This window comes from Nerophis ophidion, linkage group LG14 (assembly GCF_033978795.1).
Source record: "Nerophis ophidion isolate RoL-2023_Sa linkage group LG14, RoL_Noph_v1.0, whole genome shotgun sequence".
Classification (NCBI taxonomy): domain Eukaryota; kingdom Metazoa; phylum Chordata; class Actinopteri; order Syngnathiformes; family Syngnathidae; genus Nerophis; species Nerophis ophidion.
In genome coordinates, this window is record NC_084624.1 from 55,224,858 (window position 1) to 55,296,946 (window position 72,089).

Consider the following 72,089-nt stretch of genomic DNA (forward strand, 5'->3'; position numbering starts at 1 on the left):
CGTTCATTTACTGTCTTCTTTCTGTAGCGCAATGACATCAGTGAATGATTAATACAGCAGTTCGTTTAATACAGAGGTCCGGAACTTTTTTGGTTGAGAGAGCCATGAAAGCCAAATATTTCAAAATGTATTTCCGTGAGAGCCGTATAATATTTTTTAAACACTGAGTACAACTAAATGCGTGCATTTTTTAAGTAAGACCTGTCATTTCTTTGTGATCATGTTCTGTTTATTTATGTTCTGTGTGAGGACTGGTGGGCATGGTAATGCCGGGTTTGTCCCTCCGTGGATGCGATGACGTGAACACAACAAAAGGTAGGATCTTAAAATATTTATTTAACAAAAAGAGAGCTCTGAACAGAAATGCTGGAGCTAATAAAAAGGCAAACCAAAAACGCTAGTATGAAAACTAGGAAATACAAACAGAAAACTAAACTTGGCATGAAAGTACAAACGAGAAAACAAATCATCAGTATGAAAACTGGAATAATCAAGTGGTATAGCGTGAGAGCTAGCGAGAATAAAATTAGAAAAAGTAGCAGTCGTCACTTGTTGCATGAGAGCAATTTATGAACCAAGACCGAATGAACAGAGAAGACTGGCTTAAATAGGAGGGTGATAATTAGTGGCAGGTGTGCGGGGCGAGACTAGCAGGTGGACTGATGAGTGACCATGGTGACAAAGCAAACAGGAAATAAGGAGTCGGAGAAATATACAAAATGGAAAAATAAATAGTGTAGATCTGAGCAGCAGATCGCAACATTCTGTTTTGTTTTTGACTCCATTAGTTCCTGTTTTTGCGCACCCTGGTTTGTTTTTGTTCCCATGACTACCAATTAGTTCACCTGTTTTCACGACTCACACACCTGATTCACTTGAACTCATGCACCTGTCGTCAATCACCACATCACCATTTAAGCCTGCAGTTGCCAGGCAGTCAGCCTGGCGACATCACCTTCTACTCACCCTCTATCACCTCCTACACTCCTATGTTATCCATGCCGATGATCCATGCTCTTTCTCGGTCCAAGTAAGTTTTTCATGCCGTAGTTTGTAAGTTTTATTTTATGTTCATAGTTCTCCCATTGTGCAAATTTTAGTTTTCATAGCCAAGTTTTTAACCTCCACTGAGAGCGCCTTTTGTTAATACTTTTGTTTTTGTAATATTTTTGAGTTAAGATTAAAGATGTCATTACCTTCACGCCATGTCCGTTCCAATCGCTTTGCACCACGGGAAAACAAACCACACCATAGTCCAGGTCTTGACAAGACCAATATTTTTAGAGTATAATCAGTCTCTAACATCGTTATTTCAAATTTAACCAACAATAAATGTTATACTTCTTACCATTATGCGACATCTTGGACAGGTGCGATAGAAAACGGATGGATGGATTAAAATGCATGATAATGTTTTATAATTTGAACGTTATTTTTAACACTGTGATTACCATCGTAATTATTAATTACTTATCGTGTTAAGCAATGTCAGCAAAGATGTATCTGAGAGACAGATGTAGTCATCAAAAGAGCCACATCTGGCTCTAGAGCCATAGGTTCTCTACCCCTGGTGTAATAGATTATAGGTCAGTCATGGTAAACATACTGAGAGGAAGAATATCCCATTTTCAACAAGGTTGAAGGTATTTGTCAGGTTCAAACACTGATGACATCTATTTAACTGTCAGGACTTTCAATAAAGAGTGGACTCAGATGCAGAGATGAGATTCTAATAAAGCTTTTATTTTGAAACAACATTTTAAACCTCCAGAGCCAGAGTAATACGCATGAAATGATTAACAAAAAACGTAAGCGTAAACAATTCCGAAAAAGGGTGAACCGAAAATCACTCCCAAAAAAAGGTGGAATAAACTGACAAAAAAGGACGAAGTACAATTTGTGTCGTATCTACTATAAAAGTTTAAACAAAAGCACTCCAACAGGAGGAAGAACAAAAAGGGCTATGAATATATATTTTATAAAGATAAACAAAAAAATCACTCAATCATTGAGGAAGAAAAATAATTCAGAAATATACAAAAACTCACCATATTGGGTTGGACAAGACTAGTATAACAAAGGTTGCTCAAAGGAGGAGAAAAAAAGTGAAAATTCAAAATGACAGCATGGGTTCTTTGTTCCAAGGAAGTATACGTGGGACAAGACAAGGCATGGATACAAAACATGGACATGGACTTGTCACTGGAATGACACGAAAGCTCGAGACGACCTGGCACAGAACAAGGGGAGGCATAAGCTTAAATAGGACATGAGGATAATGGGAAACAGGTGGAAACAATCAAGGGTCAGGGATGACGTCAGACTGGTGACACAAGAGGAAGGGCCCGTGATCTGAAACAAGAGGAATTGCTTTTCAAAGTAAAACATGTAAATCACAAGACAGAAAAACCAAGACAAGACATCCCTCACCGCGGTATGACACTAAACAAGACAAAAGGTAAGGAATCAAACAGAGACAGAATTCAATTTAATATCAGATCTGAGGAGAGACATGGCCACAGTACTCTCCGTACAGTCCTGCACCACGCTCTGACGAAAAAGGTTTCTTGTCTTTTATTTAGATATTCAATGTTTATGCAACAACACATGTCACTACAGAAATGGGGAATAGGTAAACAGTCATTGTTTTTGGTCACATTGAAAATAAAAGAAGAAGAAGATGCCACGGGCTTGGGCTCGTCCTGGATTCAGCTTCGGCAGGTCTTTGAGGACAATAGATAACCCCTCCCGTCTCATTCCAACGGGACTTTGCTTGGTGCAACAAAGACAGCTCTCATCTGTTTATTGGAAACTCAGAGAGCGGAAAGTTTTTTGATAATTTACATACAATTTTTCTAACAGTATTTGTGGAGGGAGGTGTGGCCGGCGCGCCTGCAGGCGGAAAGGTCACCACCTCTGTCCATGGTGCTGAGGACGAGCACCATCGGACAGGATGTACTGACGGCGAGACACAGCCGGCGGATGATTAGATTTCACAGGTGGTACGTGTTAATCTAATCATCTGTTGTCTTTAACAGTAAGCGGCCGGGAGCAGGAGGGAAGAGAGGAGACGTCCTGCTGGAGAGAAATCTGTTGGGTAATTCTAAGGACATTAAAACATTGTTAAAAAAAAAACTGCAAGCTTGGCTCCTGTGCCGTGTCTAAAAGTGGAACTGATAGGAAGCGACTTCCACAGTATCATATTTTCTAATCACTGTTAATTTAAACAATTTTACCGAATTATTGAATTTCAATATTTTTAGGTTCTGTTTGGAATCTGTTCTACAAGGTCCGACAAAAACCGAATCCTTTGACAACTGAAGCAATGGAAAAAAGGGGCGTCTCAATCTAATATTGATATTTAATTTAAGTCCAATATTAAAATAAAACAAATATAAGGGTTATTTGTATGTGCTTGAATGCCCTCCCGGTAACAGTTAGAGATGCTACCTCAGTAGAAGCATTTAAGTCTCATCTTAAAACTCATTTGTATACTCTAGCCTTTAAATAGACCCCCTATTAGACCAGTTGATCTGCCGTTTCTTTTCTGTTTTGCCCCCTTCTCCTTCGTGGAGGGGGGGCACAGGTTCGGTGGCCATGGATGAAGCGCTGGCTGTTCAAAGTCGGAACCCGGGGTGGACCACTTGTTTGTGAATCAGTTGGGGACATCTCTGCGCTGCTGACCTGTCTCCAATTGGGATGGTCTCCTGCTGGCCCCACTATGGACTGGACTCTCACTATTATGTTAGATCCACTATGGACTGGACTCGCACTATTATGTTAGATCCATTATGGACTGGACTCTCACTATTATGTTAGATCCACTATGGACTGGACTCGCACTATTATGTTAGATCCACTATGGAATGGACTCGCAAACCATTATATTAGATCCACTATGGACTGGACTCTCACACTATTATGTTAGATCCACTATGGACTGGACTCTCACTATTATGTTAGATCCACTATGGACTGGACTCTCAAACTATTATATTAGATCCACTATGGACTGGACTCTCACTATTATGTTATATCCACTATGGACTGGACTCTCACACTATTATGTTGGATCCACAATGGACTGGACTCTCACACTATTATGTTAGATCCACTATGGACTGGACTCTCACACTATTTTGTTAGATCCACAATGGACTGGACTCTCACTATTATATTAGATCCACTATGGACTGGACTCTCACTATTATATTAGATCTACTATGGACTCGACTCTCACAGTATTATGTTAGATCCACTATGGACTGGACTCTCACACTATTGTGTTAAAACCACTATGGACTCGACTCTCACACTATTATGTTAGATCCACTATGGACTGGACTCTCACACTATTATGTTAGATCCATTGTGGACTGGACTCTCACACTATTATATTAGATCCACTATGGACTGGACTCTCACTATTATATTAGATCTACTATGGACTCGACTCTCACACTATTATGTTAGATCCACTATGGACTGGACTCTCACACTATTGTGTTAAAACCACTATGGACTCGACTCTCACACTATTATGTTAGATCCACTATGGACTGGACTCTCACACTATTATGTTAGATCCACTATGGACTGGACTCTCACACTATTATGTTAGATCCACTATGGACTGGATCCTCACACTATTATGTTAGATCCACTATGGACTGGACTCTTACTATTATGTTAGATCCACTATGGACTGGACTCTCACACTATTATGTTAGATCCACTATGGACTGGACTCTCACACTATTATGTTAGATCCACTATGGACTGGACTCTCACACTATTATGTTAGATCCACTATGGACTGGATCCTCACACTATTATGTTAGATCCACTATGGACTGGACTCTTACTATTATGTTAGATCCACTATGGACTGGACTCTCACACTATTATGTTAGATCCACTATGGACTGGACTCTCACACTATTATGTTAGATCCACTGTGGACTGGACTCTCACACTATTATGTTAGATCCACTATGGACTGGACTCTCACACTATTATGTTAGATCCACTATGGACTGGATCCTCACACTATTATGTTAGATCCACTATGGACTGGACTCTTACTATTATGTTAGATCCACTATGGACTGGACTCTCACACTATTATGTTAGATCCACTATGGACTGGACTCTCACACTATTATGTTAGATCCACTGTGGACTGGACTCTCACACTATTATGTTAGATCCACTATGGACTGGACTCTCACACTATTATGTTAGATCCACTATGGACTGGATCCTCACACTATTATGTTAGATCCACTATGGACTGGACTCTTACTATTATGTTAGATCCACTATGGACTGGACTCTCACACTATTATGTTAGATCCACTATGGACTGGACTCTCACACTATTATGTTAGATCCACTGTGGACTGGACTCTCACACTATTATAGCTGTTGTGGTAGTTCATACATTTACCGTGCTCCGCCGTTGAGGTCTTCACCGTATCCCTGGCTAGGGGGCAGTCAGTTCCTGGGCCTTTGCCAAGGTCCACCTGGGGTAACAGTAGTAAAGGGGATAACCTCCTAGTGCCCCAAAACCCCTTAAAGGAGCCTCCACTGCCGGATGCACTTTAACTACTCAGTGGCCTCGTGGTTAGAGTGTCCGCCCTGAGATCGGTAGGTTGTGAGTTCAAACGGCCAATGCTGCTGCTCACTGCTCCCCTCACCTCCCAGGAGGTGAACAAGAGTGATGGGTCAAATGCAGAGAATAATTTCGCCACACCTAGTGTGTGTGTGACCATCATTGGTACTTTAACTTTTAACTTTAACATCATGCCCAGGACAGGGAATATAGTTTTGAAAAAGTATCGATTTTGAATCGAGAATCGATTCTGAATTCAATCATCACCCCCAAAAATCGAATCGAATCAATCGTGTGGTGCCGAAAGATTCACAGCCTCACTGACCCCCCAGGCCCCCCCCCCTCCAAACACACAGACACACAAATTAAGTAAGAAGGTCTCCGCACATAATCAATGCATCAATTAATACCTCTGGCTGCCATCTCATTAAAAACTACTTAGCGCAATAATGAGTAAGTTTCTAATGAGCCTTGGTGGCGACTGTATTGACAATCAATGAGGAGCCCAAGGCCAGGCAGGTGCTTCTTTCACCTGAGTGGTGGATGCCAAGTGGACTCAGTGTTCTTTGACACCCACTTAAGTGTTTATTCATTTTTAGTTGGATGGCAGCACAGCATGTTAGTCGGGCTTTTACCTAGTCTGATGCAGCCTGTGGATGTACAATGATCCACTATGGACTGGACTCTCACACTATTATGTTAGATCCACTATGGACTGGACTCTCACACTATTATGTTAGATCCACTATGGACTGGACTCTCACACTATTATGTTAAATCCACTATGGACTGGACTCTCACTATTATGTAAGATCCACTATGGACTGGACTCTCACACTATTATGTTAGATCCACTATGGACTGGACTCTCACACAAGTATGTTAGATCCACTATGGACTGGACTCTCACAGTATTATGTTAGATCCACTATGGACTGGACTCTCACACTAGTATGTTAGATCCACTATGGACTGGACTCTCACTATTATGTTAGATCCACTATGGACTGGACTCGCACACGTTTATGTTAGATCCACTATGGACTGGACTCTCACGCTATTATGTTAGATCCACTATGGACTGGACTCTCACACTATTATGTTTGATCCACTGTGGACTGGACTCTCACAGTATTATGTTAGATCCACTATGGACTGGACTCTCACAGTATTATGTTAGATCCACTATGGACTGGACTCTCACACTATTTTGTTAGATCCACTATGGACTAGACTCTCACAGTATTATGTTAGATCCACTATGGACTGGACTCTCACACTATTATGTTAAATCCACTATGGACTGGACTCTCACTATTATGTTAGATCCACTATGGACTGGACTCTCACACTATTATGTTAGATCCGCTATGGACTGGACTCTCACACTATTATGTTGAATCCACTATGGACTGGACTCTCACTATTATGTTAGATCCACTATGGACTGGACTCTCACACTATTATGTTGAATCCACTATGGACTGGACTCTCACTATTATGTTAGATCCACTATGGACTGGACTCTCACACTATTATGTTAGATCCGCTATGGACTGGACTCTCACACTATTATGTTAGATCCACTATGGACTGGACTCTCACACTATTATGTTAGATCCACTATGGACTGGACTCTCACACTATTATGTTAGATCCACTATGGACTGGACTCTCACACTATTATGTTAGATCCACTATGGACTGGACTCTCACACTATTATGTTAGATCCACTATGGACTGGACTCTCACACTATTATGTTAGATCCACTATGGACTGGAGTCTCACACTATTATGTTGAATCCACTATGGACTGGACTCTCACTATTATGTTAGATCCACTATGGACTGGACTCTCACACTATTATGTTAGATCCGCTATGGACTGGACTCTCACACTATTATGTTAGATCCACTATGGACTGGACTCTCACACTATTATGTTAGATCCACTATGGACTGGACTCTCACACTATTATGTTAGATCCACTATGGACTGGACTCTCACACTATTTTGTTAGATCCACTATGGACTAGACTCTCACAGTATTATGTTAGATCCACTATGGACTGGACTCTCACACTATTATGTTAGATCCACTATGGACTGGACTCTCACTATTATGTAAGATCCACTATGGACTGGACTCTCACAGTATTATGTTAGATCCACTATGGACTGGAGTCTCACACTATTATGTTGAATCCACTATGGACTGGACTCTCACTATTATGTTAGATCCACTATGGACTGGACTCTCACACTATTATGTTAGATCCACTATGGACTGGACTCTCACAGTATTATGTTAGATCCACTATGGACTGGACTCTCACACTATTATGTTAGATCCACTATGGACTGGACTCTCACACTATTATGTTTGATCCACTATGGACGGGACTCTCACACTATTATGTTAGATCCACTATGGACTGGACTCTCACACTATTATGTTAGATCCACTATGGACTGGACTCTCACACTATTATGTTATATCCACTATGGACTGGACTCTCACACTATTATGTTAGATCCACTATGGACTGGACTCTCACACTATTATGTTAGATCCACTATGGACTGGACTCTCACAGTATTATGTTAGATCCACTATGGACTGGACTCTCACACTATTTTGTTAGATCCACTATGGACTGGACTCTCACACTATTATGTTAGATCCACTATGGACTGGACTCTCACACTAGTATATTAGATCCACTATGGACTGGACTCTCACAGTATTATGTTAGATCCACTATGGACTGGACTATCACACTAACTATTATGTTACATCCACTATGGACTGGACTCGCACACTATTATGTTAGATCCACTATGGACTGGACTTGCACACTTTTATGTTAGATCCACTATGGACTGGACTCTCACACTATTATGTTAGATCTACTATGGACTGGACTCTCACACTATTATGTTTGATCCACTATGGACGGGACTCTCACACTATTATGTTAGATCCACTATGGACTGGACTCTCACACTATTATGTTAGATCCACTATGGACTGGACTCTCACACTATTATGTTATATCCACTATGGACTGGACTCTCACACTATTATGTTAGATCCACTATGGACTGGACTCTCACAGTATTATGTCAGATCCACTATGGACTGGACTCTCACACTATTTTGTCAGATCCGCTATGGACTGGACTCTCACACTATTATGTTAGATCCACTATGGACTGGACTCTCACACTATTATGTTAGATCCACTATGGACTGGACTCTCACACTATTTTGTCAGATCCGCTATGGACTGGACTCTCACACTATTATGTTAGATCCACTATGGACTGGACTCTCACACTATTATGTTAGATCCACTATGGACTGGACTCTCACACTATTATGTTAGATCCACTATGGACTGGACTCTCACACTAGTATGTTAGATCCACTATGGACTGGACTCTCACAGTATTATGTTAGATCCACTATGGACTGGACTATCACACTAACTATTATGTTAGATCCACTATGGACTGGACTATCACACTAACTATTATGTTAAATCCACTATGGACATGCCACGTGATATTCACAGGTGTGATCAACCCTGTCAATCAGCACTGTTGACTTTGGGAAGTATTTTGCAAAGTCATGAGTGGAACAGGAGCAGAATACCAACATGCAGCTCACATGGTGCGGACAATAATCCCAGAGCGAACACTTTGTCAAAAAGCGAAAACATGGCCCGGGTTCATGTTTTGACAGGGACTGGTGAATCTAATCTAATTAAGTTGTTGACGCCGCTTTATCTTGACAAACGACCCGCAGCTCAGCCTCAAGAATGTCACGGCTATCAGTTTTGTCAGCGGAACCCCACAGAATCTGCAAAATGTCAACATGGAAGCACATTAAAAAGGTTTTGCTTTGTCACCTGATTAAAATCTTCATGCCTCGCCCTCAAAATATCCACTTAAAGGGGAACATTATCACAATTTCAAAAGGGTTAAAAACAATAAAAAGCAGTTCCCAGTGGCTTGTTGTATTTTTTTAATTCTTTTTCAAAATTTTACCAGTCCCAAATATCCCTAAAAAAAACTTTAAAGTGCTTGATTTTCGCTATTTGCGATGCGACTATCCATTTCCCTGTGACGTCATACAGTGCTGCCAATGTAAACAAACAACGGCGAATACCACAGCAAAATATAGCAACATTAGCTCGGATTCAGACTCGGATTTCAGCGACTTAAGCGATTCAACAGATTACGCATGTATTGAAAGGGTTGGTTGGAGTATGAAAGTATTGAAGAAGAAACTGAAGCTATTGACGCTATTCATAGCCATAGCATGGCCGAATAGCTGCGTTAGCATCGCCGGTAAAATGTGCGGACGAAACAATCAGGACTTTCACATCTTTTGACACTGGAGCAACTTAAATCCGTCGATTGGTAAGTGTTTGTTTGGCATTAAATGTGGGTGGAAGGAAACGTAATATAGTTGCAAATGCATCTGCAGGTTATCCATACATCTCTGTGCCATGTCTGTCTTAGCATCGCCGGTCAAATGAGGAGACACTCTGGCACATTCACTGGGGGTCTGGCGGCAGACACTTTCGCATCTTCGGGCCGGTGGTGCAACTTGAATCAATCAATCAATCAATCAATCAATGTTTATTTATATAGCCCCAAATCACAAATGTCTCAAAGGACTGCACAAATCATTACGACTACAACATCCTCGGAAGAACCCACAAAAGGGCAAGGAAAACTCACACCCAGTGGGCAGGGAGAATTCACATCCAGTGGGACGCCAGTGACAATGCTGACTATGAGAAACCTTGGAGAGGACCTCAGATGTGGGCAACCCCCCCCCCCCCCTCTAGGGGACCGAAAGCAATGGATGTCGAGCGGGTCTAACATGATACTGTGAAAGTTCAATCCATAGTGGCTCCAACACAGCCGCGAGAGTTCAGTTCAAGGGGATCCAAGACAGCAGCGAGAGTCCCGTCCACAGGAGACCATCTCAAGCGGAGGCGGATCAGCAGCGTAGAGATGTCCCCAACCGATACAGGCGAGCGGTCCATCCTGGGTCCCGACGAGCGGTCCATCCTGGGTCTCGACTCTGGACAGCCAGTACTTCATCCATGGTCATCGGACCGGACCCCCTCCACAAGGGAGGGGGGGACATAGGAGAAAGAAAAGAAGCGGCAGATCAACTGGTCTAAAAAGGAGGTCTATTTAAAGGCTAGAGTGTACAGATGAGTTTTAAGGTGAGACTTAAATGCTTCTACTGAGGTAGGATCTCGAACTGTTACCGGGAGGGCATTCCAGAGTACAGGAGCCCGAACGCAAAACGCTCAATAGCCCGCAGACTTTTTTTGGGCTCTAGGAATCACTAATAAGCCGGAGTCTTTTGAACGCAGATTTCTTGCCGGGACATATGGTACAAAACAATCGGCAAGATAGGATGGAGCTAGACCGTGTAGTATTTTATACGTAAGTAGTAAAACCTTAAAGTCACATCTTAAGTGCACAGGAAGCCAGTGCAGGTGAGCCAGTATAGGTATATATGTATGTATATATGTATATAAAAGTATATACAGTATAGGTATATATGTATGTACATATGTATATAAAGGTATATACAGTACAGGCGTAATGTGATCAAACTTTCTTGTTCTTGTCAAAAGTCTAGCAGCCGCATTTTGTACCAACTGTAATCTTTTAATGCTAGACATGGGGAGACTCCAAAATAATACGTTACAGTAATCGAGACGAGACGTAACAAACGCATGGATAATGATCTCGGCGTCTTTAGTGGACAAAATGGAGCGAATTTTAGCGATATTACGGAGATGAAAGAAGGCCGTTTTAGTAACGCTTTTAATGTGTGACTCAAAGGAGAGAGTTGGGTCGAAGATAACACCAAGATTTTTTACCGTGTCGCTTTGTTTAATTGTTTGGTTGTCAAATGTTAAAGTTGTATTATTAAATAGAGGTCGGTGTCTAGCAGGACCGATAATCAGCATTTCCATTTGTTTGGCATTAAGTTGCAAAAAGTAAGCGGACATCCATTGTTTAATTTCATTAAGACACGCTCCCAACTGACTACAGTCCGGCGTGTTGGTCAGATTTAGGGGCATGTAGAGTTGGGTGTCATCAGCATAACAGTGAAAGCTAATACCGTATTTGCGTATGACGTCACCCAGCGGCAGCATGTAGATGCTGAAGAGTACAGGGCCAAGGACCGAACCCTGGGGAACTCCACATGTTACCTTAACATAGTCCGAGGTCACACTGTTATGGGAGACACACTGCATCCTATCAGTAAGATAAGAGTTAAACCATGACAGGGCTGAGTCTGACATACCAATTCGTGTTTTGATACGCTCTACTAAAATATTATGATCGACGGTATCGAAAGCAGCGCTAAGATCGAGGAGCAGCAACATAGCTGACGCATCAGAGTCCATCGTTAGCAATAGATCATTAGTCATTTTTGCGAGGGCTGTCTCCGTGGAGTGATTTGCCCTGAAACCGGATTGAAAGGTTTCACATAGATGGTTAAACGCTAAGTGTTCATTTAGCTGCTCTGCAACAATTTTTTCGAAGATTTTCGAAATAAAGGGAAGGTGAGACACCGGTCGGTAGTTTACCATGAGGTCAGGATCGAGGTTAGGTCTTTTAAGGAGAGGATGAATAACCGCTTTTTTGAATGCTAGGGGAACAGTGCCCGAGGAAAGTGATAAGTTTATAATATTTAGCACTGATGGACCTAATAATACAAAAAGCTCCTTGATAAGTTTCCCAGGAAGTGGGAATCCCTCCCTGTTAGTGTTGTTACACCCTCCGACAACACACCGACGAGGCATGATGTCTCCAAGGTTCCAAAAAATTGTCGAAAAAACGGAAAATAACAGAGCTGAGACCCGGTGTTTGTAATGTGTTGAAAATGAAAATGGCGGCTCTATTACCTCGGAGACGTCACATTCTGACGTCATCGCTAAAAGACCGATAAACAGAAAGGCGTTTAATTCGCCAAAATTCACCCATTTAGAGTTCGGAAATCGGTTAAAAAAATATATGGTCTTTTTTCTGCAACATCAAGGTATATATTGACGCTTACATAGGTTTGGTGATAATGTTCCCCTTTAACAAACCCAAAAAGTCAGTGTTCAAAAACAAGAACAAAACAAAACAAAAATTAGGGGTATTTTATTTGAACAAAGCAAAATGATCTGCCAATAGAACAAGAAAATTTGGCTTGTCAGGACTTTCCAAAACAAGTAAAATGAGCTAACCTCACTGAACCCAAAAAAGACCTTAAAATACGTATATTCTCACTAATAACTACAGTACTAATATATGAGTACGTATTGTCTATTGTTTCATTGAAAATAAAACAGCAAAAGTCCATTTGGTATGAGAAAAGTTGGAAAAGTCGGCAAAAGTCCCAAAATGTTCATAATACCTATCCAGGTTTGAGTCCCACAAGTCCCGCCTCCGCCGGCCAGGATGCCCAAAACATCCAAAACGCGGCTAGCAAAGTTTCACGGGAAGGTGGGGAAAAAGGTGAAAAAAAAAGTTGGTAAAATGTAAAAAAATCACACCCGGGTTGTGGCACTCCATGTGGGACTCGAACCTGGGTAGTAGAGATGCGCGGTTTGCGGTCTCATCCGCGGAGTCCGTGGATAAACCGCGGGTCGGGCGGGTGACATGACGAAAAAATAGATTTTAATTCAATTCAGGCAGGTGGCGGTTGAATCATCCGGAAATATTTGATATACATTTTTCTGGAATTGGTATCCTTTACCATTCTAAGAGCCGTTTAAGACCCGTGTCACAAAGCGAAGAAGACAATAGGAGACGCAAACATTCTCTAGAATGACTGCCGGCAGTCACCCAGTTAATAAGAATTAGGGCGTGCTATGAAGCCATTAGCTCTGTCAGTCCAGCATCATGTTGTGTGTGACTTCTGCGACAACACGCATACTGGGTGACACAGAGTACACTAATGGTTGTGATATAAACAATTTTAACACTCTTACTAATATGCGACACGCTGTGAAGCCACACCAAACAAGAATGACAAACACATTTCGGGAGAACATCCTCACAGTGACCCAACATAAACGTAACACAACAAATACCCAGAATCATTTGCATCCGTGACACTTCCTGAATATTTTATACACCCCGCTAGCAGCAAACCCCGCCCGCCACTCCCTGTGCGTCGGTAAGCTGGGCGGGGGTGTCACAATATGCGAAAGTCCCGATCGTTTGGTCTGCACATTTTACCGGCGATGCTAAGGCAGACATGGCACATTATGTATATCCTGCAGATGCATTTCCAACGAAATCACACAGGTGAGTTTTGTTGATGTTATTGACTTATGTGCTTATCAGACATATTTGGTCGCGGCATGATTGCCAGCTAATCGATGCTAACATGCTATTTAGGCTAGCTGTATGTACATTTGTAGCTATATTTGCATCCAGCCTTTCCTTCCACCCACATTTGATGCCAAACAAACACTTACCAATCGACGGATTTAAGTTGCTCCTGCACATTTTAACGGCGATGCTAAGGCAGACATGACACAGAGATGTATGGATGGATACCCTGCGACACTCAATATTTGGTTAGAAGGCGATCGCCGAATAGCGTCAATAGCTATTCGCTCAATAGCTTCAGTTTCTTCTTCAATTTCGTTTTCGCTATCTGCCTCCATACTCCGACCATCTGTTTCAATACATGCGTAATCTGTTGAATCGCTTAAGCCGCTGAAACCCGAGTGTGAATCCGAGCTAATGTCGCTATATCTGCCGTGTTGTTTGTATTGGCATCACTGGATGACGTCACAGGAAAATGGACGGTGGCTTCACAGATAGCAAAAATCAGGCACTTTAAAGCCTTTTTTCGGGATATTCCATGATGGGTAAAACTTTGAAAAAAACTTGGAAAAATAAAATAGGCCACTGGGAACTGATTTTTATTGGTTTTAACCCTTCTGAAATTGTGATAATGTTCCCCTTTAATACTGAAAGGTACATACAGGTTTTGGAACAACATACGCTGCCATCTAAGCGCTGTCTTTTTCATGGACGCCCCTGCTTATTTCAGCAAGACAATGCCAAGCCACATTCAGCACGTGTTACAACAGCGTGGCTTCATAAAAAAAGAGTGCAGGTACTTTCCTGGCCCGCCTGCAGTCCAGACCTGTATCCCATCAAAAATGTGTGGCGCATTATGAAGCGTAAAATACGACAGCGGAGACCCCGGACTGTTGAACGACTGAAACTTCAGGCTTGCCCCTGACAGTTTGGTTGTGTTTTAGTTTTTTCTGTGTGTGTGTGTGTGTGTGTGTGTGTGTAGTATTTCCTGTCTTTAGTTCCTGTCAGCACTCTTATTTTGGTTCAGTTTCCTGTTTGTCTCCCTGAGTGCTGTATCCCCTGCTGATTGACACCTGGTGTCAATCAGCCCGCTCCTATTTAGACCTGTTTTCTCCTCCAGTCAGGGCTGGATTATTGTCGTGAATGTCATTTCTACTAGTTTTTCCTACTGGTCGTGTCATTGCAGCGTAGCGGTAAGCTATATTCAGTAGCTGTTTGTAGCTTACTGTCTTTTGTTCCCTGCTTCCAGTTTGTTTGTTCATAGCCAAGTTTGTTATCCGCCTTGTGCGCGCCTTTTTTTGTACCCTTTTGTTTGTTCTTGTTTTAGTATTTTAATTAAATTGTTGGGAACTCGCATGGCTGCAGATGTGTGTCCCCGATGATGCAAGAATCCAGGAGAGAGGAGTGAAGGTAAGAGGAATTTAATTAAGAACTCATAAGAAAACAAATAAACATAAAGCAGTCTTGCATGGTAAATTCACCAAACATAGATTATCTTCGAGCACTGAGGAGTGCTCGAGTGAAACATAAATAGGGACTAGTTTGATTGACAGCAGGTGTGAACCGCTGCCAATCAACGGAAAGAGAAAAACAATAGTGCTCCGTGAATAAAACAGGAAATACCACAAAATAAGAGCACTGAACAGGAAGGAAACACAAGAACACAAAAAACTAACAGAAATAAAGTGACAGATTGTCACATAAATCATGTTTTCCTATTCAATGCCTGCCTCCTTCTCTGCATTTTGGGGTTCGTCACCAACAAACTCTGACAGAAACTCTACATAAAACAAGAATAGGAAATAATTCCACTTTCAAAGCTTGAACAATTAGTTTCCTCAGCTTATTGAGTGTTGTTAAAAGAAATGGTGATGTAACACAATGGTGAACATGCCCTTTCCCAACTACTTTGGCACGTGTTGCAGCCATGAAATTCTAAGTTAATTATTATTTGCAAAAAAAAAATAATGTTTATGAGTTTGAACATCAAATATCTTGTCTTTGTAGTGCATTCAACTGAATATTGGTTGAAAAGGAATTGCAAATCATTGTCTTCTGTTTATATTTACATCTAACACAATTTCCCAACTCATATGGAAACGGGGTTTGTATATGTGTGTGTGTGTGTGTGTGTACATATATATAAAGCAATACTTGTAAATATAAACAACGCCCCCCCCACCCCCACAACTCAGCCACATCTCCCAAATTCGGAGGTCTCAAGGTTGGCAAGTATGTGCACAAAAGCAGTCGGAGAGAAGCAACTAACAATTTGCAGTGATCTTGTTGTTATTATAAAATATTCATTCAAAGACATGTAGAACTAAGGGGCGGTATGGCTCGGTTGGTAGAGTGGCCGTGCCAGCAACTTGAGGGTTGCAGGTTCGATTCCCGCTTCCGCCATCCTAGTCACTGCCGTTGTGTCCTTGGGCAAGACACTTTACCCACCTGCTCCCAGTGCCACCCACACTGTTTTAAATGTAACTTAGATATTGGGTTTCACTATATAAAGCGCTTTGAGTCACTAGAGAAAAGCGCTATATAAAAATAATTCACTTCACAATTCACTTCACTAGAACTTGCGATCCAATTCCAAACTTTAAGCTACATTTACTTAAAGTGTGGGTGGCATTTGTCAAGTCTGTGTCATCATCTTTTGTTGTAGTCATGTTCGGGGGTTTTATTTGGACTCTTCGTGCACTTTTGTTTGTTTTGTCACCATAGCAACCCATTAGTTTTCACCTGTCCTCATGTCACGCACCTGTTTTCACTAATCATGTCTATTATTTAAACCGAAAGTTGCCAGGGAGTCAGCCTGGCGACTTTTCCTCTACTCACCTCCAGAGGTGGGTAGTAACGTGCTACATTTACTCCGTTACATCTACTTGAGTAACCTTTGGGATGAATTGTACTTCTCAGAGTAGTTTTTATGCAACATACTTTTACTTGAGTATAATTATAGAGAAGAAACGCTACTTTTACTCCACTCCATTTATGTACATTCAGCTCGTTACTCGCTACTTTTTTTTTTATCGATCTATTAATGTTTGTTTTGGTTTTTCAAAGTAGAATCTACGCATGCCTGCATTTCACCAATCACATGCAGTCACTGGTGACGTTGGACCAATCAAACAGAGCCAAACGGTCACGTGACCGTCACACGTCGAATACGACTTAAAAAAGTTGAAAAACGTATTTGGGTGTTACCATTTAGTGGTCAATTGTTCGAAATATGTACTTTACTGTGCAATCTACGAATAAAAGTTTCAATCAATCAATCAATCAAAAGTGTAAAGGAAAAAAGACACTTTTTATTTCAACCGTACTTCCCGTCAAAAGCCTAGAGACTGATCGCACAGTTCCTGTCTTCACAATAAAAGTGCCGCTCCATCGCGCCTGTGCTAACAAAATAAGAGTCTCCGAAAGCCAGCGCAAACAACCTAGCAAGCTACGGAGTTTGCCGCCAATGTATTTCTTGTAAAGTGTATAAAAACTAATATAGAAGCTGGACAGATAAGATGCCAAAAACCAACGACTTTCATGTGGTATTAGACAGAAAGGAAGAACTTTTTTTCTCCTCCATTTGAACACGTGGACGTTATCAGCACTATACTGTCTGATTCCAATCAATGCAAGTCATCAGAATCAGGTAATACACCAACTTATATTCTTGTCTTCATGAAAGATAGGAATCTATGTGTTAAACATGCATGTATTTTCATTAGAACACCTTTAACGTGAACAAAAACGGCAAAATAAATAAATAGAAATTATATACTGTGTATATATATATATATATATATATATATATATATATATATATATATATATATATATATATATACATATATATACATTCATCCATCCATTTCCTACTGCTTATTCCCTTTTGAGGTCGCGGGGGGCGCTGGCACCTATCTCAGTTACAATCGGGCGGAAGGCGGGTTACACCCCGGACATATTAATATATATTATATGTGTGTGTATGTATATATGAGGTAGATCACCTCGACTTGGTCATTTATTAAATAATTGATTGACGTTGAAAAACTTATTGGGGTGTTACCATTTAGTGATTAATTGTACGGAATATGTACTGTACTGTGCAATCTACTAATAAAAGTTTCAATCCATCAATCAATGAATGCCTACTTAGCCTATGGTGCTGTTAAGTTATAGTGGCTCAATTTGCCTTTTTTTTATTTTAATATATTATTATTTAATATATATTATTGTTTTAGTTACTTAAGAGATATTCGTGGCTCTGAATTTGCTCATTGCTATTTTTATGTTTCTGTGCATTACTTGTTGCCGTAATGAGGTTACTCATCAGTTACTGAGTACTTGAGTAGTTTTTTCACAACATACTTTTTACTTTTACTCAAGTAAATATTTGGATGACTACTCCTTACTTTTACTTGAGTAATACATCTCTAAAGTAACAGTACTCTTACTTGAGTACAGTTTTTGGCTTCTCTGCTCACGTCATGCCATGTTTACAATTCACGCTGCTTGTTACTTAGTCCCATGCCACGTAAGTTTTTGGTTTGTTTAATGCTATCACACATGGACTTAGATTTGTTTTGCTTCTTCCACGCAAAGGATGATTGGCACGAGCTAGACGAGAATTCAGGTAAATATTTGTTTACTTAAACACTATACTAAAAAATAAACAAACTAAGGGCGCTCACAAGGAGGTACAGAACTTGGCTACAAAATACAAACAGGAAAACAAAAACACTTGCACGATGGCATGAATGAACTATGGACATAAAAAAGGACATAGCACAAAAGTATTTAACTATGACTATATACAACAACTTACATGACATGGAACTATGGACGAGGTCATGACGGAGGTGCAGCAAGGGTAGCGTGTGTGCGTGAAGGCATGAAGGCAAGCAGGCAAGCAAGCAAGCAAAGTTCCCAGCACGATGACCAGAAAGCAAATGACTTAAGTAGTATCAGTAGTAATGAGAAACAGGTGTGAGAGCTGAGGGACGGGGCGTGACTCGGATGGCAAGGTGAAAATCAATGGGTTGGCATGGAAACAAACAAAACCAGGAAATGCAAAACGTGAAGCAAGAGTCCAAAAACAAAACAAAACATGACAAAACATAAACCTTGCTTAACAGGCATGACAAATGCCACAGTTAGTGTCTTTTGGTTTTTTTTGTCCATAGTTCTGTCTTTGTGCTAGTTTTGTTTTCATTAGTCAAGTTTGTTCTCCGCCATTGTGCCCGCCTTTTGTTTGCCTTTTTTTTTATATTTATAGTGTAAAAAATAAAATATGTCTTTACCTTCACAACTTTCCTTTGCCTTCTGGAAAAACAAACCCCATAGTCCACGATTTGACAGCACTGGGAGCGATGCGGGTAAAGTGACTAGGATGGCTGTAGTCGTATTCAAACCAGGAACCCTCAAGCTTCTGGCAAAGCGCTCTACCAATCTGCGCCTTGTCTCTCACAAGCTCAATTAGGACCCGCAGTATGCAATCGTTGAACGTGGAGCTGCACTCCAGCTGTTGATTATTTCCGCCCATGGAGGAGTTTGGTGCTCCTGCTTCAAAGCTCAAGTTATTATTATTGAGCATCCGCTGGAGGATTTACAATGTGCACGTTGTCAAAATGCATCCTTTTCTCGCTCGATTGCACGTACCGACAACTCCCGGCTTGAATCTATAATGAATGGTCTTGTGTGCAAATGAGGCCGCCCTTGAATGGAGTGGATTTATAAAGATACAGGTGCCACAAATCTTCAACGTCTTCTCTCTTTCCTCCTGTCAGGTCATTCAGGTTCAATACCTATCAGCGGGAGATGAAGATGAAGATGACGATGATGATAATGAGAGAAAAGCATCATGTCACTTTCTTATTGTGTGTGGCAAACAAATCCTAGCTTAGCACTCAATCAATCAATGAAACTATTTATGTAGCACTTTTCTTGCACAGGCAAGTTGCAACACAAAGTGCTTTACGCCTGTAAAAAAAATAAAAAATTAAATACAAACACTAAGAAGAAGAAAATGGGTGCGAACGCAGCACAATTAACAATAACAAAACATAGGATAGAATAGAAAGTACTTTATTGATCCCTGGGGGAAATTCAGCACCACAGTTTACTAACAATAGACAATACACACTTGAGTATTTTTTTACATGTGAATAATATAAATACAGTCTATTATACAGCATTATTCACATGTGAATAATATGAATACAGTCTATTATACAGTATTATTCACATGTGAATAATATAAACAGTCTATTATACAGCATTATTCACATGTGAACAACATAAATACAGTCTATTATACAGCATTATTCACATGTGAATAATATAAATACAGTCTATTATACAGCATTATTCACATGTGAATAATATAAATACAGTCTATTATACAGCATTATTCACATGTGAACAACATAAATACAGTCTATTATACAGCATTATTCACATGTAAATAATATAAATACAGTCTATTATACAGCATTATTCACATGTGAATAACATAAATACAGTCTATTATACAGCATTATTCACATGTGAATAATATAAATACAGTCTATTATACAGCATTATTCACATGTGAATAACATAAATACAGTCTATTATACAGCATTATTCACATGTGAATAATATATATACAGTCTAATTATACAGCATTATTCACATGTGAATAACATAAATACAGTCTATTATACAGCATTATTCACATGTGAATAATATAAATACAGTCTATTATACAGCATTATTCACATGTGAATAATATAAATACAGTCTATTATACCGCATTATTTACATGTGAATAATATATATACAGTCTATTATACCGCATTAGTCACATGTGAATAATATAAATACATTATACATGTCAGGCTTGCCCCTGACAGTTTGGTTGTGTTTGAGTTTTTCCTCTGTGTGTGTGTAGTATATCCTGTCTTTAGTTCCTGTCAGCACTCTTATTTTGGTTCAGTTTCCTGTTTGTCTCCCTGAGTGCTGTGTCCCCTCAGGTGCGGCTGATGGGCACCTGGCCACACCTGGTGTCAATCAGCCCGCTCCTATTTAAACCTGTTTTCTCCTCCAAACAGTGCTGGATTATTGTCATTATGTCGTGTGGTGTCGTGTTGATGTCACCACTTGTAGCTTTGTCTACTTTTGTTCACTCTGTTCATGCCATAGTTCCGTCGTGTCACAGTAAGTGTTTTTGTTCTTAGCCAAGTTTGTTATCCGCCTTGTGCGCGCCTTTTGTTGGTACCCTTTTGGTTTGTTCTTGTTTTAGTGTATAATCAAATCATGTTTTTTTACGCAATGCCTGCCTCCTTCTCTGCATTTTGGAGTTCGTCACCAACAAACTCTGACAATACATTTACAGTACATTACTATGCTTTATACATTATTAATGGCACTGGGGATTGAGGAAAGTTGAATCATGAAATGCAACCTTACCAGAGCACAATGTATATTTATCCGGAAGAGTGTTGATACAAATTCCCTTGACCCAGCCACACAAAACGAAGTTGCAGACCTCCAAGTTTTCATCTGTTTTGTAGTGTAGAATGACAGCCGGAGCAAAATAGTTCCATATGTCTGAGAACACGATCAACCTATAATCCTTGATATCGGAAGACGGTAGATGTAAAAACTACCACAACGGCTGCGATGACAGAAGAAGGCGCCCCCACATCCTTGTGGGCCCAGTTATGGGGAAATAACAACCCAAGACCTCAACGGTGGAACAGGCAGAGGATGATTGCTAACCCTATGTTTGTGTGTAGACAGAGACACTTTTGAAACTACACTTGTGTGAATAAAGACTGTTTTCACCCCAAATATGTGTTTTTGAAACACTCTGTAATCGTGTGGACATGGCCCAAGTTTTTTCTTTAATGTCAGTTTTGAGTATTATTTTTAAGATATATAAAAATATCTCAAAACGGTACCAACATACTTTGACTTTTTGGTGAAAACGTTTAGACACCCCTGTGTTAACATTTATATTCCTGAAATGTTTTTGTTTAAATGCTTGTTCCCCTGACTTATGACTTCAAAAGCAAATATGTAAAGGTTGTTCTCCAAGTACCACTTCAAGAAAAAAAACCGTTGCTCTCCAAGTACCACCATAATGACCAGTTGCGTAGTGGCCATAAGTATTCATTGAATATTTTTGGCCACAGTTTGAACAGTAAAACTGTTTGCATATTTATGTCATTCTCTGTCTTACCACAGTTAGATAGTCACTGGCTTAGGGAATTGTGTAATACTATCATGAGGTGATTATACATTAAAATGCATATTCATTCACTGTAACACAGACCCGGGCATTCTGCGCCTCTATGTGCGTCCCTGTCCGGCCCGCGTGAGGCCAATCATAAATTACAAAATACATTTAAAAAAGTATCTACATCGAGTGTGCTATACAACGGTGCTGCTTTTGTCTAGAAAAGCGTTATTTGTATTACTTCTGTGTGGACGTGAATGTGAACAGCAGCAATCACAAATTACAAAATACATTTTTAAAAACATCTACATGTATGTCATGCATGCAATACCTCGCTGTACTTCAAATTGCTTCAATGACAAGGTCTAAAAGTGAATATGGAAAGTTTGCTGCTGGAGCCAACTCAACACATGTCTGCTCAGCACAGCACATTGTAAGTACAATACTTATTCATTGTTCTCATATATGACAGGGAAGCAAAGGAGAGAGAGGACCCATGGGCGTTCCAGGTGCTCAAGGTCTGAGTGGACGCAAAGGAGAGAGAGGACCCATGGGCGTTCCAGGTGCTCAAGGTCTGAGTGGACGCAAAGGAGAGAGAGGACCCATGGGCGTTCCAGGGGCTCAAGGTCTGAGTGGACGCAAAGGAGAGAGAGGACCCATGGGCGTTCCAGGTGCTCAAGGTCTGAGTGGACGCAAAGGAGAGAGAGGACCCATGGGCGTTCCAGGTGCTCAAGGTCTGAGTGGACGCAAAGGAGAGAGAGGACCCATGGGCGTTCCAGGTGCTCAAGGTCTGAGTGGACGCAAAGGAGAGAGGGGACCCATGGGCGTTCCAGGTGCTCAAGGTCTGAGTGGACGCAAAGGAGAGAGAGGACCCATGGGCGTTCCAGGTGCTCAAGGTCTGAGTGGACGCAAAGGAGACAAGGTATGTAGTTAAAGAGTCCACCAGGGGGCAGTGTTTACCCAGGAGTTGAATACAAGTCTTACATTCAAGCAGGATGAAATATTTCTGTCCTTGTAGTGCTTCACTGTGAACATATTCTGAAGATAATATATTATACTTACAATTTCTTCTAAAGATTGTATAACATGTATTTCATTACTCTGTCTAATAGTGCTAACCTTTAACAGTTAATGTTACTCATTTTCATTAACTACTAGTTTCTCTATAACTGTTTTATATTGTTGTACTTTCTTTCTTATTCAAGAAAATGTTTTAAATGTATTTATTTTATTTTATTTTATATATATTTTTTGAAAAGGACCTTATGAATGAAATTAGATTGTTTGAAGGGTTCTTCAAACCAGGTCCAGTCCAGATTAAACCCAGGTCCAGTTTACCTGAATTGATTAACGTGGACCCCGACTTAAACAAGTTGAAAAACTTATTGGGGTGTTACCATTTAGTGGTCAATTGTACGGAATATGTACTGAACTGTGCAATCTACTAATAAAAGTTTCAATCAATCAATCAAAGTCGGGCTCAGCAACACACGCCTTCATTTATGTACACTCAAAATTAGGAAACACAACAATAGATTGCAAATATCTGTAAACAAAATTACATTTTCAAACTTCCCATCTTTTTTTATGTATATTGGCATCATTATCGGTTTCAACCATATAACTTTCTGAAGTCAAAAAATACTGAATACATGTTTTAATGAGGGTAAAAAGTGAATATCTGTTTTTGGCCTTAAAAAAACCTTTCACTGAATGCTATAATTAAATTGACTTAGTCATGACTATCAATGAACTCTCCTAAAATAACAGAAACCATATTAAGCTTCATAAACAAACCAATAATTAAACACATTTTTCCAACTTCCACCCGAAAGGAAGACACAATATGACAATACCAAAACAAAAGCAGGGTGGATTCAGACTCCTTACAACAAAATAGGTATTCATCCGACTCTTGTCACATTCCATAGTTTTAACATTTTTCTTGTGTTCGAAAAGTTATAAATAATTTTATTTTGAAATTAACAATTTTGCAAATCGATAGTAGTTTCGTAGATTAATTTGAATATTTCTTCAGTCAAAAAGCAGTCAAAAATGTCCTCCCATTTTCCATATGTGTTATATGAGCATCCTTCAAAGATTTCTTTATTAAATAAACATTATATTATTTTATATTTATTTTAGTTCCTTTTTGCCAACTAGAATTTCTTATTAGAGGTTTACAAACTAATAATTTAGTAGTTCCGTAATTAATTATTTGTTTCCATCTTTTCCCAATGATTCCAGTTAGTTGATTGAATGAAAAACTTGAACAAGCATCATCATACATAGTTCTAAAGGCCTACTGAAATGAGATTTTCTTATTCAAACGGGGATAGCAGGTCCATTCTATGTGTCATAATTGATCATTTCGCGATATTGCCATATTTTTGCTGAAAGGATTTAGTAGAGAACATCAACCATAAAGTACGTAACTTTTGGTCGCTAAAAAAAAAGCCTTGCCTGTACCGGAAGTAGCAGACGATGTGCGTGTGACGTCACTGGTTGGAGGGCTCCTTACATTGTTTATATTCACAGCCACCAGCAGCAAGAGCGATTCGGACCGAGAAAGCGACGATTTCCCAACTAATTTGAGCGAGAATGAAAGATTTGTGGATGAGGAAAGTTAGAGTGAAGCAATAGAAAAAAAAGGCTAAGGCAGTGGGAGCGATTCAGATGTTATTCGACACATTTACTAGGATAATTCTGGAAAATTCCTTATCTGATTATTGTGTTACTAGTGTTTTAGTGAGATTATAAAGTCATACCTGAAATTGGGAGGGGTTTGGTGACCAGCAGTGTCTCTGATGGAAGCCATGGAGGAGCCAAGAAAGTGGCAGCTGGCTATTTGACAGCTGCTGCAGGAAGAACGACACAAGCTCCGCTGATGTCTCCGATAAGAGCCGACTTATTACCACAATTTTCTCACCGAAACCTGCTGGTTGACATGTGGTAGAGAAACATGTTTGCTTGACTGCTCTGTTCCATAGTAAAGCTTCACAACAAACAAAGAAACACCGGCTGTGTTTTGGTTGCTAAAGGCGGCTGCAATCCACCGCTTTCCACCAACAGCATTCTTCTTTGACGTCTCCATTATTAATTGAACAAATTGCAAAAGATTCAGCAACACAGATGTCCAAAATACTGTGTAATTATGCAATTAAATTGGACAACTTTTAGCTGTGAGTGGTGCTTGGATAAAATGTCCACTACAAACAATAACGTCACAAACACGCGTCAACATAAGCGTCATCATTCTGCAATGTTTTCAACAGGAAACTTCGCGGGAGATTTAAAATTGCAATTTAGTAAACTAAAGCGGCCGTATTGGCATGTGTTGCAATGTTAAAATTTCATCATTGATGTATAAAGTATCAGACTGCGTGGTCGGTAGTGGTGGCTTTCAGTAGGCCTTTAAATTCATCATACTTCATAATCTTACCGTTCTCATTGATAATGTCATTGACAAAAATGATTCCTCTTTCAAACATAGTTTACCAAAAGAAAGGCTTTCCATCTATTACAACAATAGAGTTCATCCATATTATCTTCTGCAAAATGTCATCTCTTTTTTCTGGCACATCAAATAGAAAACACCACCATGAGTGGATTGTTTCCTTCATGAACCTCGCCATGTTTCCCAGCAGACTCTCTCTCTACATAAGGAAAATGCGAGGTCATCAATTGTAAAAACGGATACAATTTATTTTGATACAGTACATGTTTTTTGTCCAACAGGACACTTGTGTACCACTCAGTGTTTAATTACGTCTTTGGAACAATTGATGCTTTTAAAGACAGGCACATAGCTTCATGGTTGAGAAGTTTCAGGCCCTCATATTCATTGTACAAAACCTTTCTTCTAATCTTTTCTGGTTTGCCATCCCAGACAAAATGGAAGACCCTCCGCTCATAGACCTTAAAGTGTTTTGATGGAGCTGGTAATGACAAAAACAAATAAATAAATTGAGGAATGATTAACGAGTTGACAATAGATATTTTACCATACAAGATTAAGGATTTCCCTTTCCATAATTGCATAATTTTATCCAGTTTCCTTAATCGATTAACATAATTTACTGAGCCGAGATCTTCCAGATTCTCTGGTACAAAAACACCAAGTATGTTAAATGGTCCATCCGTCCACAAAACAGGCACTTTGCATTGCTGTCGAAATAACGTTCCCTTTAGATTTCCGATTATTATTTTACATTTACCATATTTTAGCTTAAGCCCAGATTGCTGTGAAAATATGTCCAAATGATTAAGAAGCTTTCGCAAACAATGAGGATCGGGGCTGATAAAGAAGCTTGTATCTTCGGCATACATTATTTTACTTTCAATAATATTATTACTGAGCCCTTCAATATTTTTATTCAATCCAACTTTTACCGTCAATATTTCCATAGCAATAATAAATAAGTATGGAGACAAAAGGCACCCTTGTTTTAGACCTCTTAATAGAAGTATTGTCCCAGAGATGTATCCATTATTGATGATTCTACAGTTCATTTAAATATATAGCGTCTTGATCCAGTGTAGTAAGGTGTTGCCAAAATTTAAAAAAACTAAGCTTTTACACATTTAGGCTAATTTTGTCAAATTCCTTCTCCAGGTTGACTGTAAAAATTGATCCTTTTTTATTTTCCATATTATAATTTTCTATCATTTCTAATAACTGTCTAATATTGTTTCCTATGTTACTTAATTGTAGGAAACCTGATTGATCTTGGTGAATAATATTTCACCCTAACCCTAATATTTGACAAAACAGACTTAAGTCCTTAAGCCAAACATTTTGCCAGGATCTTGGCATCGTATCACTGAAGTGTCATTGGTCTCCAATTTTTTAGATAAACTTGGTCTTTATACTCACCATTTATTTCCTGTTTCAGAATAAAGAAATAAGACCTTCTGTTTGAGTGTTAGACAAAAACATCTGTTTTATAAGAGTAACTACAAAAGCAGTTGTTTCTTAACCTCTTCATAAAATACTTGATAGGCCTCAATAGGTATTCCACCTAATTCTGGGGTTTCCCTGGATGAAAAGACTTAACAGCATCCACAAGTTCTTCCTCTCTAATGAGGCCTTTACATGAATGGCTTTCTTCTGAAGTCAATTTTCTTTTATAATTTTCTGGAAAAAAAAAAAAAAGTAGTTTCAGGAGAGATTACTGAATTAGAAAAAATATTTCCAAAGTAATTTTCCTTTACTTTCAACAATGTGGTGTGTGTATCCAATACCTTTCCATTTGTTTTAATACGTATGGAAATGTTCTTTTTATAACGTTTTTTTGCTTGGATATTTCAAATGAATTTTGAACACTTATCACCTTTTTTTCATCCAGATTGCTCTGTTGCAGTCATAACTTTAAAATAATTGTTTTTCAGTTAAGTTTAACTCTTCTTTTTTGGCTGTAAAAGGTATTCAGTTGCTCGCTAATTAGATTATCACTACTATCAATGTTTTTTGTAAATCCTCAATTTCTTTCTTTAATTCCTGTTAGACAATTTTAAGTTTTTTTTCTCCATGAAGAGTACGCAATGGCATATCCCCTTAAATATTTGAAGGCTTCCCAGGCGATTTGGCGATTTGATGATCCTATATTATTTTTAAATTAGTCAGTAATAACTTTTTTTTTTCAATGAATTATTCATCCTGTAGAAGCATTTGATTCAACTTCCAATATCTGGGCTCACATGTATTATCTTCAATTGCAGTTTTTTAAACCTATACAATTATTATCAGAACACAATTTATCATTGCTTGGTATTGCAGTCACTTTGTTTAGCAATGAAAATGGTATATAAAAAATAGTCAATAGGACTTGCCTGGTTTTGTATTCTCCACATATATTTTACTAACCTAGTATTTTTTAATCTCCAGATATCAATTAAATCAAATGCATCCATAACATTTTTAATCTTTTGTAAAGATTAAGGAGGGTTAGTAACCCTCTGGAGAGAGCAAGCACTCCGTCTTTGCATTTGGATTTGATCAACTTTACAACCATAGGTCTCGGTCTAGCATCCTCTTTGCGTTTGCCAATCCTGTGTGCTCGTTCCATTTGGATCCTCTTGACTTCTTCATCCGAAATGCCCAGTTGCTTCTGCAGAATGGCTGTGACGAGGTTCTCCGCGATGCTGTAAGTCTCTTCTACATCTTTCAGTTCAGTTCAGTTCAGTTTATTTTCAGTCTAACAAAAACATATTCAAACATAGATCACGATTCAAAAATGAATAACATGACTGAAACGGGCAGAAGCAAAAAAGCTTATATGCCCAACATACATTTTTTACATTCAATTAAGTTACCTTTTCTAATAATTCTGCAACACAAAAAGAAATATAGTCATTCAGCATCCACATTCAAGCTGCCCCCCAACAAACAATACAAAAATATGTACCTACACACATACACTTTTCTGTAAATAGATAAACATACATACCTTCTAAATACAACATTTAACCAAACAAACATACATTTCTAGTTCACATAACTTTTTAAAATACATTGTGACATGTTCTTTTTGAAATTAAATACTGAGTCACTCATTTTTATTTCTTTACCAACAGAATTCCACAAATTAACACCGAGAACAGATAAACATCTACATTTAACCACTAGTCTTGCTTTTGGTAAAATAAACCTAGATTCATCTCTTAGATTGTATTTGCTGGTCTGTAGAGAGAAGTATTTTTGAATTCCTTCTGGAAGAGTATTTATTTTTGCTTTGAACATTATCTGTGTTATTTTATAATAAACAATATCTTGAAATTTCATAAGTTTTGATTTAACAAATAATGGATGGGTATGGTCATAATATCCTTCTTTGTTTATTAGCCGTACAGCTTTTTTTTGCAGCAAAACAATATCATTAGTTATGGTTTTAAAAGTGGTTCCCCAGAGTTCTACACAGTATGTCATGTATGGAAGTATCAAAGTATAATAAATTGTTAACAAAGAATTATAATTAAGTAATTCTTTAGTTTTATACAAAACACCAAGTGTTTTTGATATTTTTGTTTTTATATAATTTACATGTTGTCTCCATGATAATTTGTAATCAATTATAACTCCCAAAAACTTAGTATCAAAGACACGCTCAATTTTATATCCATTTATTTTAATATTTACTTCATTAGATACCTCAGTTTTGGTACCAAATATCATAAATTTTGTTTTAGCAATATTAAGTGATAATTTATTCATATCAAACCAGTTTTTAAGCACTGTCATTTCTTGTTCTATTTTTACCAAAAGTTCATTAAAAGATTTTCCAGAACAAAGGATAGTTGTATCATCAGCAAACATAAAAAATGTTAAGAAACTTGATGCATCACAAAAATCATTAATGAAAATTGTAAATAACTTAGGACCAATTATAGAACCCTGTGGAATTCCACAAACTATATTTTTAAATCCAGATATTGTATTATCCACCTGAACACATTGTTTTCTATTTTCTAGATAGCTCTTGATCCAGGACAGAGCTGGCCCTCGGATGCCGTACTTATCCAACTTATTTATTAACTGTCTGTGGTCAATGGTATCGAAGGCCTTTTTTAAATCAATATAGATGGCTATTGTAAATTCATCATTATCCATAGCAGTACTAACCTCCTCCAGCATATGCATTACTGCATACGTAGTTGTTCGATTTTCCCCAAAACCATACTGCTGCTGCTTAAGCAAGGTGTTTTTTTCCAGAAAATTATTTAACTGTTTTGTAAAAAGCTTTTCTAAAATTTTTGAAAATTGAGTGAGTATTGAAATCGGTCTATAATTTTCCATAAGATGCTTATTTCCGTTTTTAAAAACAGGAATAACCTTTGCTATCTTCATATCATCTGGGAAGTATCCACACATGAATGATTGATTACATATGTGAGCCAATGGCTTAGGAATTAAATGAATACATTCTTTAATAATTACCATATCTGTGTGATGTATGTCTGTAGATGTTTTACTTTTAAAGGCTCTTACTGTTTGAATTATATCCACTTCTGTTACTCCACTCAAAAACATTGATTTTAAATGAGGGTTTATTGTGTTTTTAGTCAAGCCTGTGTCCTCATAAACAGGTATTTTTTCTGCAAGTGCAGGGCCCATATTAACCAAATAGTCATTAAATTCTTCCACTATCATTTCTTTTTTGTTTAGTTTTATATTATTATCATTTATAAAGTAGCTCGGAGTCTCATGATTTTTACATCTATTACCTAAAACCTGGTTGATTGTGTTCCATGTTTGTTTAATATTAGTTTTGCTATCTTCAAATTTCTCATTATAATAACTTTTCTTTTGCTTTCGTAGAATAGATGTCAACTTATTTTTATAAATTGTATACTCCCTTTCATTTTGTTCAGTTTTATTTTTTAAGTAACTACCATACAGAACATTTTTTCTATTGGAGGCCATTACTAGACCCTTCGTCATCCAAGGCTTATTTTTACTCACTTTCTTTAGTGTGGACTTCACGACTGGACAGCAGGAATTATAAAGTTCTATCCATTTAAACAGAAATGCCCTGTATGAATCATTACAATTTTCAACATACACCCCTTCCCAGAAACATTTTGAAAGCTCATTCTTAAATGCTTGTATTCTTTCAGGTGTCCTTAATCTTGTTAATTTGAACAATGTTTTTTGTGCTATATTATTTACAATCATACTTTGAATATTCACAAACACTGGAAAATGATCTGTGATGTCACTAAGGAGTATTCCACCTGTAGTTATGTCATGGATATTTGTAAAAATATTGTTAATGAGGGTAGCAGATTCTCGCGTTATTCTGCTTGGTTTATCAATTATTGGTTGCAAACCATAAGTAAACATTTCATTTATAAAGTCATTAGTTGGTTTATGGGTTCTCCATTTTAATAAATCAAAATTGAAATCTCCACACACAAAGACACATTTCTTGTTAGCTAGTTTTCCAAGTACTTTTAGTAGGCTGTCATGGAAAAGCTCTACATGTGACCCAGGTGTCCTATAAATACAACTCAAATATGCACTACGTTCGTTGTTTATTTGTATTTTTATAGTCATACTCTCCATAACATCATCTATAACTAGACTGTCGATAATTTCACAGTAATATTTTTTTTGTACATAGAACGCAACGCCACCTCCTTTTTAATTTTTTCTATTTATATTATAAAAATCATAACCTTCTAATATAAACATATCATTAATTTCATCTGTCAACCATGTCTCTGAGATGCAATTGCTTGGAATGTTGATTTTAAAGATTCCAAACACTCTTGTATCTTCTCAAAATTAGCCCTGAGACTTCTACTATTAAAATGAATAAGCAAAAAACCCTTTAAATCCACATTTTTAAAACTATCCTCTGAGTAATATGAAACATTTATGTTATGTAATCCACTTAGATTAATTTGTGGATCAATGTCATTACAAAATTCTCCTACTTTATCATCATTCATTTCTAAATAACTTAAATTTAGTTCCTTACAGCTTATCCTGTCTTGAATATCTTCTTGCCCAGCTATACTGCTTTCTTCCTCGTCAGAAATATAAAAGTCATTATTAGTCATCCTCCAAAGAAGTTTAACCAAAATATCAATAATGTACTAAAATGTACGATATAACTTAAAAAAACACACATTATCCATAATCCTAATGTCCATATACCATGTGTACCATACATTTTCATTGTCCACATACCATTTGTTGTCCTGATTCAACAAGTTATTTAAATTGTTCCAAGTCTTTCACGTTTTTAATCCATATTGGCTTCATTTGATCCGATCCATTTGGCTTTATGTAGACTTTGCCATGTCTCGTCCATGTAGATTGAATCTTATTTTCTTTCCTGAGAATGCGGCCACTTCTTGGAATTTCACCATTTTTCTTTGTCAGGTGCTCATTCAGATAAATTCCAGTGCCCTTTAGCTTTTTGGACTGTCTCAGCAGCTCCATTTTGTGTTTCTGGTTAACCATCTGCATCACTATTATTGGTCTTGCTTTAACATTCTTGTTTGGAAATGAATAGCATGTTGATATGTTTTGTTTCTCAACGATGATGTTTTTACCTCTGAAAAAGTCCAGGAGTTTTTGCTCAAGAGTTTCAAGTTCCTCCGTAGGAGCATCTTCACCTTGGTTCAGCCCAGCTGTAACTCGAGCATAACTGCGGTGTTTCAGCTCTAGTCCTGTGACCACAATGTCATTGACAAGTGATTGTTGCTCCAAATCCTCACATCTCTGCTCCAAAAGTTCAATCCTTTTGTCTCTCTGGATCACATTCTCCTTCAGCTCCTTCACTTCCTCCATGAGGCCCATGATGTTTCCTTGTTGCTTTAGAACCTTAGCAATCTCTTCACCCATGAAGTTTAGCGATTTCTTTATCTCTTCAAGTTCCTCTGACAACTTTTTAATTGTTATTGTCATCTTTTCAAGTAATTTTACACAGGTATTTTAGGTACCGTATTTTCCGCGCTATAAGCCGCCCCGTGTTATAAGCCGCACCTTCAATGAATGGCATATTTAAAAACTTTGTAAACCTATAAGCCGCACCGGGTCATAAGCCGCGCCCATGCTGCGCTAAAGGGAATGTCAAAAAAACAGTCAGATAGGTCAGTCAAACTTTAATAATACAAACCAGTGTGCGAATGTGCAATCACAACAATAGTAACACTCAAAATATTGCAGAGCAATAGCAACATCAATAACTCAACTTTGGTCAAACGTTAATGTCACAGCACACAAAATAAACATTTAAAGCTCACCTTCAGAAGTTATTCCTCATCCATAAATCCCTAGAATTTTTCTTCTTCGGTGTCTGAATTAAAAAATTGGGCGAATACGGCATCCAAAATGGCGGGCTCCGTCTCGTCGAAGTCATCAGAGTCAGTGTCGCTGTTGCTGTCCGGCAGTTCCATGAATCCTGCCTTCCTGGCCGGATCTTTTTTCAGCTATCTTGTTTTTACAATATGCGCGGAAAGTAGCCAGCTTTTTTTGAAAGTCTTTTGGCAGTTGCTGTGAAATAGTAGTCCGTGTGCGGACGGAGAGATTGCGTCTTTTCATGAACCGGAAACACCAAGAAGCTCCACCTTTAAAATCATCCAAGTGAAGTTCGCTTGCTGGCGCTGTTGCCTTCATTGGAATAGTGATGTTACTGACACTTCTGCTTGCTGCTCTCTGCTCAACAACCCACTGTTAGAGTTTGTCCTCCAACTCTTGCCATCTTGCTTTGTTCCCTCAAACTCTGTGTTGTCTTCTTTACTTGGCGCAGGTCATCTTGTTGCTTCCTCCACCTAAGCACCATTGATTCATTTATGTTCAATTCTCTCGCTGCTGCTCTATTTCCGTGTTCTTCTGCGTGACTTATTTCCTTGAGTTTGAATTCTTCGTTGTACGCGTGTCTTTTAGTAGGAGCCATTTTGTGGTCGTCTTTACAGAAACACACAAATGAAATGAATCGGATTAGCCGCGCGCTTCTTCTTCTACGGGGGCGGGTGCTTACCTTGGCGGTTGCGTACCGTAGAAGAAGAAGCGCTTCCTCTTCCAGGTGGGCGGGTGCTTACCTTGGCGGTTGCGTACCGTAGAAGAAGAAGCGCTTCCTCTTTCCAGGTGGGCGGGTGCTTACCTTGGCGGTTGCGTACCGTAGAAGAAGAAGGGCCTCCTCTTCTACGGGGAAAAAAGATGGCGGCTGTTTACCGTAGTTGCGAAACCTAAACTCTATGAAAATAAATATTTATATTAATACATATATAAGGCGCACCGGGTTATAAGCCGCACTGTCATCTTTTGAGAAAATTTTTGGTTTTTAGATGCGGCTTATAGCGCGGAAAATACGGTAACTTGATGAGCTGCACTGAAGTTTTCAGAAGGCCTGTTTGGGCCTTGATTTGATACTCCTAAAATACCTTTTTCAGAGTCCAATGTTGTTGCAATATCCCCAAAGTAGTGAAGTAAAGTATTCCTTCACCATCAGCAATGGAGCATTTCAAGATATTTGTCTCAGATTCCAGATATATTTGATGAATTGTAGAGAGACTCTGAGCAGGGAGAAGCATTGGCAGCCATCTTGTCACCTTCATCTTCATAATCAGCAACTTGTCCCGCATGCTCCTGCAGCGGAGTTCCAACAAGTCCGCCTTTAATTTCTCGCTCTCTGTTGTCAGTCTAGTAGTTTCGAGTTCCTGGCTTGTTAACTCAACTTTTAGTGTCGTCTTTTCCTTTTTTATCTCCACCATTTCAGCGTGATTGTACTTGACTGATTTTTTTCAGCTCTGGAACGTCAGTTATTAGTTCAATCAAAATGTCCAGTTTTTCAAGTTTTTCAACCATAGCTCGCAACATTTTTCGATCGTCCGGAGTAAACATTGCATTTTCGTCCAAATCCCTAGAGGACAATTGATCACGGACGTGTTTAGATTCCTTTGATCCGCGTTGTGGCATAGTTGCAGGGGAACAATGGGCCACTCGGCGTTCGAGGCACCTTATTTTCAGCCAAATCACCCTCGTGAGTAGAATATATCTCACCAATTGCAGAGAGGCGGATATATATAGTGTAAATGACTTCAAATCTTGTGTCACTGGCGCGTTTATGCCATTTATCACATTACATACTGGGACTTGTGTAGAGACTGTCTCAGCTCACGGTGGCCTAACCTGCTGTCCTTTAAACTTGCTGTATTATATAAGTATTTCTGTCCTTATACTGTAGTGCATCAATACATACACTCTCTTCGAAATATAGTATGTGTTTCTAGCCTTGTACTGTAGTACACCAATACTACAAAAGATAGCATATACGTGTGTAGTTACACTTTTTTTTCTAAAGTGTTTGCGTCCTTGTTGTACATCAATATTACATCCCCCTTAAGATAGTATTTTATATAAGTATTTCAGTACATCAATACATACAATTTCTCCTATATAAGTACTTCAGTACATAAATACTTACACTTATTTCCAAAGATAGTGTATTGTAAAAGTATGTCAGTAAATCAATACTTAGTTTCTTCTAAAGATACAATGTCCAAGTATTTATGTCGTTGTACTATAGAACATCAATACATAAACTTTATTCTAAAGATTATATAAGTATTTCTGTCCATGCATTGTAGTACATCATTACTTAAACTGTCTTTGAAGTATTTCAGTACACGAATACTTATACAATATTCTATCTTTAGAAGAACGTGTAAGTGTTTCAGTACATCAATACTTAGTTTCTTCTAAGGGTACTATACATACAGTGCCCTCCAAAAGTATTGGAACAGTGAGTCCAATTTGTTTATTTTTGTTGTAGACTGAAAACATTTGGGTTTGACAGTAAAAGATGAGTATGGGACAATAGATCAACATGTTAGTTTTTATTTCCAGGTATTTGCATCTGGATCTGATACACAACTTAGAAGATAGCACCTTTTGGTTCAACCTACCCATTTTTCATGAGAGCAAAAGTATCGGAACATGTGACTGACAGATGTGTGTTGTTGCCCAGGTGTTTCCCAATTACATTGATTATTCAAACACTAAATAGCACTAAATGTCTGAGCTCAGTTTCAGATTGAGTAGGATAGGTTTTACCTGTGCAGACTGCATTTAGAGTTGGCGCCAACATGAAAATGAGAGTCTATGGGTCTATGGGTGAAAACAAAGCAATTGTGAATCTGAGAGAAGATGGACATTCAATCAGAGCCATTGCACAAGCATTGGCCATAGTGAGTACAACCGTTTGGAATGTTCTGAAGAAGAAAGAAACCACTGGTGTACTAGGCTACAGACGTGGAACAGGACCAAGGAAAACATCAGCAGTTGATGAAAGAAACATTGTAAGAGCTATAAAGAACAACTGTTAGTGACATCAGCAACAACCTCCTGAGGGCAGGAGTGAAGGTATCACAATCTACTGTTTGCAGAAGACTTCATGAACAGAAGTACAGAGATTACACCAGAAGATGCAAACCACTCGATAGCAAGAATAATTGGAAGGCCAGGCTACATTTTGGCCAAAAGGTGCAGGGATGAGCCTAAAAAATTCTGGGAAAATGTTTTATGGACTGATGAGACAAAGATTATCTTCTTCCAAAGTGATGGAAAGGCGAAAGTTTGGAGAAAGAAAGGATCTGCTCATGATCCCAAACATACAAGCTCATATGTGAAACACGGCAGAGCTAATGTCATGGCTTGGGCTTGCAAGGCTTCTTCTGGGACGTCATCTTCATTGATGATGTAACCCATGATGGCAGCAGCAAAATGAACTCAGAAGTCTACAGAAACATTTAGTCTTCTAATTTAAAGAAAGATGCAACTAAACTGATTGGGAGATCCTTCATCATGCAGCAAGATAACGACCCAAAACACACTGCCAAAACAACAAAGGAGTTGATCAGGGGCAAGAAGTGGAAGGTTTTAGACTGGCTAAGTCAGTCTCCAGACTTAAACCCAATAGAGCATGTATTTTACCTGCTGAAGAGGAGACTGACAGGAGTAACCCCCCCACCCCCAAAACAAACAAAACTGAAAAAGGCTATGGAGAAAGCCTGGAAAAGCATCACAAAAGTTTTGCAACTAAATATTAAGTCCTATACACTTTAATGTATTTTAAGTTTATATGTTCCTGTTGGAGCCTATCTATATTATTTATTTATTAATTGTTTTGACAATCTAATCCAATAATGTCAATGATGATGTTGATTAATTATTGGCTGTTTTAGATGGATTATGATTAAGTGAGCCACTTCCTCCTCCTATGATTAAGAAGAAAGGACAGCTGGGCGTTCCCTTTCTCTGTCTGTCATGCTGAAGGAGTGAGGAGTGAAATAGTTTGTCTACCACCAAATAAGTTATTTTGATTATGTAGAAAGTCAACAACGGAGAATATTTTTTGTTTGTGAAAATATATTATCAACATTTTCAATCTAGAAATATCTCCCCGAGTGCTTATTAAGGAATTTAGTGAGTATTAAACCTCCTCCTCAAGGCTACTTGGCTATCTTTATTGTAATTTTTTTGAAACTTTTTGGAACGACAGAGTAGCCGTAACAAGTAAACAAACTACACTGTAGACCCGAAGGACCATCCACGATCGCTCTGCACCGACGACAGCAAGCAGCCGGCGGGCCGTGAGTAAAATCAGCTGATGAACGTCATGAATGAATGAATGATCGCGCCGCTGCGCTGTATGGAATCATTTTAACGCTATAGAAAGGAAAGTTGCAGATTGTGGATGTGAAATGCACATGTTGGAAGGACATATAGGAATGAACTAAACAATGGACTAAGTGGAAAATAAATTGAGCAGTGTGATTATTTGGAATGATGTCTGGCACACCTGAGACGGCAGCTGAGGCCGACCACATGCCGAGAACGCGCATTGCTTTGCGCAGAGGCAGACTGGGCGCGTGCACAAGGAAGCTAAATGAAATAAAGACTTTGATGACTCATGTTAGAAATGCTGATAAAGTCAATGATGATTTTGAAGTATTTAAAAGAGCTGTGGATGGATTTAAAAATGCTCACAACTTTGTGCAAAACTTGCTATCAGGAGAGGAAAAGGAAAATGATTATTATGACTGGTATGAACCCAGGATAATAAATGTGAATTATTTCATGAAACATGGAAAAGAGAAATTGCACAATCAAAAGTTGGACCACTGGACAGCATATCAAATTTATCTCACAAATCAAAGTCTGTCACTGGATCAAAAGCCTCTAGATGTTCCTCAGTATCCTCAGAATTACAAAGGGCCAAAGCGTAACAGGCTGCTACAGTGGCTCGAGCTGCTGCACTGAAGGAAAAACACATCTTGCAACTGGAGGAAACAAAGCTTTAAGCAAAGATGGAGAAAATGCAACTGGAGGGAACAAAGCTTAAAGCAAAGATGGAGCAAATGGAGTTGGAAGCAGATCTCGCAGCATCAACTGCTAAAATACAAATCCTTCAAAGTGATTTAATTCATGAAAGTAGTGAGGTGACTCAGGAACCCATGACTGATTATTATGATTCTCACCATGAAAGAGAAACTATGGCGAGCAATGTGGACTTTATAGAGTTTGGTGTAATACACAAAACCCCACTTCACCAAACCATCTTAAGTCTCCACACACCTCTACCTAAAAGGAACACCAGCACATCAGAAGATCTAAATAAACCTCAAAACAAAAATGCAATTAAAAAACACAAGACCCAGAGTGTAAATCAGACTCATAATAAATCACTCTGCACAAGATAATGTGGTTATTAATGCTGCTCATGATAACTTGGAAATGGTTATTCAAAGACAAAGTGAAATCGTAAAACTCATTGTCTCACAGCAAAAACTCTACTACCAGCTAGAGAGATGTCTGTTTGATGGTAACCCACTGGCATATCAGTCTTTTATCCATGCATTTGAACACTTGATTGAAGACAAGACTGAGAATCATCAAGACCGACTCTACTACTTTGAACAGTTTGCATCTGGTTTGCCAAGAGACTTGGTTCGCAGCTGTTTGCACATGGAAGCCAGTAGGGGCTATAATGAAGCAAGGCGCCTCTTAAAGGAACACTTTGTAAATGAGATGAACATTTCGGGAGGTTACTTGGAAAAAGCCTTGAATTGGACAGCAATTAAAGCTGAGGATGGAAAAATGCTTCATGCATATGCAATGTATTTGAGAGGATGCTGTAATGTAATGCATGATTTACAGCATTTGGAGGAACTTGATATCCCATCAAACCTAAGCCTGATTACATCCAAACTACCCTACAAACTCAGAGAAAAGTGGCAAAGCACAGCTTATGAGACACAACAGAGGACTGGCAGGAGAATCAGATTCAACAATTTTGTGTATTTTCTAGAAATGCATGCCAAGATGCTTTTGGATCCATTGTTTGGAGACATTCAGGACCAAATAACAGAAAGGCCTCTTCCAAAAAGCACAAGTGGACTAAAACCAATTAGAGGCATAAACAACAGCTTTGCTACTTCAGTAGCTGTGAATACAGAGTCAGCAGGAAGCGCTGTAAAATACTCTGTTCCACTGCAACCTGCTCAAACCACACCCAGTGGTATCATCCCTTTATGTAGTATTTTAATGGCAAACATGCTCTGATTGGCTGCTCACAATTCAAAACACAGTCACATAACGAAAAGATTGATTCAACCCTAATCCACTTCCTCCTCCCATGATTAAGAAGACAGGACAGCTGGGCGCTCCCTTTGTCTGTCTGTCATGATGGAGTGAGGAGTGAAATAGTTTTTTTTACCACGAAATAAGTTATTTTGGTTATGTAGAAAGTCAACCACAAAGAATATTTTTTGTTTGTGAAAATAAATAATCAACATTTTGAATCTAGAAATATCTCCGCGAGTGCTTAAGGAATTTAGTGAGTATTAAACCTTCTCTTCAAGGCTACTCGGCTATCTTTATTTTAGTTTTTTCGAAACTTTTTGGAACGACAGAGTAGTCGTAACAGTTCCAATAGTTTTGTTCACCTAAAAGTGTTGTGTGCCATTACAAATAATATTATCTTATAAGTTGTGTATCAGATCCAGATGTAAATACTTGGAAATGAAAGCTAAAATGTTGATCTCTTGTCTTATATTCATCTTTTGATGTCAAACCCAAATGTTTTCAGTCTACAACAAAAATAAAGGAACTGGCCTCACTGTTCCAATACTTTTGGAGGGCACTGTATAAGTGTTTCTATCCTTGGACTGTAGTACATCAATACTTACACTTATTCTAAAGATAGTAAATGATCCAAGTCTTTCTCTCCTTGTATTTGTAGCACACCATTACTTAAACTGACTTCTATTGATAGCATATACAGTTGTGATCAAAATTATTCAACCCCCACACAATTTAGGTGTTTTAGCAAGTTGGACATTTATTCCTTATTTTGTTTATAGTCATATCAAATAAAGATGTATCAAATAGACAAATGCAACTTAAATTGTAACACTGTATTTTACAAAATACCAAAAAAGGACATTTTTCTTAATATCTCATTGACAAAATGATTCAACCCCCTGGTTACATGAATCTTTAGTACTTAGTAGAACAGCCTTTGGCAGTAATGACATCCTTCAAATGTGATACATAACCGGACACAAGCTTCTTGCAAGCATCTACAGGTATTTTAGCCCATTCCTCTTGGGCAAAGGCCTCCAGTTCATTCATATTCTTGGGCTTGCGTGCTGCAACTGCCTTCTTCAAGTCCCACCACAGCTTTTCTAGAGGATTTAGGTCTGGTGACTGTGAAGGCCACTCCAGAGTCTTCCAGCCCTTCTTCTGCAACCACTCTGATGTTGATTTGGAGGTTGCTTGGGATCCTTGTCCTGTTGGAAGGTCCAACGTCTCCCAAGCCTCAGCTTCCTCACTGACTTCATGACATTTGCAGCTAATATATCCTGCTAGGAAATAGAATTCATAATGCCTTGAACGCGCTGGAGATTCCCGGTACCTGAGGCAGAGAAACACCCCCAGAGCATGATTGACCCCCCACCATGCTTAACAGTAGGCAAGGTGTTCTTCTCTTTGTAAGCTTCATTTTTTCTCCTCCAGACATAACCTTGATTCATAGGCCCAAAGAGTTCCAGTTTTGTCTCATCACTCCATAGAACAGTTTCCCAAAAACTTTGGGGGTTCTCCAGATGATTTTTGGCATACTGGAGTCTATTTTTCTTGTGCCTGGTAGTCAGAAGTGGTGTGCACCTGGGAGTTCTGGCATGGAGGCCTTCATCTCGTAGTGCGCACCTTATTGTCTGGGACGAAACCTGCGTTCCCCCCTCTGCAATGTCCTGTTGTAGTTCCTCAGCTGTTACCCGGGGGTTTTTCACCACTGTACGCTCCAAATACCGGACAGCAGTTGCACACAGCATCCTCTTTCTACCACACCCAGGTAGTGTTTCCACTGTGTCTTTAGCTTTAAACTTGCCAATTATGCTCCCAACTGTGTCTCTTGGAATGTGTAATGTCTTTGCTATTTTCTTATATCCATATCCTTTCTTATGAAGAGAAATGACCTCCTTTCTTGACTTCTTTGACTACTCCCTGGACTTCACCATGTTGCAAATACACCATTGACCCACTACAAGAAGCTGAGCGTCACAGTCTTTTTCAATCAGTTTAATTTTGCTCTTTATGCTTCTAATCACATCTACAGGTGTTTTCAACACCTGATTGAAAATATCTTATTCAAATTATGTTCTTAAGAGTTATGATCTTCAAGGGGTTGAATAATTTTGTCACTGAAATATTAAGAGAAATGACACTGTTTGGTATGTTACAACATATAATGTTGTAATTCAATTTGCATTTGTCTACTTAATGCATCTTTATTTGATATGACTATAAATAAAATACGGAATAAATGTCCAACTTGCTAAAACACCAAAATTGTGTGGGCGTTGAATAATTTTGATCACAACTGTAAGTGTTTCTATCCTTGTCATGTACTTTCTCCTAAAGGTAGTATACTATACAAGTATTTCAGTACATCAATACATACATTTTCTTCTAAAGATAATATATTATACAAGTGATTCTGTCCTTGTACTGTAGTACACTTTATTCTAAATATAACAGTAAACTAAGTATTTCTGTCCCTGTACATCAATACATAGTTTTTTTTGTAAAGATAGTATATAAGTGTTTCTGTCCATCAATACTCACTATTTCCCCTAAAGTTCAAAATTATATAAGTGTTTCTATCCTTGTACTGTAGTACATCAATACTTACACTTTCTTCTAAAGGTAGTGTTTTATAGAAGGTAGTGGAATTAGTTATCATGTACAAGATGTATTTACGGGACATTTTTAACTCCATGTTATACATGTATGTTTGTCTCCTCATTCAAAGGGCTTCCAAAGAAGAGGTGGACCCAAAGGAGACATTGTGAGTATCACTTTTGTTTGTGAATGATTGGAGCCTTCAATATGAAACACTAACAAATATTCTGTTTTCTGCTTGAAGGTAGACTCCGACGTGGAGGGGCTAGCTGGTGAGAAAGGGGAAAAGTAAGACCAGTCATTTTGAACTTTCTGAAGTTGACCTGTTGATATTTAAATATTGAAAGCAAAGACAAATAATATACTATTTGACTGAGACCCATTTTGGGTCTCTAAGACTTTTAACAATCAAGGAAAGACCTTAAGGTTTTAAAAACCAAAATGGCCCCTACATTCGTTAACTTTTAAGTGTGCGGCCCTTTGTGGTAAAGTTTTGGACATCCCTTGTTTCGTTTTAATGAATAGCTGAGCAGAAAGGAATCTTGTATAGATTATACATTAACAGTACTTTAAAACATTTTTTTTTAATTAAAGTGAGTCATTGTGTTTCAGTATTTTTGCCCTGCCACTTGTAGGAACCCTCATTCTGCATGTTTTTGTACAAACTATTGTTGGACAATCTTTCAACGCTGCATTCAAACATTTTCGTAGTTGAACCTTACATGTAGAAACACAAATGTTTCTGGGTGCTGTGCTTACTGAACGGAGGAAAACAAATCTAAAGGACAAGAACTTGCAATTTTTAAAATCAGTATCTCATGATTGTTTGGGTGTGACAGGGTATGTCTGGAGAATCTGGCACTAAAGGACAGGTGAGTTGTGTATGATCATGTGTTAAGTAAATATACACTTCATGCACTTGTATGTGTTTGCAGCACAGAGTGAGGAGACCTTGGACATAATGGTCCAACATGGAGACTCTGGGAAGCCAGGTGATGTAGGACCCCCTGGACTGCCTGGTCCTCGGGGGTTGAAAGGCATGAGCGGTGTGCATGGCAGGCCGGGTATTGAGGGTCCACCGGTGAGTCCACTCACTGTTTGGGAAATGTAATGGTTGTCACTTTTACACAATGTTGTTCTTCTCTTCAGGGACAAGATATATCTGACCAGCATATTATTGATGTGGTATAAAGAATGTTGCAAGGTGAGCTTTACCACTCTAATTTCCCTCCCAAAAAATAATCAATTGCTTGTTATTGTAAACAAAAACTCTATTACATATGTAAAGTTTCAGTTCAATATGTCAAAATTGAAAATGACAGTTAGCCAAAATCAAATCAAAACCGAAAATGTTGGAAGATGTGTGGAGATGTGGTGGAGAGGTTAGGGTTAGTGTTTTATAGGAAGGAATAAGTTATTGTGTATAACAGGGGTCACCAACGCGGACACCCTAACCCTAACCCTAACACGTAAGGACCAGATGAGTAGCCCGCTGGCCTGTTCTAAAAATAGCTCAAATAGCAGCACTTACCAGTGAGCTGCCTCTATTTTTTAAATTATATTTATGTACTATCAGGGTTAGGGTTAACCCCAACTCTCGCTTTGCTTGACATTTTTAATTCTAAGAGAGACAAAACTAAAATTTAATTAGAAAATCCAAGAAAATATTTTAAAGACCCTGTCTTTTTACTATGCTTCTTATAACTTTCAGAAAGACAATTTAAGAGAAAAAATACATTCTTGAAAATGATTTTAGGATTTTTAAACACATATACCTTTTTACCTTTTAAATTCATTCCTCTTCTTTCCTGAAAATTTAAAATGTTAAGCCCACCAGGCTGCACCAAACTTTTGGTGCTTTGTTCACACAGAAAAGTACAGTGGTGTATGTGCAGCAACTATGAAGGTTGCAAGCCTGTTTGGTTCCACTTATCTTTGTGAATCAGCCTTTTCTGACATGAACTTCATCAAGAAGAAACACAGAACAAGCCTCACTGATGCACATCTGCAAGACTCATTCAGAGTTGCAGTTTCTAGTTACACAGCAGAGTACAACACACTAGTTAACAGAATGCCATGCCAGGCTTCCCACTAACTGACAAAGAAACAGATATCAGATTTGGTGTCCAGTTCAAAGTGTGACATGATGAGAGTTGACTTTTGTATTTTACGTGAGTTATTATTTGTACAAACATGGTGCAAAGTAATTCATGATTTGTTAAAAAATGTTAGTGGCTAGCTAACCTTAACCCTAACCCTAAATCATTAAGATCAGTTTTTCCACATAATATTTATTATTAATAATAACATAGAGCTAAAGGTAAATGTAGCAAATTGGCTATTTTTGGCAATTTATTTAAGTGTGTAACAAACTGGTAGGCTTTCGCATAAATCAGTACTCAAGAAGTAACCCTTGGTTTCAAAAAGGTTGGTGCCCCCTGGTGTATAAGATGTATGCATGGTATATTTTTAATCTCTACATTATACAGTTCCTAAATGAATCTCTTTTTTGTGACAGAGAGGCTGGCAGCAGTAGCAGTGAGCACTAAAAGGGCTGTGCCGTTGAACAACCGGCTATTCTGGTCCTCCGTGATTAATGGTTCCACAAGGACCACATGATTTGCCTGGTTCCCGAAGAATTCCTGGAACGATGGGAGCTGACAGACGGATTGGAAACACATGTCTTAAAGGTAGGGACATGTTTAGTTTCATCTACAGTAATGTGTGTGTATACATATGCTTACATATACATATTTAAACGTGTATACATTTGTACCAATGTGTACATATGTATGCACTTTTTTTTTAGTCAGTATACAAACATACAACGAATTGGGGTTAGGGTTAGAGGGTTAACCCTAACCCCAACCCTAACCGACTGTCTTTCTATGCCTAAAACCTACCCTCTAACCCTAACCATAACCCCAAGCCTAAACGACTTTCTTTCGATGCCTAAATGCTACCCTTCTCGCTTTCTCTTTAAATCTAACCCTAAATCCTTACCCCAACCCTAACCCCAATCCTAACCCCAACCCTAACCGACTGTCTTTTCTATGCCTAAAACCTACCCTCTAACCCCAACCCTAACCGACTTTCTTTCTATGCCTGAATCCTACCCGTCTCTCTTTCTCTTCAAATCTAACCCTAAATCCTTACCCTTACCCCAACCCTAACCGACTGTCTTTCTATGTCAAAGACCTACCCTCTAACCCCAACCCCAATCCCAACCCCAACCCCAACCCCAACCCAACCCCAACCCTAACCTTACCCTAACCCAACCCTTAACCTAACCCAAATCCTTACCCTTACCCCAACCCTAACCCTAACCGACTGTCTGTCCATGCCTAAAACCTAACCCTTATCCTAACCCAAATCCTTACCCTAACCGACTGTCTTTCTATGCCTAAAACCTACCCCATGACCCCAATCCAAACCCCAACCCTAACCGACTGTCTTTCTTTGCCTAAAACCTACCCCCTGACCCCAATCCTAACCCCAACCCTAACCGACTTTCTTTCTATGCCTAAATCCTACCTTTCTCTCTTTCTCTTTAAATCCAACCCTAAATCCTTACCCCAACCCTAACCCCAATCCTAACCCAACCCTAACCGACTGTCTTTCTATGCCTAAAACCTACCCTCTAACCCCAACCCTAACAGACTTTCTTTTTATAGTTAAGACCTACCCTCTAACCCCAACCCTAACCCAGACCCCAACCCCAACCCTAACCCTAACCCCAAACCCCAACTCCTTACCCCAACCCTAACCCCAATCCTAACCCCAACCCTAACCCTAACCCCAACCCCAACCCCAACCCCAACCCCAACTCCAACCCCAACCCTAACCCCAACCCCAACCCTAACCCAAACCCCAACCCCAACTCTAACCCCAACCCTAAACCTAACCCCAACCCTAACCCCAACCCTAACCCCAAACCCCAAACCCCAACTCCTTACCCCAACCCTAACCCCAATCCTAACCCTAACCCCAACCCTAACCCTAACCCCAACCCTAACCCAACCCTAAACCTAACCCCAACCCTAACCCCAACCCTAACCCCAAACCCCAACTCCTTACCCCAACCCTAACCCCAATCCTAACCCTAACCCCAACCCTAACCCTAACCCCAACCCTAACCCCAACCCTAAACCTAACCCCAACCCTAACCCAAACCCCAAACCCCAACTCCTTACCCCAACCCTAACCCCAACCACAAACCTAACCCTAACCCTAACCCCAACCCTAACCCCAATCCTAAACCTAACCCCAACCCTAACCCAAACCCCAAACCCCAACTCCTTACCCCAACCCTAACCCCAACCACAAACCTAACCCTAACCCTAACCCCAACCCTAACCCCAACCCTAAACCTAACCCCAACCCTAACCCAAACCCCAAACCCCAACTCCTTACCCCAACCCTAACCCCAATCCTAACCCTAACCCCAACCCCAACCCTAAACCTAACCCCAACCCTAACCCCAACCCTAACCCCAAACCCCAACTCCTTACCCCAACCCTAACCCTAACCCTAACCCTAACCCTAACCCTAACCCTAACCCTAACCCTAACCCTAACCCTAACCCTTGGGGTTAGGGTTAGGGTTAGGTTTGTGGTTGGGGTTAGGGTTGGGGTAAGGAGTTGGGGTTTGGGGTTTGGGTTAGGGTTGGGGTTAGGTTTAGGGTTGGGGTTAGGGTTGGGGTTAGGTTTAGAGGAGGGTGTGAAAAATAGAGAGATAGAGAGAGAGAGAGAGAACGAAAAAGGGGGGGAGGGGTGTGTGCACTGTCCATCTATCCCCCCGCCAAGGTGACGCCCCGCCAAACACGGGAACCCCCGAGGACCCTGCAAGAGGCACATCAACACATAAGGGCAGGTCAGACATATGCAAATGAGCCAAAATAGTGCAAATCAGACATATATAGGTGAGACACATTTTTTCACCTGTTTTGTCACAATAATTTTACCAGATTGTTTACTGGAGTAGGGCACCCCATGTGGGATAGGCCAGTCCACTGTCGGAACCACCGTGTCAGCACATCGGTGAGGTCGGTGCTGGGCTGTCGCTCTGGTTCGACAGGGATGGTGTACGAGCTGTATTCAGGAGGCCGGATCAGTTCAGCACTCGTGCGCTTCAACCTCTCCGTCCCAAGTCGCCTGCAGGTGGGAGGGGGTTCATAATAAGTCCGGTTTCGTACCTGGGGGGGCCGGGGTCCCACGGTCCAAGGTCTCCGGTCGATCACGGGACGTCTGCAGGGTAACCCTTTACTGCCGTATTCTTGCGTCACAGAAGGGGGGCAGGTAGCCTCAGCGTGTATCGTGGACGGTTGTGGAGTCGTGGGAACAGCCGGTGCCGCACCGGTAGAAGGACGGAACTCGCCATGGATCTCCGCCTGGGCCCGAGGTTTCGGGGAAGGATCGGGGGGAGTCGCCGGTGTGACGTCATCGGTCGGTCCTGATGGTGTTGCTCGTCCTGCGTCATCCTGGTCTCCAGTCGTGGTAGCCATGTGGGGGTCAGGTGACACCAGCGAAGTGATTTGGGTCTCCGCATGTTTTGGGGTGTCAAGAGTCAATTTTGAGCCCAACTTATTCTTGGCCCAATTGGAAGCGATAAAGAAAGCGGACCTCCATTTTGAATCAATTTGGGTGGTCAGTTTGTCCATTTCAATTTTTATGGAATTTAAATAATGCTTCCTTAATATGCCAATTGTTGTGTCAGCCCAATTGTTTGCATTCACTGAGATCAAAGCCTGCGTGCCGGCATTGTTTTGTGCAGGCTTGATCATGATAGTCAGTGTTTGAACCATTCTTTTGATGGTTGGTGGCCAATTATGATTATTAATATTTTTTTGATGATGCATCATAATTATGATGTTTTGCATGCATCTAGTTTGGAGGCCAAAATGATTGTCTTGGGGGCTACCTCCCTGTGGTGTTCTGTAGCCTAAATGGCCGCTCTTGTGTGGCCCAGAGTCAAAGTCAGGACCATGTGGTTGTGGGCTAACAGTTAGCATTAATGGCGGCCGTCCGAAGGCCCTGTCCCGGGTCGATTGATTTGACCCAAATAGCGGCTGCATCCGCACAAATTCGGACATTACATTGATAAAAGATAAGCTACAGTGATGGGAGGTAGCCAAAATGTGCACATGGGCAGTAAAAATAGAAAAATATAATCCAAGGAAAAAGTCCAAAAGTTCGAAAAAATAGCACTATTTATTTACAAACTATGACACATCCATGCAACGTTTCGGTAAGAATAACCTTCATCAGGCGTGATGTGCCATAGAAAAGGAAAGAGGAAATAAAAGTTAAATGCTTACAGAGTGCGGGAGTCTTCTCTCATCGATCACAAGCAGCAAAGTGAAGTCAGGTGAACTTTTTTGTTTTTTTCACACAAACATTCAACAGGCGTTTATAAATAGGTCAATGCTGCCATCTGGTGGACAAAGCCGCTCATCACAATGCAGTGCCTTATTTACCTGCATAAAACTGTAAAATGTAACAAATGATGACAAATAATGATAAATAAAATACAGGAAAAACACCTTAGATATTCTTTGTCCCATTGGGAGTTTCAAAAGACAATCTAGGTGGCAGAGAACTTGATCCAGGAGCCTGTAGTTTTACCACAGTCAAATTGAATTATTAATTATTAATTATTATATATTGTTTATTATGCCTTAAGCCTTGAATTATTGTGCACAATTACAAACAAGGTTAGGGTTAGGATGAGAATAGGGCCAGGGCTATGATAGGGCCAGGACTATGGTTAGGTTTAGGGTTAGGGTTAGGGTTAGGATTATGGGTAGGGTTGGGGTTAGGGTTGGGGTTGGGGTTGGGGTTAGGATTAGGATTAGGGTAGTGGGTAGGTTTAAGGAGTAGAAAAAGAATTAGGGTGGTGGGTAGGTTTTAGGAGTGGAAGGAGAAGATGGTTAGGGTTAGGGGGAGGAGGGGGTGGGGGTAGAAAAGAATTAGGGTGGTGGGTAGGTTTTAGGAGTGGAAGGAGAAGATGGTTAGGGTTAGGGGGAGGAGGGGGTGGGGGTAGAAAAAAATAGAGAGGGGAAGTAAAATGGGAAATGCACTGGCCATCAACAGTCCAACGGACTCACGCTCAACTCTCGTTTAGGCCTCCCGGATACCTGGTGCCCAACCTGGTGATCCAGAGGAGCTCCGCCCTCTGGCGTTGAGCGAGGCTCCACTTAGGATTCGTTTCGATGACAGTCACCCGGACGGAGGACCAGCCGTGCCGGACAAAGTGCTGAACCAGGTGAGTGTTGGTGTTTTTCTGTCTAACGATGTTGTACTTGTGTTGGGCGAATCTCCTAGCTACGGTATTGCCCGTCTCGCCTACGTACATATCGCCACATCGTTGACATCGGATGACGTAGACACAGTTTTTGGTGTGTCGGCCGCCACGACACAACGGCTGGAAAACCTTGCGGTTTTGGGGGTTCACCAACCATGGTGTGTGGCGGACAAGGGTATCCCTCCGAGTGGAGGGCGGGTCTCTCAGCGAGCTGACCCTGGCCCTGACCAACATATCATTCAAGTTGGGGTTCTTACGGTAGGCCGGCACCACGTAGTGCTCAAGCAGCCTCCCACTACTCTCCAAAAAAGTCCGGAAGTTGTCCTTGACATTCCTGGCGACTTGTACGGCCGAGGGAGAGTAGGTGGTGATGAAGGGGATCATGGTTGTCCCAGGGGGAGGTCTCCCCGGGTCCAAGAAGACCCTAAACTGTCGTCTGAGGAAGGACCTGGAGTAGCCCCTCCTCTTCAGAGCAGAAAAGAGGGTCTTCGAGGCCGCCAGGAAGTCCTCCCGCCTGGTGCAAATCCGATGAAACCTCAACAGTTGTGATTTCACCAACCCAGCAAACGTGTGCTTGGGGTGGAAGCTGCTTTTAAAAAGGAGCGCATGGGTGTCGGTCTCCTTGAAGAACACCCTGGTGTCCAAGTTGTGACTATTTGCAAAGTCAGGACCCTTGAATGTTGTGGTGTCCAAAAAGTCGACGGATGTGCTACTCGTGGTCGACTTGATGGTGATGTTTTTGTTGTGAGTGTTGAGCGTGTTCAAGAACACGTCAAACTCCTCACGGGAGTGTGTCCAGACGCCCCAGATGTCATCAAGGTACCGCAAATAGTGGAGAGGACGTTTTGGGCAGACGGCTAAGGCAGCAGTCTCCCACTCTGCCATAAATATGTTGGCATACGCCGGAGCAAATTTCTTGCCCATAGCAGTGCCCTTAATTTGGAGGTAGAAACGACCATCGAACTCAAAATCGTTTCTCCTCAAATTAATATCCAGGAGCTGTAGAAGCTCCTTTTCAGGCCTGCTGACGTCCCGGTACCTGTAGAAGACATTTTTGACAGCCCGAATACCCTCACCGATGTCGATGTTTGTATATAGGCTGTCAATGTCGATGGTAAATAGGATTGCATCTGGGGGAATGTGCACACTCCTGACTTTGTCGAGAAAGTCGTAAGTATCTCTGAGGTAGCTGTCGTGGAGAACGGAGAGTGGTGTTAAATAGTAGTCGATGAACTCTGCCGTTCTGTACGTCTTGCTACCGCAGTCCGAGACAATGGGGCGGCCCGGAGGGATCTCGTGGGGCTTGCTCCATTTGTCTGGCTCCTTATGTATTTTGGGGAGCATATAGAACCTGCGAGGTCGCGGATCCGGCTCCCCTAGGAGGTACTTTTTTTGTTTGGAATTTATAAATTTCTTGAGAAGAAGATTGTCGACAATCTTCTCCACCAAGGGGATAGTTTGGGGATAAATAGGTTCCGACAGTGGTAGATAATAGGTAGTGTCCCCCAGCTGTCGAGAACCCTCCCAAATATATTGTGATCTGTCAAGGATGACAACAGCACTCCCCTTGTCTGCTGGTTTGATCACAATATGTTTATTAATCTTAAGACTATAAAGGGCCTCAATTTCTTCCCGTGTCAAATTGGGGGCGACCGCAGGTGTGCAGCCCGAGCCGGGCATTAGGAGCCCGTCAGACCGGACCATTGCCTGGAACTCCGGAGGCAACAGTCCAGGTGAGGGCTCCCAGCTGGAGCGGGCTGTAAACGGTGTGGGTTTGAGAGTATCCTGTTTCTCATAATACACCGCCAGTTTGACACGTCTATGGTAGTGCTGGAGGTCCGACTGGAGTTGATGATGCCAGTCACTACTGAGATTAATGGAAGGAATAAAATTGAGGCCTTTATTGAGTAGGGAAATTTGTGAGGGGGTCGGCGTGAAGTTGTGGGCCAAATTTACCACGCTCTTACTACCCCCCCGAGTGCTCGGGATTGTGGGGCTGTGGAGTTTAAATCCCGAAGCCAATGTTGTAACATGAGCTTAGCAGTACCTGGCGTCCAATGGATGTGGTCTGCTTGGGTCTCAAACTCCCGGCTGTCTAGGGCCGGGATGTGAGCATAATTGCTCCTGATGAAAGTTATTCAGCTGCTGGAGATTGTTTTTCTCCTCCAAAGGCAGATCAGCTGAATAGTTCAACAGGGGAATTACCACCCGGGCAGTTGGGAATGTGTTCCTGGCCGCCCTGAGTGCACCTTGGAGCTGTTTAATGGTTGTCTCCTTAACTTTTTGCTCACGGTTGTTGAGCCAAAAGCTAACACCAGCACTTCAACCTGGACAGCAACTCTGGCCCTGGCCAGGAGGGCCTCCGCGTGCCGGAAGTTGGCCCCCGGGTAACTGTCGATCTGCAGGTCGTTGCGGTGGAAAGGTGGTATATGTGCCAGGTTGGAGTCGCCGACAATCAGGATCCTCCTGTTAGTCGACAACTTCCAATCTGACATCTTGCGCGATGTGTTGGGGTGTCTGGTGGGTTTATGAGGGGGGGCACCCATAACAACCTGCACCTCCTCGGCGCTGTCTGAAGTGGTCGGGCTGTGTGGGGTCGTTGGGGTCGAGGGTCCCTCCCGCGTCGTCGGGGTGGGAAGGGGCGTGCTAGGAAGGGGGGAGGGGCGTGTTGGAGGACGTCCCTCAGGTGCCTGTTCCTGCTGAGGTGAGTCCTGGTGGTCGGTGAATGGGGGCCGGACAGGGGTGGGTGCCTGTGGTGACTGTGCGGTCTTCTTTTGAAGACCTCTGAAGAGCTGGGACCAGTCAGGGGGCGTGTCCGGGTTCGATGAGGATATGGACCAGTTGTGGGGCGTGTTGGGATTAGCCGATGACATCACAGGGGTGAGTCCCACAAAATCCAGTACCTCGTTGTCCAGGTCGATAAGAAGCGTCCCGGGGGGCGTGGACTCCCGTGGTGGTTGGATGTTGTCCTGGGTCTGTGTGCGGGTCTCCTGTGTGATGTCCTTTGCGTGTGTTGGGATAACAGGATCCTCTGTTGCAGGTGGACTCGGAGGAGGTGTTACACGACGTGCAGGAGAGGGTGGTGTAGGCGGCCTCTCGTTGGTGGTGTCGTCTGCTGATCTGCTGCGAGGACGGAGGCGTCGTGTCCTCCTCTGTTCCAAGGGTGGTTTCAGAACTGCAGGAGGAGGTGTGGAATGCGGGAGGAAGGAGGTCATGTGTGCTGGAGGGTCCGCCTCTCGTTCCACGTATGGAGACCAATTCGGGCCGGTGCTGTCGGTAATGGTGCCAACCGACACCAAGGTGGTGGTGGGGGGGCGGGGTAGGGCCTGGGTCGGGCGTGTCACCTCAGTGTTGACAAGGAGGTCAGCGAAGGCTGCGAGGATTTGAGCCTCGGCCAGTCGAAGGGTGTCCCCCATGAGTCTGCGTCCCAGATGTCTTCTGGTCCATGTTGAGGCCATCTGAAAAGCGGGTCTCCAGTCCTCACCACCAAATTTGGTAATTTTGTCCAATTCAATTTTTAAGGCCTCTCTGTAGTGGTGTCTCAGAATAAAAATTGTTTCTTCTGCCCACATTTGTGCATTGTCTTTAATGAGTTCATCAGTATCAGGGTTTGTAACCGCCGGTCTAATCATGGTGGCCAGTGTTTGTTGCATTTTACTGATGGACTGTGGGGGGTCTTTTTTGGAAACAATGTTTTGATGGTGTGTAATTTTGATAATATTGTAAAAACATTTTGCTTTTACATTGCTCTCAATATCTGTATTGTAATTATTATAATTATTATTGTGATTATGAACATTATTAGGGGCCGTATTCCTCCTGGGAGGGTCCCTACGCTGCTTGCGTTTTTTTCTGGGACGGGGAGGATTGCGGGGATAATTTTGTGGTGCATATTGAGGCATTAAAGGCGGCAGGGGATTGAATCTTTGCTGCCTAATGTTCCTAGTGTTGTGAATTGGGGGTGCAGTGTTCCGATTTTTCCATCGAGTGGCGCTGTGGCGCGGCTCCTGCTGCACATATCTGCCTTCTTCGTGGCCAAAATGGCGGCGTGTCCATGAGTGGGGGCGGTGATGACTCTCCAAATGAGTGTTTTGGCGTCCCCTTGCCACTTCAGCATAGGATCTTTGAGGTGGTGGTTGGAAACGCCGAGGACCTTGCTCATCTGGATGACGGTAGGGACGTTCTTCTTCCCGGATTGGCCATTCTTGGCGCGGTTGTTGTCGCCGGGCTTTGCGCTTCCGCCCCGACCTGGCTGGAATCCAGCCCTCTTGATACCAGTCGGACATTTCTAATTATAAAAATTATGTCGCTGGTAAAAATGATAACAAAAATAGCAGAGAATGGTGCTATATCCTCTCTGAGAAAAAATATATTGTCTTTAATTCACTTATTTTAGTGAAAAAGAAGAATCAGCGTGCCCGTGGGCGGGGCTACGTGGAGGTCAGAGGGAGTACTTCCGGTTTGGATCTCGGCGTGTACGGTAAGAAATAAGTGCTTTTTCAGCCAAAATATGTACCAAACAACGCTGATATGAAACCGGGTGAATAAGAAAAATTGTATAGTGAAAAATAGACGATTTATTTACAAAATGAAAACGGCGACTTGTCGTAATGACTCGTCGCGTCGCAACCAGGCCAGCTGGAGTGACGTGTAAACAAACAGTCAGTAACAATATACAAAATTTCTATTTACATGTACGAGTCGATAGCAACGTTTCGGTGTATTACCTTCATCAGGCTTGACTCGTGAAGTGAAATGGCGCGATTGAAAAATAATGATATACAATATTATTTCCTGAAAATATGCCAATAGCAACAAACATTCAAATATAGTGGGTGGGGTCCCCGCAATGCACAATATTTGGCCTTCAAAATAGAACTATTTACCAAAATAAAGGTGCAGAACAATATGGACGGAGTGACCCAAGAAAGTCCCAAGCTGCTATTGAACAAACATGTATGGAAACAATACATTGAAAATAGGATAAAGATTGTCCTAAAAAGTGTATAATATAACATACAGTAGGATATAATAATGTGATATGACACCATAAATATGTAATAGGATGAACATCGTCATCGGAGGTATATGTTATGATGCAATGTGATACATATTATATACTATATATATGTGTTATGGTATGACACAATATAGAACAATATATAAAAAAACAATATATAATATAATAACGACATGCGGTCATATAATGTCATGTCGTATATATATATATTATAATGTAGCATATTAGAATGCAGATGTAATATGCAGTTATGAATAATGATTGGAATATGTATCTATATATAGGTGTGTGTCTAATACCATCTCCAGGTAAGTATTGTCATGTGTTATTTTGTGAGGAATATAGCTGTGTGCAAGGTGTTAAGTCCAGGGGGAGATAACCCCGTACAGCACAATATAATGATAATATAATACAAAATAACACAGTGCAATATAGTAGAGTGCATTATAACACATTATGACACAATAATAATCTACCCGTATAGGGGATGCATAGTGATACTGAGAAGCCTCGAGTTGTTATCAGGGGCTTCTACAGTACCCAAGGAGGAGAGAATTGTGCTTCTAATGGCCCCCCCTCTGTGAGATGAGTAGAAGCTGGAATGTGTGTGTATATTTTTTGTATGACATCCTATGCAGGTAAGTATTGTGAATGTGTTGTATTAATGTTTGAATTATTTCTGTGTCCACAGGTGTCAGGTGAAGAAGAAATAATTTCATATATCCACAGCAGCGAGAGAGGAGGGAGGAGATAGTCCCAGGTGTCTCCCGTTTGTGTGATGTTTGTAATTTGGAATGTGTGTAGAAGCGTACTCCTATACATCCTCAGGTAAGTATTGACCATGTGTAATGTTATGATTGGGATGTATGTAAAGATACACGTCTCACACATCCCAAGGTGAGTATTGTAGTGGTGATGTATTGTAATTGGGATGTGTGTGTAGATGTGCGTCTAACACATCCTGAGGTAAGTATTGGTGATGTGTGATGTTATAATTAGGATGTGTGTGTATATATATAATGTGTTTTCACTTCTGACAGGTGTCAGGTGAAGAGAAAATAATCCAATGACATCAGCAGCAAGAGAGGAGGGAGGAGATTGTCCCTGGTGTCTCACATTGGTGTGATGGTTGTCATTCGGATGTGTGTGTATAAGTGTACTTATACACATCCTGAGGTAAGTGTTGACCATGTGTAATGTTATGATTTGGATGTGGGTAAAGATACACGTCTCACACATCCCCAAGTGAGTATTGTAATGGTGATGTATTGTAATTGGGATGTGTGTGTAGATGTGCGTCTAACACATCCTGAGGTAAGTATTGGTGATGTGTGATGTTATGATTGGGATGTGTGTGTATATATATAATGTGTTTTCACTTCTGACAGGTGTCAGGTGAAGAGAAAATGATCCAATGACGTCAGCAGCAAGAGAGGAGGGAGGAGATTGTCCCTGGTGTCTCACATATGTGTGATGTTTGTCATTTGGATGTGTGTGTATAAATGTACTTTTGCACATACTCAGGTAAGTGTTGACCATGAGTAATATTATGATTTGGATGTATGTGAAGATAAGTGTCTTACACATCCAGAGGTGAGTATTGTAGTTGTGATGTATTGTGATTTGGATGTGTGTGTAGATATGCATCTGACACATCCTGAGGTAAGTATTGGTAATGTGTAATGTTATAATGAGGATGTGTGTGTAAATATAATGTGTTTTACACTTCCTCAGGTGAATGTTGTATTTCAAATGTGTTATGATATGGATATGTGTGTAGATGTGTATCTAACACATTCTAAGGTAGGTATTGATGTTGTGTGGTGTTATAATTGGGATGTGTGTGTGAAATATGTCCTACACATCCCCAGGTGAGTGCTGTCATGCTGATGTGCTGTGATTTGGATGTGTGTGTAGATATGTGTCTTGCACATCCTGAGGTGAGTATTATCCAAGTGTTGTGTGGATATTTGACTTACTTCTGTGTCAACCGATGTCAGGTCCAGAAGGTCACGCGAGGGAGAGCGAGAGCCGTGAGAGGACTGGAGGCACTCGCTGGATAGGATTATGGGTAGGGTTGGGGTTAGGGTTGGGGTTGGGGTTGGGGTTAGGATTAGGATTAGGGTAGTGGGTAGGTTTAAGGAGTAGAAAAAGAATTAGGGTGGTGGGTAGGTTTTAGGAGTGGAAGGAGAAGATGGTTAGGGTTAGGGGGAGGAGGGGGTGGGGGTAGAAAAGAATTAGGGTGGTGGGTAGGTTTTAGGAGTGGAAGGAGAAGATGGTTAGGGTTAGGGGGAGGAGGGGGTGGGGGTAGAAAAAAATAGAGAGGGGAAGTAAAATGGGAAATGCACTGGCCATCAACAGTCCAACGGACTCACGCTCAACTCTCGTTTAGGCCTCCCGGATACCTGGTGCCCAACCTGGTGATCCAGAGGAGCTCCGCCCTCTGGCGTTGAGCGAGGCTCCACTTAGGATTCGTTTCGATGACAGTCACCCGGACGGAGGACCAGCCGTGCCGGACAAAGTGCTGAACCAGGTGAGTGTTGGTGTTTTTCTGTCTAACGATGTTGTACTTGTGTTGGGCGAATCTCCTAGCTACGGTATTGCCCGTCTCGCCTACGTACATATCGCCACATCGTTGACATCGGATGACGTAGACACAGTTTTTGGTGTGTCGGCCGCCACGACACAACGGCTGGAAAACCTTGCGGTTTTGGGGGTTCACCAACCATGGTGTGTGGCGGACAAGGGTATCCCTCCGAGTGGAGGGCGGGTCTCTCAGCGAGCTGACCCTGGCCCTGACCAACATATCATTCAAGTTGGGGTTCTTACGGTAGGCCGGCACCACGTAGTGCTCAAGCAGCCTCCCACTACTCTCCAAAAAAGTCCGGAAGTTGTCCTTGACATTCCTGGCGACTTGTACGGCCGAGGGAGAGTAGGTGGTGATGAAGGGGATCATGGTTGTCCCAGGGGGAGGTCTCCCCGGGTCCAAGAAGACCCTAAACTGTCGTCTGAGGAAGGACCTGGAGTAGCCCCTCCTCTTCAGAGCAGAAAAGAGGGTCTTCGAGGCCGCCAGGAAGTCCTCCCGCCTGGTGCAAATCCGATGAAACCTCAACAGTTGTGATTTCACCAACCCAGCAAACGTGTGCTTGGGGTGGAAGCTGCTTTTAAAAAGGAGCGCATGGGTGTCGGTCTCCTTGAAGAACACCCTGGTGTCCAAGTTGTGACTATTTGCAAAGTCAGGACCCTTGAATGTTGTGGTGTCCAAAAAGTCGACGGATGTGCTACTCGTGGTCGACTTGATGGTGATGTTTTTGTTGTGAGTGTTGAGCGTGTTCAAGAACACGTCAAACTCCTCACGGGAGTGTGTCCAGACGCCCCAGATGTCATCAAGGTACCGCAAATAGTGGAGAGGACGTTTTGGGCAGACGGCTAAGGCAGCAGTCTCCCACTCTGCCATAAATATGTTGGCATACGCCGGAGCAAATTTCTTGCCCATAGCAGTGCCCTTAATTTGGAGGTAGAAACGACCATCGAACTCAAAATCGTTTCTCCTCAAATTAATATCCAGGAGCTGTAGAAGCTCCTTTTCAGGCCTGCTGACGTCCCGGTACCTGTAGAAGACATTTTTGACAGCCCGAATACCCTCACCGATGTCGATGTTTGTATATAGGCTGTCAATGTCGATGGTAAATAGGATTGCATCTGGGGGAATGTGCACACTCCTGACTTTGTCGAGAAAGTCGTAAGTATCTCTGAGGTAGCTGTCGTGGAGAACGGAGAGTGGTGTTAAATAGTAGTCGATGAACTCTGCCGTTCTGTACGTCTCGCTACCGCAGTCCGAGACAATGGGGCGGCCCGGAGGGATCTCGTGGGGCTTGCTCCATTTGTCTGGCTCCTTATGTATTTTGGGGAGCATATAGAACCTGCGAGGTCGCGGATCCGGCTCCCCTAGGAGGTACTTTTTTTGTTTGGAATTTATAAATTTCTTGAGAAGAAGATTGTCGACAATCTTCTCCACCAAGGGGATAGTTTGGGGATAAATAGGTTCCGACAGTGGTAGATAATAGGTAGTGTCCCCCAGCTGTCGAGAACCCTCCCAAATATATTGTGATCTGTCAAGGATGACAACAGCACTCCCCTTGTCTGCTGGTTTGATCACAATATGTTTATTAATCTTAAGACTATAAAGGGCCTCAATTTCTTCCCGTGTCAAATTGGGGGCGACCGCAGGTGTGCAGCCCGAGCCGGGCATTAGGAGCCCGTCAGACCGGACCATTGCCTGGAACTCCGGAGGCAACAGTCCAGGTGAGGGCTCCCAGCTGGAGCGGGCTGTAAACGGTGTGGGTTTGAGAGTATCCTGTTTCTCATAATACACCGCCAGTTTGACACGTCTATGGTAGTGCTGGAGGTCCGACTGGAGTTGATGATGCCAGTCACTACTGAGATTAATGGAAGGAATAAAATTGAGGCCTTTATTGAGTAGGGAAATTTGTGAGGGGGTCGGCGTGAAGTTGTGGGCCAAATTTACCACGCTCTTACTACCCCCCCGAGTGCTCGGGATTGTGGGGCTGTGGAGTTTAAATCCCGAAGCCAATGTTGTAACATGAGCTTAGCAGTACCTGGCGTCCAATGGATGTGGTCTGCTTGGGTCTCAAACTCCCGGCTGTCTAGGGCCGGGATGTGAGCATAATTGCTCCTGATGAAGTTATTCAGCTGCTGGAGATTGTTTTTCTCCTCCAAAGGCAGATCAGCTGAATAGTTCAACAGGGGAATTACCACCCGGGCAGTTGGGAATGTGTTCCTGGCCGCCCTGAGTGCACCTTGGAGCTGTTTAATGGTTGTCTCCTTAACTTTTTGCTCACGGTTGTTGAGCCCAAAAGCTAACACCAGCACTTCAACCTGGACAGCAACTCTGGCCCTGGCCAGGAGGGCCTCCGCGTGCCGGAAGTTGGCCCCCGGGTAACTGTCGATCTGCAGGTCGTTGCGGTGGAAAGGTGGTATATGTGCCAGGTTGGAGTCGCCGACAATCAGGATCCTCCTGTTAGTCGACAACTTCCAATCTGACATCTTGCGCGATGTGTTGGGGTGTCTGGTGGGTTTATGAGGGGGGGCACCCATAACAACCTGCACCTCCTCGGCGCTGTCTGAAGTGGTCGGGCTGTGTGGGGTCGTTGGGGTCGAGGGTCCCTCCCGCGTCGTCGGGGTGGGAAGGGGCGTGCTAGGAAGGGGGGAGGGGCGTGTTGGAGGACGTCCCTCAGGTGCCTGTTCCTGCTGAGGTGAGTCCTGGTGGTCGGTGAATGGGGGCCGGACAGGGGTGGGTGCCTGTGGTGACTGTGCGGTCTTCTTTTGAAGACCTCTGAAGAGCTGGGACCAGTCAGGGGGCGTGTCCGGGTTCGATGAGGATATGGACCAGTTGTGGGGCGTGTTGGGATTAGCCGATGACATCACAGGGGTGAGTCCCACAAAATCCAGTACCTCGTTGTCCAGGTCGATAAGAAGCGTCCCGGGGGGCGTGGACTCCCGTGGTGGTTGGATGTTGTCCTGGGTCTGTGTGCGGGTCTCCTGTGTGATGTCCTTTGCGTGTGTTGGGATAACAGGATCCTCTGTTGCAGGTGGACTCGGAGGAGGTGTTACACGACGTGCAGGAGAGGGTGGTGTAGGCGGCCTCTCGTTGGTGGTGTCGTCTGCTGATCTGCTGCGAGGACGGAGGCGTCGTGTCCTCCTCTGTTCCAAGGGTGGTTTCAGAACTGCAGGAGGAGGTGTGGAATGCGGGAGGAAGGAGGTCATGTGTGCTGGAGGGTCCGCCTCTCGTTCCACGTATGGAGACCAATTCGGGCCGGTGCTGTCGGTAATGGTGCCAACCGACACCAAGGTGGTGGTGGGGGGGCGGGGTAGGGCCTGGGTCGGGCGTGTCACCTCAGTGTTGACAAGGAGGTCAGCGAAGGCTGCGAGGATTTGAGCCTCGGCCAGTCGAAGGGTGTCCCCCATGAGTCTGCGTCCCAGATGTCTTCTGGTCCATGTTGAGGCCATCTGAAAAGCGGGTCTCCAGTCCTCACCACCAAATTTGGTAATTTTGTCCAATTCAATTTTTAAGGCCTCTCTGTAGTGGTGTCTCAGAATAAAAATTGTTTCTTCTGCCCACATTTGTGCATTGTCTTTAATGAGTTCATCAGTATCAGGGTTTGTAACCGCCGGTCTAATCATGGTGGCCAGTGTTTGTTGCATTTTACTGATGGACTGTGGGGGGTCTTTTTTGGAAACAATGTTTTGATGGTGTGTAATTTTGATAATATTGTAAAAACATTTTGCTTTTACATTGCTCTCAATATCTGTATTGTAATTATTATAATTATTATTGTGATTATGAACATTATTAGGGGCCGTATTCCTCCTGGGAGGGTCCCTACGCTGCTTGCGTTTTTTTCTGGGACGGGGAGGATTGCGGGGATAATTTTGTGGTGCATATTGAGGCATTAAAGGCGGCAGGGGATTGAATCTTTGCTGCCTAATGTTCCTAGTGTTGTGAATTGGGGGTGCAGTGTTCCGATTTTTCCATCGAGTGGCGCTGTGGCGCGGCTCCTGCTGCACATATCTGCCTTCTTCGTGGCCAAAATGGCGGCGTGTCCATGAGTGGGGGCGGTGATGACTCTCCAAATGAGTGTTTTGGCGTCCCCTTGCCACTTCAGCATAGGATCTTTGAGGTGGTGGTTGGAAACGCCGAGGACCTTGCTCATCTGGATGACGGTAGGGACGTTCTTCTTCCCGGATTGGCCATTCTTGGCGCGGTTGTTGTCGCCGGGCTTTGCGCTTCCGCCCCGACCTGGCTGGAATCCAGCCCTCTTGATACCAGTCGGACATTTCTAATTATAAAAATTATGTCGCTGGTAAAAATGATAACAAAAATAGCAGAGAATGGTGCTATATCCTCTCTGAGAAAAAATATATTGTCTTTAATTCACTTATTTTAGTGAAAAAGAAGAATCAGCGTGCCCGTGGGCGGGGCTACGTGGAGGTCAGAGGGAGTACTTCCGGTTTGGATCTCGGCGTGTACGGTAAGAAATAAGTGCTTTTTCAGCCAAAATATGTACCAAACAACGCTGATATGAAACCGGGTGAATAAGAAAAATTGTATAGTGAAAAATAGACGATTTATTTACAAAATGAAAACGGCGACTTGTCGTAATGACTCGTCGCGTCGCAACCAGGCCAGCTGGAGTGACGTGTAAACAAACAGTCAGTAACAATATACAAAATTTCTATTTACATGTACGAGTCGATAGCAACGTTTCGGTGTATTACCTTCATCAGGCTTGACTCGTGAAGTGAAATGGCGCGATTGAAAAATAATGATATACAATATTATTTCCTGAAAATATGCCAATAGCAACAAACATTCAAATATAGTGGGTGGGGTCCCCGCAATGCACAATATTTGGCCTTCAAAATAGAACTATTTACCAAAATAAAGGTGCAGAACAATATGGACGGAGTGACCCAAGAAAGTCCCAAGCTGCTATTGAACAAACATGTATGGAAACAATACATTGAAAATAGGATAAAGATTGTCCTAAAAAGTGTATAATATAACATACAGTAGGATATAATAATGTGATATGACACCATAAATATGTAATAGGATGAACATCGTCATCGGAGGTATATGTTATGATGCAATGTGATACATATTATATACTATATATATGTGTTATGGTATGACACAATATAGAACAATATATAAAAAAACAATATATAATATAATAACGACATGCGGTCATATAATGTCATGTCGTATATATATATATTATAATGTAGCATATTAGAATGCAGATGTAATATGCAGTTATGAATAATGATTGGAATATGTATCTATATATAGGTGTGTGTCTAATACCATCTCCAGGTAAGTATTGTCATGTGTTATTTTGTGAGGAATATAGCTGTGTGCAAGGTGTTAAGTCCAGGGGGAGATAACCCCGTACAGCACAATATAATGATAATATAATACAAAATAACACAGTGCAATATAGTAGAGTGCATTATAACACATTATGACACAATAATAATCTACCCGTATAGGGGATGCATAGTGATACTGAGAAGCCTCGAGTTGTTATCAGGGGCTTCTACAGTACCCAAGGAGGAGAGAATTGTGCTTCTAATGGCCCCCCCTCTGTGAGATGAGTAGAAGCTGGAATGTGTGTGTATATTTTTTGTATGACATCCTATGCAGGTAAGTATTGTGAATGTGTTGTATTAATGTTTGAATTATTTCTGTGTCCACAGGTGTCAGGTGAAGAAGAAATAATTTCATATATCCACAGCAGCGAGAGAGGAGGGAGGAGATAGTCCCAGGTGTCTCCCGTTTGTGTGATGTTTGTAATTTGGAATGTGTGTAGAAGCGTACTCCTATACATCCTCAGGTAAGTATTGACCATGTGTAATGTTATGATTGGGATGTATGTAAAGATACACGTCTCACACATCCCAAGGTGAGTATTGTAGTGGTGATGTATTGTAATTGGGATGTGTGTGTAGATGTGCGTCTAACACATCCTGAGGTAAGTATTGGTGATGTGTGATGTTATAATTAGGATGTGTGTGTATATATATAATGTGTTTTCACTTCTGACAGGTGTCAGGTGAAGAGAAAATAATCCAATGACATCAGCAGCAAGAGAGGAGGGAGGAGATTGTCCCTGGTGTCTCACATTGGTGTGATGGTTGTCATTCGGATGTGTGTGTATAAGTGTACTTATACACATCCTGAGGTAAGTGTTGACCATGTGTAATGTTATGATTTGGATGTGGGTAAAGATACACGTCTCACACATCCCCAAGTGAGTATTGTAATGGTGATGTATTGTAATTGGGATGTGTGTGTAGATGTGCGTCTAACACATCCTGAGGTAAGTATTGGTGATGTGTGATGTTATGATTGGGATGTGTGTGTATATATATAATGTGTTTTCACTTCTGACAGGTGTCAGGTGAAGAGAAAATGATCCAATGACGTCAGCAGCAAGAGAGGAGGGAGGAGATTGTCCCTGGTGTCTCACATATGTGTGATGTTTGTCATTTGGATGTGTGTGTATAAATGTACTTTTGCACATACTCAGGTAAGTGTTGACCATGAGTAATATTATGATTTGGATGTATGTAAAGATAAGTGTCTTACACATCCAGAGGTGAGTATTGTAGTTGTGATGTATTGTGATTTGGATGTGTGTGTAGATATGCATCTGACACATCCTGAGGTAAGTATTGGTAATGTGTAATGTTATAATGAGGATGTGTGTGTAAATATAATGTGTTTTACACTTCCTCAGGTGAATGTTGTATTTCAAATGTGTTATGATATGGATATGTGTGTAGATGTGTATCTAACACATTCTAAGGTAGGTATTGATGTTGTGTGGTGTTATAATTGGGATGTGTGTGTGAAATATGTCCTACACATCCCCAGGTGAGTGCTGTCATGCTGATGTGCTGTGATTTGGATGTGTGTGTAGATATGTGTCTTGCACATCCTGAGGTGAGTATTATCCAAGTGTTGTGTGGATATTTGACTTACTTCTGTGTCAACCGATGTCAGGTCCAGAAGGTCACGCGAGGGAGAGCGAGAGCCGTGAGAGGACTGGAGGCACTCGCTGGATAGGATTATGGGTAGGGTTGGGGTTAGGGTTGGGGTTGGGGTTGGGGTTAGGATTAGGATTAGGGTAGTGGGTAGGTTTAAGGAGTAGAAAAAGAATTAGGGTGGTGGGTAGGTTTTAGGAGTGGAAGGAGAAGATGGTTAGGGTTAGGGGGAGGAGGGGGTGGGGGTAGAAAAGAATTAGGGTGGTGGGTAGGTTTTAGGAGTGGAAGGAGAAGATGGTTAGGGTTAGGGGGAGGAGGGGGTGGGGGTAGAAAAAAATAGAGAGGGGAAGTAAAATGGGAAATGCACTGGCCATCAACAGTCCAACGGACTCACGCTCAACTCTCGTTTAGGCCTCCCGGATACCTGGTGCCCAACCTGGTGATCCAGAGGAGCTCCGCCCTCTGGCGTTGAGCGAGGCTCCACTTAGGATTCGTTTCGATGACAGTCACCCGGACGGAGGACCAGCCGTGCCGGACAAAGTGCTGAACCAGGTGAGTGTTGGTGTTTTTCTGTCTAACGATGTTGTACTTGTGTTGGGCGAATCTCCTAGCTACGGTATTGCCCGTCTCGCCTACGTACATATCGCCACATCGTTGACATCGGATGACGTAGACACAGTTTTTGGTGTGTCGGCCGCCACGACACAACGGCTGGAAAACCTTGCGGTTTTGGGGGTTCACCAACCATGGTGTGTGGCGGACAAGGGTATCCCTCCGAGTGGAGGGCGGGTCTCTCAGCGAGCTGACCCTGGCCCTGACCAACATATCATTCAAGTTGGGGTTCTTACGGTAGGCCGGCACCACGTAGTGCTCAAGCAGCCTCCCACTACTCTCCAAAAAAGTCCGGAAGTTGTCCTTGACATTCCTGGCGACTTGTACGGCCGAGGGAGAGTAGGTGGTGATGAAGGGGATCATGGTTGTCCCAGGGGGAGGTCTCCCCGGGTCCAAGAAGACCCTAAACTGTCGTCTGAGGAAGGACCTGGAGTAGCCCCTCCTCTTCAGAGCAGAAAAGAGGGTCTTCGAGGCCGCCAGGAAGTCCTCCCGCCTGGTGCAAATCCGATGAAACCTCAACAGTTGTGATTTCACCAACCCAGCAAACGTGTGCTTGGGGTGGAAGCTGCTTTTAAAAAGGAGCGCATGGGTGTCGGTCTCCTTGAAGAACACCCTGGTGTCCAAGTTGTGACTATTTGCAAAGTCAGGACCCTTGAATGTTGTGGTGTCCAAAAAGTCGACGGATGTGCTACTCGTGGTCGACTTGATGGTGATGTTTTTGTTGTGAGTGTTGAGCGTGTTCAAGAACACGTCAAACTCCTCACGGGAGTGTGTCCAGACGCCCCAGATGTCATCAAGGTACCGCAAATAGTGGAGAGGACGTTTTGGGCAGACGGCTAAGGCAGCAGTCTCCCACTCTGCCATAAATATGTTGGCATACGCCGGAGCAAATTTCTTGCCCATAGCAGTGCCCTTAATTTGGAGGTAGAAACGACCATCGAACTCAAAATCGTTTCTCCTCAAATTAATATCCAGGAGCTGTAGAAGCTCCTTTTCAGGCCTGCTGACGTCCCGGTACCTGTAGAAGACATTTTTGACAGCCCGAATACCCTCACCGATGTCGATGTTTGTATATAGGCTGTCAATGTCGATGGTAAATAGGATTGCATCTGGGGGAATGTGCACACTCCTGACTTTGTCGAGAAAGTCGTAAGTATCTCTGAGGTAGCTGTCGTGGAGAACGGAGAGTGGTGTTAAATAGTAGTCGATGAACTCTGCCGTTCTGTACGTCTCGCTACCGCAGTCCGAGACAATGGGGCGGCCCGGAGGGATCTCGTGGGGCTTGCTCCATTTGTCTGGCTCCTTATGTATTTTGGGGAGCATATAGAACCTGCGAGGTCGCGGATCCGGCTCCCCTAGGAGGTACTTTTTTTGTTTGGAATTTATAAATTTCTTGAGAAGAAGATTGTCGACAATCTTCTCCACCAAGGGGATAGTTTGGGGATAAATAGGTTCCGACAGTGGTAGATAATAGGTAGTGTCCCCCAGCTGTCGAGAACCCTCCCAAATATATTGTGATCTGTCAAGGATGACAACAGCACTCCCCTTGTCTGCTGGTTTGATCACAATATGTTTATTAATCTTAAGACTATAAAGGGCCTCAATTTCTTCCCGTGTCAAATTGGGGGCGACCGCAGGTGTGCAGCCCGAGCCGGGCATTAGGAGCCCGTCAGACCGGACCATTGCCTGGAACTCCGGAGGCAACAGTCCAGGTGAGGGCTCCCAGCTGGAGCGGGCTGTAAACGGTGTGGGTTTGAGAGTATCCTGTTTCTCATAATACACCGCCAGTTTGACACGTCTATGGTAGTGCTGGAGGTCCGACTGGAGTTGATGATGCCAGTCACTACTGAGATTAATGGAAGGAATAAAATTGAGGCCTTTATTGAGTAGGGAAATTTGTGAGGGGGTCGGCGTGAAGTTGTGGGCCAAATTTACCACGCTCTTACTACCCCCCCGAGTGCTCGGGATTGTGGGGCTGTGGAGTTTAAATCCCGAAGCCAATGTTGTAACATGAGCTTAGCAGTACCTGGCGTCCAATGGATGTGGTCTGCTTGGGTCTCAAACTCCCGGCTGTCTAGGGCCGGGATGTGAGCATAATTGCTCCTGATGAAGTTATTCAGCTGCTGGAGATTGTTTTTCTCCTCCAAAGGCAGATCAGCTGAATAGTTCAACAGGGGAATTACCACCCGGGCAGTTGGGAATGTGTTCCTGGCCGCCCTGAGTGCACCTTGGAGCTGTTTAATGGTTGTCTCCTTAACTTTTTGCTCACGGTTGTTGAGCCCAAAAGCTAACACCAGCACTTCAACCTGGACAGCAACTCTGGCCCTGGCCAGGAGGGCCTCCGCGTGCCGGAAGTTGGCCCCCGGGTAACTGTCGATCTGCAGGTCGTTGCGGTGGAAAGGTGGTATATGTGCCAGGTTGGAGTCGCCGACAATCAGGATCCTCCTGTTAGTCGACAACTTCCAATCTGACATCTTGCGCGATGTGTTGGGGTGTCTGGTGGGTTTATGAGGGGGGGCACCCATAACAACCTGCACCTCCTCGGCGCTGTCTGAAGTGGTCGGGCTGTGTGGGGTCGTTGGGGTCGAGGGTCCCTCCCGCGTCGTCGGGGTGGGAAGGGGCGTGCTAGGAAGGGGGGAGGGGCGTGTTGGAGGACGTCCCTCAGGTGCCTGTTCCTGCTGAGGTGAGTCCTGGTGGTCGGTGAATGGGGGCCGGACAGGGGTGGGTGCCTGTGGTGACTGTGCGGTCTTCTTTTGAAGACCTCTGAAGAGCTGGGACCAGTCAGGGGGCGTGTCCGGGTTCGATGAGGATATGGACCAGTTGTGGGGCGTGTTGGGATTAGCCGATGACATCACAGGGGTGAGTCCCACAAAATCCAGTACCTCGTTGTCCAGGTCGATAAGAAGCGTCCCGGGGGGCGTGGACTCCCGTGGTGGTTGGATGTTGTCCTGGGTCTGTGTGCGGGTCTCCTGTGTGATGTCCTTTGCGTGTGTTGGGATAACAGGATCCTCTGTTGCAGGTGGACTCGGAGGAGGTGTTACACGACGTGCAGGAGAGGGTGGTGTAGGCGGCCTCTCGTTGGTGGTGTCGTCTGCTGATCTGCTGCGAGGACGGAGGCGTCGTGTCCTCCTCTGTTCCAAGGGTGGTTTCAGAACTGCAGGAGGAGGTGTGGAATGCGGGAGGAAGGAGGTCATGTGTGCTGGAGGGTCCGCCTCTCGTTCCACGTATGGAGACCAATTCGGGCCGGTGCTGTCGGTAATGGTGCCAACCGACACCAAGGTGGTGGTGGGGGGGCGGGGTAGGGCCTGGGTCGGGCGTGTCACCTCAGTGTTGACAAGGAGGTCAGCGAAGGCTGCGAGGATTTGAGCCTCGGCCAGTCGAAGGGTGTCCCCCATGAGTCTGCGTCCCAGATGTCTTCTGGTCCATGTTGAGGCCATCTGAAAAGCGGGTCTCCAGTCCTCACCACCAAATTTGGTAATTTTGTCCAATTCAATTTTTAAGGCCTCTCTGTAGTGGTGTCTCAGAATAAAAATTGTTTCTTCTGCCCACATTTGTGCATTGTCTTTAATGAGTTCATCAGTATCAGGGTTTGTAACCGCCGGTCTAATCATGGTGGCCAGTGTTTGTTGCATTTTACTGATGGACTGTGGGGGGTCTTTTTTGGAAACAATGTTTTGATGGTGTGTAATTTTGATAATATTGTAAAAACATTTTGCTTTTACATTGCTCTCAATATCTGTATTGTAATTATTATAATTATTATTGTGATTATGAACATTATTAGGGGCCGTATTCCTCCTGGGAGGGTCCCTACGCTGCTTGCGTTTTTTTCTGGGACGGGGAGGATTGCGGGGATAATTTTGTGGTGCATATTGAGGCATTAAAGGCGGCAGGGGATTGAATCTTTGCTGCCTAATGTTCCTAGTGTTGTGAATTGGGGGTGCAGTGTTCCGATTTTTCCATCGAGTGGCGCTGTGGCGCGGCTCCTGCTGCACATATCTGCCTTCTTCGTGGCCAAAATGGCGGCGTGTCCATGAGTGGGGGCGGTGATGACTCTCCAAATGAGTGTTTTGGCGTCCCCTTGCCACTTCAGCATAGGATCTTTGAGGTGGTGGTTGGAAACGCCGAGGACCTTGCTCATCTGGATGACGGTAGGGACGTTCTTCTTCCCGGATTGGCCATTCTTGGCGCGGTTGTTGTCGCCGGGCTTTGCGCTTCCGCCCCGACCTGGCTGGAATCCAGCCCTCTTGATACCAGTCGGACATTTCTAATTATAAAAATTATGTCGCTGGTAAAAATGATAACAAAAATAGCAGAGAATGGTGCTATATCCTCTCTGAGAAAAAATATATTGTCTTTAATTCACTTATTTTAGTGAAAAAGAAGAATCAGCGTGCCCGTGGGCGGGGCTACGTGGAGGTCAGAGGGAGTACTTCCGGTTTGGATCTCGGCGTGTACGGTAAGAAATAAGTGCTTTTTCAGCCAAAATATGTACCAAACAACGCTGATATGAAACCGGGTGAATAAGAAAAATTGTATAGTGAAAAATAGACGATTTATTTACAAAATGAAAACGGCGACTTGTCGTAATGACTCGTCGCGTCGCAACCAGGCCAGCTGGAGTGACGTGTAAACAAACAGTCAGTAACAATATACAAAATTTCTATTTACATGTACGAGTCGATAGCAACGTTTCGGTGTATTACCTTCATCAGGCTTGACTCGTGAAGTGAAATGGCGCGATTGAAAAATAATGATATACAATATTATTTCCTGAAAATATGCCAATAGCAACAAACATTCAAATATAGTGGGTGGGGTCCCCGCAATGCACAATATTTGGCCTTCAAAATAGAACTATTTACCAAAATAAAGGTGCAGAACAATATGGACGGAGTGACCCAAGAAAGTCCCAAGCTGCTATTGAACAAACATGTATGGAAACAATACATTGAAAATAGGATAAAGATTGTCCTAAAAAGTGTATAATATAACATACAGTAGGATATAATAATGTGATATGACACCATAAATATGTAATAGGATGAACATCGTCATCGGAGGTATATGTTATGATGCAATGTGATACATATTATATACTATATATATGTGTTATGGTATGACACAATATAGAACAATATATAAAAAAACAATATATAATATAATAACGACATGCGGTCATATAATGTCATGTCGTATATATATATATTATAATGTAGCATATTAGAATGCAGATGTAATATGCAGTTATGAATAATGATTGGAATATGTATCTATATATAGGTGTGTGTCTAATACCATCTCCAGGTAAGTATTGTCATGTGTTATTTTGTGAGGAATATAGCTGTGTGCAAGGTGTTAAGTCCAGGGGGAGATAACCCCGTACAGCACAATATAATGATAATATAATACAAAATAACACAGTGCAATATAGTAGAGTGCATTATAACACATTATGACACAATAATAATCTACCCGTATAGGGGATGCATAGTGATACTGAGAAGCCTCGAGTTGTTATCAGGGGCTTCTACAGTACCCAAGGAGGAGAGAATTGTGCTTCTAATGGCCCCCCCTCTGTGAGATGAGTAGAAGCTGGAATGTGTGTGTATATTTTTTGTATGACATCCTATGCAGGTAAGTATTGTGAATGTGTTGTATTAATGTTTGAATTATTTCTGTGTCCACAGGTGTCAGGTGAAGAAGAAATAATTTCATATATCCACAGCAGCGAGAGAGGAGGGAGGAGATAGTCCCAGGTGTCTCCCGTTTGTGTGATGTTTGTAATTTGGAATGTGTGTAGAAGCGTACTCCTATACATCCTCAGGTAAGTATTGACCATGTGTAATGTTATGATTGGGATGTATGTAAAGATACACGTCTGACACATCCCAAGGTGAGTATTGTAGTGGTGATGTATTGTAATTGGGATGTGTGTGTAGATGTGCGTCTAACACATCCTGAGGTAAGTATTGGTGATGTGTGATGTTATAATTAGGATGTGTGTGTATATATATAATGTGTTTTCACTTCTGACAGGTGTCAGGTGAAGAGAAAATAATCCAATGACATCAGCAGCAAGAGAGGAGGGAGGAGATTGTCCCTGGTGTCTCACATTGGTGTGATGGTTGTCATACGGATGTGTGTGTATAAGTGTACTTATACACATCCTGAGGTAAGTGTTGACCATGTGTAATGTTATGATTTGGATGTGGGTAAAGATACACGTCTCACACATCCCCAAGTGAGTATTGTAATGGTGATGTATTGTAATTGGGATGTGTGTGTAGATGTGCGTCTAACACATCCTGAGGTAAGTATTGGTGATGTGTGATGTTATGATTGGGATGTGTGTGTATATATATAATGTGTTTTCACTTCTGACAGGTGTCAGGTGAAGAGAAAATGATCCAATGACGTCAGCAGCAAGAGAGGAGGGAGGAGATTGTCCCTGGTGTCTCACATATGTGTGATGTTTGTCATTTGGATGTGTGTGTATAAATGTACTTTTGCACATACTCAGGTAAGTGTTGACCATGAGTAATATTATGATTTGGATGTATGTGAAGATAAGTGTCTTACACATCCAGAGGTGAGTATTGTAGTTGTGATGTATTGTGATTTGGATGTGTGTGTAGATATGCATCTGACACATCCTGAGGTAAGTATTGGTAATGTGTAATGTTATAATGAGGATGTGTGTGTAAATATAATGTGTTTTACACTTCCTCAGGTGAATGTTGTATTTCAAATGTGTTATGATATGGATATGTGTGTAGATGTGTATCTAACACATTCTAAGGTAGGTATTGATGTTGTGTGGTGTTATAATTGGGATGTGTGTGTGAAATATGTCCTACACATCCCCAGGTGAGTGCTGTCATGCTGATGTGCTGTGATTTGGATGTGTGTGTAGATATGTGTCTTGCACATCCTGAGGTGAGTATTATCCAAGTGTTGTGTGGATATTTGACTTACTTCTGTGTCAACCGATGTCAGGTCCAGAAGGTCACGCGAGGGAGAGCGAGAGCCGTGAGAGGACTGGAGGCACTCGCTGGATAGGATTATGGGTAGGGTTGGGGTTAGGGTTGGGGTTGGGGTTGGGGTTAGGATTAGGATTAGGGTAGTGGGTAGGTTTAAGGAGTAGAAAAAGAATTAGGGTGGTGGGTAGGTTTTAGGAGTGGAAGGAGAAGATGGTTAGGGTTAGGGGGAGGAGGGGGTGGGGGTAGAAAAGAATTAGGGTGGTGGGTAGGTTTTAGGAGTGGAAGGAGAAGATGGTTAGGGTTAGGGGGAGGAGGGGGTGGGGGTAGAAAAAAATAGAGAGGGGAAGTAAAATGGGAAATGCACTGGCCATCAACAGTCCAACGGACTCACGCTCAACTCTCGTTTAGGCCTCCCGGATACCTGGTGCCCAACCTGGTGATCCAGAGGAGCTCCGCCCTCTGGCGTTGAGCGAGGCTCCACTTAGGATTCGTTTCGATGACAGTCACCCGGACGGAGGACCAGCCGTGCCGGACAAAGTGCTGAACCAGGTGAGTGTTGGTGTTTTTCTGTCTAACGATGTTGTACTTGTGTTGGGCGAATCTCCTAGCTACGGTATTGCCCGTCTCGCCTACGTACATATCGCCACATCGTTGACATCGGATGACGTAGACACAGTTTTTGGTGTGTC

The 72,089-nt window shown here is 42.0% G+C and overlaps 1 long non-coding RNA gene across 1 annotated transcript; it reads left to right on the forward strand.

The window, feature by feature from the left end:
• Positions 1–23,026: 23,026 nt before the first annotated feature.
• On the forward strand, positions 23,027–44,650 carry LOC133568990 (uncharacterized). The gene is made up of 7 exons (XR_009809723.1): positions 23,027–23,133; positions 42,041–42,076; positions 42,155–42,198; positions 42,750–42,782; positions 42,846–42,991; positions 43,060–43,114; positions 44,429–44,650. It is a non-coding gene; the product is annotated as an uncharacterized LOC133568990 (long non-coding RNA).
• The last annotated feature ends 27,439 nt before the right edge of the window (positions 44,651–72,089 follow it).